The 72089-nt window shown below is 43.7% G+C and overlaps 2 long non-coding RNA genes across 2 annotated transcripts; both read right to left on the reverse strand.

Moving 5' to 3' along the window:
* Positions 1 to 20273: 20273 nt before the first annotated feature.
* Positions 20274 to 31913, reverse strand: LOC143807779 (uncharacterized). Its single transcript, XR_013221797.1, has 3 exons — positions 31145 to 31913; positions 25319 to 27644; positions 20274 to 21818 (listed from the first exon to the last, which is right to left on the reverse strand). It is a non-coding gene; the product is annotated as an uncharacterized LOC143807779 (long non-coding RNA).
* An 881-nt stretch (positions 31914 to 32794) lies between these two features.
* LOC143807783 (uncharacterized) lies at positions 32795 to 43069 on the reverse strand. Its single transcript, XR_013221799.1, has 3 exons — positions 42798 to 43069; positions 36972 to 39297; positions 32795 to 33471 (listed from the first exon to the last, which is right to left on the reverse strand). It is a non-coding gene; the product is annotated as an uncharacterized LOC143807783 (long non-coding RNA).
* Positions 43070 to 72089: the final 29020 nt, after the last annotated feature.

Below are 72089 nucleotides of genomic sequence, written 5' to 3' on the forward strand. Positions count from 1 at the left end.
CCATCTGGAGAATTGACCAGTGTTTTTGAAAGATGTCCCTAATATCACTTGCTCCGTTGGAGTATCTAGTGATAAAACGAATAACACTGTCTTCCTCCACCCTTGGTTTAGGTATCAATAGTTCCTTTCTTTCCCTTTTTACAGACTCTTTGTAGGCCTTATTCAAAATCCCCTCTGGGTAGCCTCTCTGCAGGAACCTACTTTTAAGGTCATTCGCTTGTTCATGGAAAGTGTCCAAATTGGAACAATTCCTACGCATTCTTAGATATTGCCCCTTGGGAATCCCTCTTTTGAGTGGAGCAGGGTGGTTACTTTCCCATCTGAGGAGGGAATTTATGGCTGTATCCTTTCTATGAGTTTTTGTTACTATCTCACCAACCTCATTTTTCTCAATACAAATGTCCAAAAATGCTAATTTGGTGGAGCTGGCCTCATAGGTAAATATATTTTTTTAAAGAAAGGTTTTTCAGGAATCATATCCTTATCCTCAGTGGGCTATATTTATATATGCTACTCATAGTATTACTTTATTATTTCCCACTTCTATACCTAATATATTACGATTGCATCAATTGCTCATTTTGACTCACATTTTGCTCGTTTTTGCTCATTCTCCATTCCATATCCGATATGTTTTAGTAGTATTTTTACACATTATGTCTCTGGCTACCTCTGCGGGTGTTATTATGAATGCGCTGAGGGAATACTGAATCATGCTAAATGGTGTATAAGACAGCAATGAAAGAAAGTTGGTCTGTCTTGTATGAAGTGCTTTGCTCATTATGAATGTCTGTTATATATCCTCAGACATCTATTAACATATGTGCGGCACTAATTGGGACTGATCCACCCACCAAAGTGTGGTATACGTCCTGCAATATAGGTATGGAGTATAAGAAGCTATAGATCCGGCGGGCGCTTTGTTTCCGCCTATGGCAACGCTTGCGTTCCACTACAGCGGTGACTTGCGTTCCACTAATCCGGACGAGCGCTCCATGAATACCGGAAGTGCGATTCACAGCCCGCAGGCGCATCACATGCTAGGGGCGGAGTTTCCCCTGACGCGCCGCTGGGCTCAGTCTTCAAATGCCCCAGAATCGGGGAGACCTGTAAAGCGGCAGATGCAGGTTACCACACTCCCCTGATGATTCCGTTAGGATGAAATGCGTCGGGACACGCCATCTTTAGTAGAGGCTTTAACTTTATCTCACCTTCCCTGAGAGATCTGATATTGAGCAGAGTCTCTCCAGCTTGCGGTGAGATCCACCCACATCAGTGGGCTTATTAATATCATGCGGCTCTATATATGTCAGCGCTTTAAGAAATGATTCGATGTAAAATTGACATAGTGACCGTATAATAATAACCATAAGGGATGCTCACAACTATTTCATGAGGTAGCATGGTCCCATATATATATATATGGATTTATATCTGCGGTTCTAGCTATGGTTTACAAGCCTCTGATATGCTGCTATATTTATTGACAGTACATACATACATATTTGTATGCGATTAACAAACAATTTGTGATAACTGTTTACATGGATTTTGAAGTAAACAAATTGAGTATGGGTGCCGGACGGCGGTGTCCCTCGGCATAGTATTAATGGTCAAATGTATACAGACTGATAAGGTAGGTGCTTGACAAATTGTTCAAGCACACATGCAGTACTGTATACTCATTGACTGTGTTCATAACATAAAACAGGGTCCTGTACATCATAGAATTACACCCTGTGTAGAACTATGACCATAAAATACATTTGAGGATCACTCCACTTGAGGCCCCCCCTTTTTTGATATTTGGTACAGTCCAGACTTGGCTTTTTTAGACAAGCTGAGCTCTACTCTAGCCTCATTTGATTGTGAGGTCACAGGTTCAGTGACCATTTAGCACTGTCAGTTTTTATTGAACTTTTGTCTTTGTTATTTCTGTCTTCCCTATTCTGTGTTGGTATTAGGACACACTATTGCACAGGGGTTCCCTTCCCCCCTTTATTAATTCGTTTTTGTAAGTTAGTTTTATTAGACCTAATAAAGGTTAAGTTTTAATATATCCAATTGCTATTTATATTTGATTTCTTGTTGGATAAATCACCTTGCTTCAATAAGAAGGGCACAAGAGGACACACAGGGAGCAAGGGAGACAGGCACAAGGGGACTCCAAGGGCAGAGTAGATAGGGACGCACGGGGAGACGGGGCTGCAAGGGAACAGAGGAAGACGGGGGGGAGACAGGAGCTGGGAAGAAGGGGGCACAGGGATTAAGAGGACAGGGTAGATGGGGAACACGGTGAGAAAGGGGACAGGGGAGACTTGAGAGCAGGGCAGATGGGTCACATGGGGACAAGGGGCAGTGAATGCATGGGGGTGCAGGAGGACTCGGCATGGGAGATGGAGAGTATTGGCGGAACAGGTTAGGAGGGACAAGGCGCCTACTGGGGCCCAGAGGAGCACAATGACCTGAACCTGGGGACCTACAAGGACATGGGGCACGGGAGAGCAGGGAGGAAATGGGGCTGGTGTCACAGGGGGCTGGGGACACTGGGGGCCAAGGACAGCGACACACCTCTGCCACCGGTCCCGTACACCTCCATGTTCATCCCCGAATCCTCCACATGGCTGAGCTGCTACGGCATCCCCCTCCTGGGTGGCTCGGTCCATGGTCCCTACGCCAGCCCCGGAGCCAACTGTTCCTGGTCCCAGCAGCTGCCACAGGCTCTGCCAATATGATGACTGCCATCACCTGTGCAGATGCTGCACTGCCTGGGCCCCCCATACAGTGGGTGCGCGATGAAGTGACGTCATTGCGCACCCACAGTGTCAGAGGCAGAGGGGAATGATGGGAGAGGGTGTGTCAGCTGACGCTCTCTCCATCATTGCTTTGAACTGTATCAGCGTCATAGACGCCGGTATAGTTCAATGCGGCGGGGGGAGTCGGGTGCTTCTGATGTGTCGGGACCCTGACCTGACAGGCCCTGTCGCAGCGGCGACTGCTGCAACTGTGGTAGTTACGCCCCTACACACACACACACACACCCAGGAAAACATAAACACAGGAAAACACACATAGGATACTGCACATACCCAGAAAAAAGCACATACTCTGACCTGCCATATTTAATTTGTCAAATGCCCCCCTCCCCCCTGCTACTTAGCACAGCAAACCTTGAGATGGGCAGCTGGAGAGGTTAGCTGGAATGTGTTGGACAGTGGGCACACAGGGCAGCCTACCTCTCATCTTGTCCTGCCGTCCTGTGCTGCTGCTCTGCACACTGTAGCTCCTCCCCTTCCAGGTCCTGGCTGATCGGACATCAGAGACAGATCTGCACACAGAAGAGGAGGAGGCTGCGTGCGATCCCTATGTAAGTAACGCACCCTCCTCCTTTTCTTGTGTGCCAGGAGCTGCCCCCTCTCACCACTGTGTGCACTGCACATTACTGAAGCTGGCCATGGCTCCAGCCACAGCTGCGTGTCCCGCCCCCCTGTTCTTGCTCATCAAATACTGCACTGCCTTTCCTCCAGCGGCCCTCAGAAGCTGCTTAGGCACCGGCCCGGGGGGCATATGCATTCCTGCCACCCGGCCCAGTACGCCCCTGGTTACAGGGTTGTCGCGCCGGCTCTCCAGATGTTGTGATTGGCTAACTTCTGGTCAATGGCCGCCTGGTCTCATCCAGCGCTCAATAATAAGAGGATTGAGGGAAAGTGCACATATGGCATCCACATGGGCCTGCAAGTATGAGCAGCGTCTGGTTCGGGGCCATCCGTGTGGGTGCATCGTATGCTGTCACAGAGGTTGGAGGCGTTTGTTGCAAGCCTGGACAACCCCTTTAAAATTATCAGAGTCCGCCATGATCTGAGGTCTGGTCCTGTAAGTGGTGTGCTGGGGGCTCACTTATGCCCTGCATTCCTTTGCATGCTTCTAATAAAGCGGGTACATTTTACATGTAAGCAATGTGTTATGTGATGCTGTTTTGAGTATTAATATGTCAAACCATGCACTGATTTTCAGGTACTGTGCAAGTCATATATCTTTATAAGACTAGGGTTAGAGATAGGGGAAATATATTGTAAGGGTTATCATTAATAAGGGGTCATTTAGGATTTAGAACAGTGGGGGGCACTGTAGAGTAAGAGATTACATCGAAATAGGATAAGAACTGGTTGCAGCTGGAGTAGTCACACAGTTGGAAAACTGGGTGGGGCCAAGTTGTGGCGGGAGGAGTGCCTCCCTGAGGTAATAGTTAGAAGAGTTGACGGCCTCAGGTTGTGAGAGGAACGAGGCTGTGAGGAGAAGCTCAAAAGTCCAGGCCCTACAGGTGGTATGAGACACGAGGTGGAAAGGATCAGAGCAGCATGAGAGAGACAGCGGCTAAGCTTAATGATAAATCCCAGAACGTTCCAAGACCTACGGTCTGGCAAGGATTGGCAATGGCATCCTTTAGTGGACGGGGAGCATCAGGAACAAGCTAGCATGGCTACTCAGGGAGCTGCAGTACCGGAGGGTACAGAAACGAGAAATGGCAGGAAGGACCAGGGACAGTTCAGGGAAAGGAATGTCCTTGAAGTATGAAGATTATGGTGCCTTGTCCGTGATAAAACTGGACGAGCGTAGTAAAGTTGTTTTATTAAAAATGGACTTGGACTCGGACCTTCATTGTGTGGTGCTGAGGAACTCTGGAATGCAGCAACCTGAGGAGGACTTGAATTCACGAGTGACTGGCAATGCACACACATTACTCAGACTAGACATGATGTTTATGTTGCAGGGTGTCAGGGCTTATCGGAACATCAGCCCCTCGCCATGTCTATCACCTTGACCCCCGTTACCGTCCGAGTTTCCAAGGATGGGGGCAGACCTGGCCTTTAGAAGGGGATATCCAAGACTTAAAAAAAAATGTGCCTAAACACTGTTTCTACCTGCCTGTTGTACTTTGCGCTGTTCTTCGCCGGCACTGAACAGTCACTGACTTCCGCTGATGTCAGAGCGGCAGTTTCTTGTTAACAGGGCAGGACTGTTGGTGTCATGCTGATTGACAGTCGGCTCTCCGCTGCCTAATTGGGGCAAACCAGCTGTCAATCAGCAAGACCACAGTAGTCCTGCCCTGTCAACAGGAAGAGAAACTGCCTCTCTGACAGGGGTAGCTGTATCTCCGGCAGGAGCTGTCAATGACCAACGCCGCGTACAACAGCTGCCTCTGTTAGCAACTACCGTATATACTCGAGTATAAGCTGAGGCACCTACTTTTGCCACGGAAAACTGGGTAAGCTTATTGACTCGAGTATTAGCTGGATATGCATTGTCCCCCCCCATCCCTGTCCTGCTATGCATGGCTCCCCTGTCCCTGTCTGCATGCCTCCCCTTCCCTGTCCTGGTATGAATGCCTCCCCATCCCTGTCCTGCTATGCATGGCTCCCCATCCCTGTCCTGCTATGCATGGCTCACCTGTCCCTGTCTGCATGCCTCCCCTTCCCTGTCCTGGTATGAATGCCTCCCCATCCCTGTCCTGGTATGAATGCCTCCCCATCCCTGTCCTGCTATGCATGGCTCCCCTGTCCCTGTCTGCATGCCTCCCCTTCCCTGTCCTGGTATGAATGCCTCCCCATCGCTGTCCTGGTATGAATGCCTCCCCATCCCTGTCCTGCTATGCATGGCTCCCCTGTCCCTGTCTGCATGCCTCCCCTTCCCTGTCCTGGTATGAATGCCTCCCCATCGCTGTCCTGGTATGAATGCCTCCCCATCCCTGTCCTGCTATGCATGGCTCCCCTGTCCCTGTCTGCATGCCTCCCCTTCCCTGTCCTGGTATGAATGCCTCCCCCGTTCCTTCCCTATATGCATGTCTCCTTATCCCCTGTGTGCATGCTTCCTATTGAAAAAAAAAGCATCCTACTCAACTACCTGTGCACCCTTGGTGCTGGCACTGCATCTCGTTCCATCGCTGGCCTGCAGCTCCTCCTGTGATCAGCAGTCATGTGGTACCGCTCATTAAGGTGATGAATATGCGCTACACGCCTGTAGGAGTGAGGACGCGTCCATATTCATCACCTTAATGAGCTGTACCATGTAACCGCTGAGCATAAGAAGAGCTGCAGATGCCGGCGGCCGGAACGAGATGCAGTGCCAGCACCGAGGGCGCACATGTAGGTGAGTATGATGTGTGTGCTGATACCCGCTGCTCTGCCGGCTTTCTGTACACAAAAAATGTGCTGAAAAACTCTGCTTATACACGAGAATATATGGTATATGCCTGTTAGTTCTTAGGTACATTTTTTTTAGTCCTGGCTATACCCTTTAACTCATGAAAGGGTTATCCTAGGTTTGAACATTATAACATATCCATCGGGTCAGGTACTGAGAGCAAAAGGCTACTGTGCAAGAGTTGTAAATGGGTCACGCTCCCCTCTCTTAAATGGAATCTGTCAGTAGGATCAATCCTCTTAAGCCGTTTATATGGGCATAGGAATATGAATAAAATAATACCTTATCTGCAACCTGCTGTTTTATTTCAGAGAAATACCATGTTTTTCTTACATGATCTGTTAAGATCTATGGGCTGGACATACACCTCCCTAAGAATCTGCCTCCAGAGAATATTATAAATAGGGGAATAATATATGTGAGACGTAACTAACACAGAACAGTAGAACTGAACTTTGTCTCTTTATAAACACATTGCTGCAGCTTTCACAGCTCTGCTGTATTGTAACACTGACTGCCTGTGAGCTGAAAGCTGAGAGGAACCTGCACATGTGTCCGGTATAGTCACACACAGCTCTGCAGTGAGAACAGAGAGCGGCCATTATATATCACACTGGTAACTTCTATTTTAATTTATAATCTCTGGAGGCAGATCATTGCCCAGTCCATAGCCTGTAAAAGCTTATTTAAATGTGAGAAAAACGTGTATTTCTCTGGAATAAGACATCAGATTGTAGATATCACGGTATCATTATATTCAGCTTCCTGTAACATGAGTCCCCATATACAAATACACCGCTCAGGAGGGCTGATCTTGCCGACAGATTTGCTTTTAAATGGGTCTTTTAATTTTAGTTATGCTCATCGATTTGTGCTAGGGAAAAAAATAATAATAATACAATTAGTTACTCATTTTCACCTAGTCCAGTGATGTTTCTCTGCTACTGCTTCATCTATGTTTACAGGCTGCAGCAGTAATACAAGTGCTTCTCCCTAAATAAGAATATCAAAAAGTTAATTCATTTCATTTCTTCAATACAAAAAGTGAAACTCATTTATTATATAGAGTCATTACAGAGTGATCTATTTCAAGTGTTTATTTCTGTTAATGTTGATTATGGCTTACAACCAATGAAAACCAAAAGTCATTATCTCAGTAAATTAGAATACTTTATAACACCAGCTTGAACCCTAACCCCAATCCCAACGTAATCCAAACCCTAACTTTAGCCCCAACCCTAACCCTAACTTCAGCCCCAACCTTAACTCTAACCCTAATGTGAAAATGGAAATAAATACAGTACAGACCAAAAGTTTGGACACACCTTCTCATTTAAAGATTTTTCTGTATTTTCATGACTATGAAAATTGTACATTCACACTGAAGGCATCAAAACTATGAATTAACACATGTGGAATTATATACTTAACAAAAAAGTGTGAAACAACTGAAATTATGTCTTATATTCTAGGTACTTCAAAGTAGCCACCTTTTGCTTTGATGGCTGCTTTGCACACTCTTGGCATTCTCTTGATGAGCTTCAAGAGGTAGTCACCGGGAATGGTTTTCACTTCACAGGTGTACCCTGTCAGGTTTAATAAGTGGGATTTCTTGCTTTATAAATGGCATTGGGACCATCAGATGTGTTGTGCAGAAGTCTGGTGGATACACAGCTGATAGTCCTACTGAATAGACTGTTAGAATTTGTATTATGGCAAGAAAAAAGCAGCTAAGTAAAGAAAAACGAATGGCCATCATTACTTTAAGAAATGAAGGTCAGTCAGTCCAAAAAATTGGGAAAACTTTCAAAGTGTCCTCAAGTGCAGTGGCAAAAACCATCAAGCGCTACAAAGAAACTGGCTCACATGAGGACCGCCCCAGGAAAGGAAGACCAATGGTCACCTCTGCTTCTGAGGATAAGTTTACCAAGTCACCAGCCTCAGAAATCACAGGTTAACAGCAGCTCAGATTAGAGCACATAGAGTTTTAGCAGCAGACACATCTCTACAACAACTTAAGAGGAGACTTTGTGCAGCAGGCCTTCATGGTAAAATAGCTGCTAGGAAACCACTGCTCATGGCTCATTTTTTGCGGGACAAGATGATGTTAGCGGTACCATGCTTGTTTATATGTCTTTTTGATCGTGTGTTATTCCACGTTTTGTTCGGCGGTATGATGATAAAATATTGTTTTTTTGCTTAGTTTTTTTTTACGGTGTTCACTGAAGGGGTTAACTAGTGGGACAATTTTATAGGTCGGGTCGTTACGGACGAGGGGAAACCAAATGTATGTGTACTTTTATTGTTTTTTTAAAAATTTACATAAATAAATTTATTTATTGGAGCAATATTTTTTTTCTTCTTTATTTAGGAATTAAAAAAAAATACTTTTACATATGTTAATTTTTTTTCTTGCTTTTTACTTTTTCACAGGGGGGGCCACATTACACTGTGGGCAGAATTATTAGGCAAGTTGTATTTTGATCACATGATACTTTTTATACGTGTTCTACTCCAAGCTGTTCAGGCTTGAGAGCCAACTACCAATTAAGTAAATCAGGTGATGTGCATCTCTGTAATGAGGAGGGGTGTTGTCTAATGACATCAAAACCCTATATAAGGTGTGCTTAAATATTAGGCAACTTCCTTTCCTTTGGCAAAATGGGTCAGAAGAGAGATTTGACGGGCTCTGAAAAGTCCAAAATTGTGAGATGTCTCGCAGAGGGATGCAGCAGTCTTGAAATTGCCAAACTTTTGAAGCGTGATCACCGAACAATCAAGCTTTTCATGGCAAATAGCCAACAGGGTCTCAAGAAGCGTGTTGGGCAAAAAAGGCACAAAATAACTGCCAATGAATTGAGGAAAATCAAGCATGAAGCTGGCAAGATGCCATTTGCCACCAGTTTTGCCATATTTCAGAGCTGCAACATTACTGGAGTAACAAAAAGCACAAGGTGTGCGATACTCAGGGACATGGCCAAGGTAAGGAAGGCTGAAAAACGACCACCTTTGAACAAGAAACATAAGATAAAATGTCAAGACTGGGCCAAGAAATATCTTAAGACTGACTTTTCAAAGGTTTTATGGACTGATGAAATGAGAGTGACTCTTGATGGCCAGATGGATGGACCAGAGGCTGGATCAGTAAAGGGCAGAGAGCTCCACTCCGACTCAGACGCCAGCAAGGTGGAGGTGGGGTACTGGTATGGGCTTGTATCATCAAAGATGAACTTGGACCTTTTCGGGTTGAGGATGGAGTGAAGCTCAACTCCCAGACCTACTGCCAGTTTCTGGAAGACAACTTCAAGCAGTGGTACAGGAAGAAGTCGGTATTGTTCAAGAAAAACATGATTTTCATACAGGACAATGCTCCATCACATGCCTCCAACAACTGCACAGCGTGGCTGGCCAGTAAAGCTATCAAAGAAGATAAAATAATGACATGGCCTCCTTGTTCACCTGATCTGAACCCCATAGAGAACCTGTGGTCCCTCATAAAATGTGAGATCTACAGGGAGGGAAAACAGTACACCTCTCGGAACAGTGTCTGGGATGCTGTGGTGGCTGCTGCATGCAATGTTGATCGTAAACAGATCAAGCAGCTGACAGAATCTATGGTTGGAAGGCTGTTGAGTGTCATCATAAAGAAAGGTGGCTATATTGGTCACTCATTTTGGGGGGTTTGTTTTTGCATGTCAGAAATGTTTATTTCTAAATTTTGTGCAGTTATATTGATTTACCTGGTGAAAATAAACAAGTGAGATGGGAATATATTTGGTTTTTATTAAGTTGCCTAATAATTCTGCACAGTATTAGTTACCTGCACAAACAGATATCCTCCTAAGATAGCCAAATCTAAAAAACCCCACTCCAACTTCCAAAAATATTAAGCTTTGAAATTTATGAGTCTTTTGGGTTGATTGAGAACATAGTTGTTGATCAGTAATAAAAATATTCCTCTAAAATACAACCTGCCTAATAATTCTGCACACAGTGTATATATTGTCAGATCGCTGATCTGACACTTTGCACAGCACTGTGTCAGATCAGCGATCTGACAGACAGTGCAGGAGGCTTGCCGGCGCCTGCTCTCAGCAGGCAATGACAAGCCACCTCCCTGAAGGACCCCGCGACGATCTTGGATCGGGGGCCTGCATGGAGGAGGCCCTCAGAACAATGCGATCACATTGCGTTATTCTGAGGGTCTCAGGGAAGCACGCAGGGAGTCCCCTCCCTGCGCGACGCTTCTCTATGCCACCGGAACGCTGCGATGGTCAAACGGGCCCTGGTCACCTCAATGGGATAGTTCGCCTGATGTCAGAAAGAGGTTAAAATTTTAAATATGAGCACCAAAAAAAGAAACACATGGCCACATGACATTAGTGAAATTCAGTATAATACAATAATGTAATTTAAAACTGCACAATATAAAAATGTATTTAGAAAGATTTAGATTAGAATGTTGCAGCGGATTTAACAAAAGGAGGTTTCCAAGGGAGCCCATGTGTAACGAGTGGGGATGATCGAATAGCTTCGGATAAGTGCTTATACGAATACGTATAGCGCTTCTCCAATAGCTGCATCGGTAACCTGGATACCTGGAGCGCTACCAATAATCAGCTGTTCGGCACCGCAGCTTCATGTGTTGCGGCTGTTTCACAGTCACAGCACATGCATTGAGAGCCCAACACACAGGCTCTCTCTGTGTTGTGACTCACACAGCCGCAACATGTGCAGCTGCGGCGCCGGACTGCTGATTATCGGGAGAGCTCCAGGTATCCGGTTACCAATGTAGCTATTCGGGAAGCGCTATAGCTATTCAGATAAGCACGTATCCGAAGCTATTCAATCATCCCTAAATCCCCCGCAACATTTCTTTCTTCAGGGTTCCAATTGCAATTCCTATTATTAAAATAAATTTGTATATTTTTATATTCTGCAGTTTTAAATGACATGATTGTATTACACTGAATTTCACTAATGTCTTTATATGTCATGTGTCATATCGTGTGGGACTCGACTGAACTATCATTTGGTCATGTGTTTCGTTTTTTTTGGTGCTCACATTCAAAATTTTAACCTATATAAGTGATACCCCTGCTGTTTCTTTATACATGTGGTTTTCCCTGAAGAAGTAGCTTTGTACTTCGAAACGCGTCTCTGTGCGTCGCAGAGATTATCCACTAACTCTTACCTATTGAACTGCTGCAGCTGACCTCACATTACACTACCGTTAAGAAGTTTTAGGGTCACCCAGACAATTTTGTGTTTTCCATGAAAACTCATACTTTTATTAATCAAATGAGTTGCAAAATGAATTGAAAATCTAGTCCAGACATTGCCAAGGTTCGAAAAAAGATTTTTATTTGAAAAATCATTTTCTCCTTCAAACTTTGCTTTCGGCAAAGAATGCTACCTTTGCAGCAATTACAGCATTGCAGACCTTTGGCATTCTAGCAGTTAATTGCTGAGGTAATCTGAAGAAATTTCCCCCCATGCTTCCAGAAGCCCCTCCCACAAGTTGGTTTGGCTTGATGGGCACTTTTTGCGTACCATACGGTGAAGCTGCTCCCACAACAGCTCAATGGGGTTGAGATCTGGTGACTGCGCTGGCCACTCCATTGCAGATACTGTAGAATACCAGCTGCCTGCTTCTTCCCTAAATAGTTCTTGCATAATTTGGAGGGGTGCTATGGGTCATTGTCCTGTTGGATGAAATTGGCTCCAATCAAGTGCTGTCCATGGGGTATGGCATGGCGTTGCAAAATGGAGTGATAGCCTTCCTTATTCAAAATCCCTTTTACCTTGTACAAATCTCCCACTTTACCAGCACCAAAGCAACCCCAGACCATCACATTACCTCCACCATGCTTGACAGATGGCATCAGGCACTCTTCCAGCATCTTTTCCGTTCTGCGTCTCACAAATATTCTTCTGTGTGATCCAAACACCTCAAACTTGGATTCGTCTGTCTATAACACTTTTTTCCAATCTTCCTCTGTCCAATGTCTGTGTTCTTTTGCCCATATTAATCTTTCCCTTTTATTAGCCAGTCTCAGATATGGCTTTTTCCTTTCCACTCCGCCCTGAAGACCAGCATCCCGGAGTCGCCTCTTCACTGTAGATGTTGACACTGGCGTTTTGCGTGTACTATTTAATGAAGCTGCCAGTTGAGGACCTGTGAGGCATCGATTTCTCAAACTCCAGACTCTAATGTACATGTCTTCTTGATCAGTTGTTGCAGCGGGGCCTCCCACTTCTCTTTCTACTCTGGTTAGAGCCTGCTTGTGCTCTCCTCTGAAGGGAGTAGTACACACCGTTGTAGGAAATCTTCTGTTTCCTGGCAATTTCCCACATGGAATAGCTTATCCAAGAACAAGAATAGACTGTCGAGTTTCACTTGAAAGTTTTTTTTTTCTGGCCATTTTGAGAGTTTAATGGAACCAACAAATGTAATGCTCCAGATTCTCAACTATCAAAGGTAGGTCAGGTTTATAGGTTCCCTAATCAGCCAAACTGTTTTCAGCTGTGCTAACATACTTGCACAAGGGTTTTCAAGGGTATTCTAACCATCCATTAGCCTTCTTACACAGCAAACACAAAGTACCATAAGAACACTGAAGTGACGGTTGTTGGAAATGGGCCTCTATACACTTATGAAGATATTGCATTACAAACCAGACGTTTGCAGCTAGAATAGTCTTGTACCACATTAACAATGTATAGAGTGTATTTCTGAATCATTTAATGTTAGCTTCATTGGAAAAAAACTGTGCTTTTATTTCAAAAATAAGGAATTTTCTAAGTGACCCTAAACTTTTGAATGATAGTGTATATGCTGTTTTTTTACAGATTAAACAGGTGAGTTTAATCTAAATGTAAATCTCACTATATTTCTCAGATAAGACCCTATTTGAGCTGATCTTTCCTACAGTTTTCCTTGGTTAATACATAAATGAAATAATCATGTGTTTAACAAAACATTTATAATTGCATTAGTTCTCTGGGAGAAATACTTAATTTTCTGGAACAATTTCTAGGGTGTCAACACTTTCAGCCATGACTGTATAGTATACATTTGTAGGTGACCAGAAAAATGCCCACAGGAAAATTGCCCACAGGAAAAATGGCCACAGGAAAATTGCCCACATGGAAAAATGCCCACACGAAAATTGCCCACACGGAAAACTGCCCACATGGAAAATTGCCAATTCCAGCATCACAAAGTTTCAGATCTATGATATTTGAGGTGAAAGGTGAGGATGTTCACATGATGTGTGATCAACTTGTGATTTACAGCTGACCTAGTGCAAAACTGCAAACATGCTGAAGATCTGTGGTTTGTAGCAGTCTGTCATTATCAGCAATAGATAGATCTAGTCTGCTCTCATCTCTCACTGATTCTGCCACACTCCTCCCACCAGCCCAGAACAGCAGCACATGCAGAAAGAGCAGCAGTATGTGCAGTGTGGGCAATTTTCCATATGGGCAATTTTCCGTGTGGGGAATTTTCCATGTGGGCAATTTTCCGTGTGGGCAATTTTCCATGTGGGCAATTTTCCTGTGGGCATTTTTCATGTTGTCAGGATCTCACTCAGTCGGAGCAGCCTTTGGAAGTGGGGAATCACCAGAAATAATACACAAGACACGTCTTGTATAGTGTATCACTGGGAAGTCTCTGAAGCACGCCTGCCTTCAAGGTGCTATCCCTTCTTTATATAGTTGTATCGGTAGGTTCAGTGGTTATACAAGTTTTGCATGTTTAAACAAAGAGACAAAACAGGAAAGAAAGAAAAAACAGTTTCGTGGGCGGCAGTTTCACAACAAACAGTACAAAGGCAATTCCACAGACAAGAAAAACAGGATTTCATACTATAGCTAAAATGTCCTTGAATGGACAGGTCAATATTTATCACAAATTCTTTTTAAAATGGTTCATTGAGGTAACCATTTTTGTTCTGCTCTTCACAATCCCCCCTTTGACATATTCCATTCAAAACCTTGTCATATAGACGATCATTTTAGTCATTCTTTTTGTGATATTACAACAAAAAAAAAACAAAACTTTATATTCTCGCATCCATTACACAAAATTTATTTGTGCATACCGAGATACCCTTGAGTACAACCTTGAATAATACATATATAATTACAATAACTATAACTGTATGTATTAGGCTTTGCATAATCCCGGTAACCCACCCACCGATCCCTCTGAACCAATTGGCCGGGTTAAGAAAAGGAAAAGGTATCTGACCACCAGCTATCCTTATTTTGGTCATTGTCTTTGTCATACTGATCCCTGAGTCGTTGTACGTCTTCTAATTTAAATCTCATACTCATAGTACTATTCGGGTCTATATAATGACAGCAGGTGGGTCCGATGATTTGACACATACCCCCTTGTGAGGCAGTTAGGTAATCCAATACCAGGGTATGTTGGTTAGTGACTATTATAAGCTGATTCTGTACAGCTATACTAGTATTTAATATGTCCAATATATCCCAGATCTGGTCATCTAGATAATCCGTGGCTCTAACTAATTTATCCCACATCTGTGTTAACATAGGATAAATAAAAATGGTACTAGCAATTTTGTTGGGAATTCCCATTTGTACTATATGCGGCCTCCCCGAGGGACGTGGTGAGTTATCTGCAGCTCTTTTATACAATGTGTGCTTGGGCACGGCTTGCATATTCACTTGTTTATTTGAAATTATGAAAGTAGCCGGGGTTAGGCGTCCTAATGTACAAGTACCCTTTATACCTACGGGAAGCCATTTATATGCTCCTCCGCATATCCAAAATGTACCCTCAGGCAGATCCCACAAAGCTGAGTGCTGCAATACCAATCTGTGAGCCAAATCCACAAAACTAGATACATTCTGAAGCATACACCAAGAGGGTTTTTGTCCCAAGGGGCTACAGTACCCGGCTGCGGGATTCCCACATACATGCATTCCGTTGACATACTCATTGGATTCATTACAAACCAGGTTCCCCGGCTTACTTGTACAACTGTTTGCATCACCTTGGGGGAACAACTCGGAATGTTCCCATTTTCTATTATGTATGTATCTTTCCAATACTGTAGGTTTGAAAGCATCAGAGGAAGGGGTGGTTGTACTGAAACTGAGCTGTAGATTTTCAGTGGGGTCCTGTCCTAAATCAGTTAATCCAGTCTTATTCCTAGGTACCCATTTTCCTCCCTTGAATGCTAAATATTGTAAGTTGCCTATTTTTCCTGTAAGATTGCCCTGCCACCAAGGAAATTCTACCCATCCCACAACTGGTATGGCGATTGTAGTATTCCATAGTCTAGTATTGCCAGGTTGGTTGTTGGCCAGGTTGTCTGAACAATTAGGCCAAGCGAATATTTCTTCAGCTGACACGGGAACTGCTAGAAAAGGTATACTTGTGGCTGATACTGGTGAATGGGTACAGATCCAACAATCTGCCAGGGGTTGCGTATTATTTAACAAGTCATGCACTAATTTTCTATGATGTTGTACGAATCTATTGTTCAAAGGGGCTAGAGAATTCAGTCTTTCCCATGCCTCCGTTGAGGTTAACATTATTAACATCAATATCATGAGTCTTATACTGCTTTTTTGCAATGGCTTGCATGTATCCATGATGCCTTTCCTTCAAGCTTGACTGCTGTCGGAGTTGTTAACAGGACTTGGAAAGGTCCGTCAAACCTCGGTTCCAGAGTCTTTCTGGTGTGTCTTTTCACGTAGACTTGATCACCAGGTTCCAACTTGTGGCCTCCTTCGAGATTTTCTGGATCTGGAAGGGAAGCAAAAACTTGCGAATGCACTTTAGTTAAACGTTTTTGTAATTCTTGTACATAAGCAGTTAAAGTCTCAGTATTCAACATCAGTTGTTGTGGAAAATAACAACCCAAATTTGCTGCTCTACCAAAAAGAATCTCATGTGGTGACAGCTTAGCCTTCCCCCTTGGGGCGTTTCGGATGGAATACAGGGCAAGTGGTAGACACTCGGTCCAAGGCTTTCCTGTTTCTGCCATGGCCTTCTGGATTTTTAATTTTATTGTTCCATTTAATCTTTCCACTTTACCTGAACTCTGTGGGTGATACGGAGTGTGAAACTGGTTTTCTACTCCCAACATTTTCATAACATTCTGGAATATTTCCCCAGTAAAATGGGTACCCCTATCTGACTCGATCACCTCAGGCATGCCGTAACGGGGTATCAGTTCATGTGCTATTATAATGGCAGTAGTTTTTGCTGAGGCTTTACGAACTGGATAAGCCTCTGGCCACCCTGAGAACATGTCCACACACACAAGCACATATTCGTATCCATTGTACCTAGGAAGTTGGATGTAGTCGATCTGGAGTCTTTGAAAGGGATACAGTGGTCTTACATGATGCTTGGTTGGGGTTTTAATGGTCTGACCTGGATTGTGTGCCAGGCATATAGCGCATGCAGCACACATGTTCCGAGCAAAATTACCAAAGCCTGGAACCAACCACCTTTCTTTTACCTTGAGCGTCATACCATTTGCCGACACGTGCGTGGGTAGGTGGAGGTCACTTGCCACTGCGGGGTACCAGGCTCTGGGTAAACACAACAAAGTTCCTTTTTTCCATAATCCTTGCTGATCTTCTGCCCCTTTTTTCTGCCACTGCCCTCGTTCTTCGTCGTCTACCTGTTTCTGAGCTTCCTTCAATCTCTCCTCATCATCTTCAGAGCTATCTAGTGTGTGGGCATGATGTAAGGGTTTACGTGCTGCCTGTTTTGCTGCCTTGTCGGCTTTATCGTTACCCCTGGCTTCCTCGGTGTCGAGTCTCACATGTGCAGCTACCTTTATCACCGCTATTTCTTTAGTTTCTTGTGCTGCCTCCAGAATCTGTCTAATGAGGGAGGCATGTTTAACAGGTTGGCCTGAAGCAGTCATATAACCTCTGGCTCTCCATATTACGCCAAAATCGAAAATAATGCCATGTGCATATCTAGAATCAGTGTATATGTTTGCTGTCTGATCTTTGGCTATTTTTAGAGCTTCAACCAATGCCGTAAGTTCTGCTTCTTGTGCAGACTGATTAGCAGGGAGAGGTTCTGCTTTCAGCACTTCATGCTGAGTTACTACCGCATAACCTGTATGAAATTGTCCATTCATATCTGCATATCTACTGCCATCTATGAAAAGTTCAAATGTAGCATTACAGAGTGGCTTGTCACGTACATTACATAAGCCCTGAGTCTCTTGTTCCATTAATTGTACACAATCATGCATTGACTTTGATGGGTCAAAGGAGTTGGAGAGTGCAGTTTCCTCAGGTATGGTACCCCCCTCAGACTCTAAAGGGAGCAAAGACGCGAGATTAAGAGTCTGAATCCTGGCAAAGGAAATGTTGGGCGGCAGTAGTAGGGAACATTGGAGACGGAGGTGTCTGGCCATTGAAATATGTTTAGGTTGGACCTGGTTAAGAATGCCATGTACATCATGAGTGGTCTGAACTAGAAGTGGGTGATCAAGAACAATCTCAGAAGCTTTATCTAATAACAGTGAAATTGCGGCTACTACTCTTACACAAGAAGGTGCGGCTCTAGCTACAGGGTCCAGATGAGCTGATATGTATGCCACCGGTCTCTGTTTGTTTCCATGTTTTTGTGTGAGCACCCCTGTAGCATGTGAGGATATCTCAGCTGCCATCAATTGAAAAGGTTTAGTGTAGTCTGGGAGTCCCAAAGCCGGAGCTGATACCAGTGCTGTTTTCAAAGAGGAAAATGACTGTTTAGCCTCTTCACTGAGTGAATATGGTGTGTTGGCAATACAGTCATATAAAGGCTGCATGAGTTGACTTGCATGTATGATCCACTCTCTACAGTGTGAAACAATACCTAGGAAAGCACGCAGCTGTTTGTGATTCCTGGGTTCAAGCATGTTACGTATGGCTTCCGTACGTTGAGGTGTGAGGTGTCTGATGCCCTGTGATATGCAGTGACCTAAAAACACGACTGTTTGTTGACAAGCCTGGAGTTTCTGTCTATTTACTTTACAGCCTTCTTGCGCTAGGAAAATTAAGAAATTAACAGTTGAGGTAACTGCCGTCTGCTCATCAGGGCAACAAATAAGTAAATCATCTACATACTGTAGAATGACTACTCCTGGTTCTGGGATGACATTTTTTAGCACGGTCTGCATTGCTTCAGAGTACAAAGTTGGTGAGTGTACCATACCTTGTGGCAATCTTGTCCATGCTAATTGTTTACCCTTGAATGTAAAGGCAAACAAATGCCAACAGTTCTTATGTAGTGGCACAGAAAAAAATGCGTTTGATAAGTCAATTACCGTAAAATATGCAGCAGTGCTGGGAATTTGAGACAGTAAGGTATGAGGATTCGGTACCACAGGGGTGACCGGTGCCAAAACCTTATTGATTTCCCGTAAGTCGTGCACCATGCGATATTTCACCATAGTTTTCTACTAAAAGCTTCTGCCCTAGTAACTCCAAACTTACTAAAAATCTTTCTCAGCCCCTTAGTGGCATCTTCACCACTTCTCTCCTTTATGATAGTATAGATATCTAATTCTTCTGGTTCCGACTTTGTTTGCTTATTCCCCATTTTCTTATCCTGAGCTTTCTTGCCCTAGGTGGCGTTTGGGTATGAGAATACCTCGTTACCTTCTTCCTAAGGAGCTAGGATGTCTTTTCTTGCCCTAGGTGGCGTTTGGGTATGAGAATACCTCGTTACCTTCTTCCTAAGGAGCTAGGATGTTTAAACTGTGTTGATGTAAGAAAATCTTGATTCCTACACCTATAGCAAACAACACAAATGCAACCAGACAGAAAAAGAAAAAGAACATACAACGTATCTTGTCCCAGGCTAATTTATCTGTCCTGGGCTCATACTATCATACACAACGTATTCTTGTCCCAGGCTAATTTATCTGTCCTGGGCTCATACTATCATACACTTATCCGTCACCAGGTTTTTGTCAAAGACAGGGTCAGAGATTGAACCATAGGCGCGGAGGTCTCCCCGAAAGGACGCAACCACGTTGCCCAGTGGGACAGTCACTTCTTCTGTTTCAACACCCTGGGCGGCTTATAGGGCTATTCCCAACTTCCACACACCTTTTATTCACATTCACTCTCATTCAATGCCGTACTCCGTGAGGTGGTCAATTCCTAAATAGTTCAAGAACCCGAGCTATAGGTATCCTCCTCTACTAGAACTACCCGCTAAAGAACACGACACAGAAAATCTTACGGACAGTGCAGGGCAGATATAAGAGATCTAACAGTGTCTCTTACCTGGCCAGGTTTTTGTTCATCTGCCGTCCATTATCCCAGATTCTCTTTTCGTTCGTATTCTGCCGGTGTTCTTGAAGGAATACACAGACCTCGGGTCCCTGTTCAGGCGCCAGGAAATGTCAGGATCTCACTCAGTCGGAGCAGCCTTTGGAAGTGGGGAATCACCAGAAATAATACACAAGACACGTCTTGTATAGTGTATCACTGGGAAGTCTCTGAAGCACGCCTGCCTTCAAGGTGCTATCCCTTCTTTATATAGTTGTATCGGTAGGTTCAGTGGTTATACAAGTTTTGCATGTTTAAACAAAGAGACAAAACAGGAAAGAAAGAAAAAACAGTTTCGTGGGCGGCAGTTTCACAACAAACAGTACAAAGGCAATTCCACAGACAAGAAAAACAGGATTTCATACTATAGCTAAAATGTCCTTGAATGGACAGGTCAATATTTATCACAAATTCTTTTTAAAATGGTTCATTGAGGTAACCATTTTTGTTCTGCTCTTCACAATCCCCCCTTTGACATATTCCATTCAAAACCTTGTCATATAGACGATCATTTTAGTCATTCTTTTTGTGATATTACAACAAAAAAAAAAAAAAACTTTATATTCTCGCATCCATTACACAAAATTTATTTGTGCATACCGAGATACCCTTGAGTACAACCTTGAATAATACATATATAATTACAATAACTATAACTGTATGTATTAGGCTTTGCATAATCCCGGTAACCCACCCACCGATCCCTCTGAACCAATTGGCCGGGTTAAGAAAAGGAAAAGGTATCTGACCACCAGCTATCCTTATTTTGGTCATTGTCTTTGTCATACTGATCCCTGAGTCGTTGTACGTCTTCTAATTTAAATCTCATACTCATAGTACTATTCGGGTCTATATAATGACAGCAGGTGGGTCCGATGATTTGACACATACCCCCTTGTGAGGCAGTTAGGTAATCCAATACCAGGGTATGTTGGTTAGTGACTATTATAAGCTGATTCTGTACAGCTATACTAGTATTTAATATGTCCAATATATCCCAGATCTGGTCATCTAGATAATCCGTGGCTCTAACTAATTTATCCCACATCTGTGTTAACATAGGATAAATAAAAATGGTACTAGCAATTTTGTTGGGAATTCCCATTTGTACTATATGCGGCCTCCCCGAGGGACGTGGTGAGTTATCTGCAGCTCTTTTATACAATGTGTGCTTGGGCACGGCTTGCATATTCACTTGTTTATTTGAAATTATGAAAGTAGCCGGGGTTAGGCGTCCTAATGTACAAGTACCCTTTATACCTACGGGAAGCCATTTATATGCTCCTCCGCATATCCAAAATGTACCCTCAGGCAGATCCCACAAAGCTGAGTGCTGCAATACCAATCTGTGAGCCAAATCCACAAAACTAGATACATTCTGAAGCATACACCAAGAGGGTTTTTGTCCCAAGGGGCTACAGTACCCGGCTGCGGGATTCCCACATACATGCATTCCGTTGACATACTCATTGGATTCATTACAAACCAGGTTCCCCGGCTTACTTGTACAACTGTTTGCATCACCTTGGGGGAACAACTCGGAATGTTCCCATTTTCTATTATGTATGTATCTTTCCAATACTGTAGGTTTGAAAGCATCAGAGGAAGGGGTGGTTGTACTGAAACTGAGCTGTAGATTTTCAGTGGGGACCTGTCCTAAATCAGTTAATCCAGTCTTATTCCTAGGTACCCATTTTCCTCCCTTGAATGCTAAATATTGTAAGTTGCCTATTTTTCCTGTAAGATTGCCCTGCCACCAAGGAAATTCTACCCATCCCACAACTGGTATGGCGATTGTAGTATTCCATAGTCTAGTATTGCCAGGTTGGTTGTTGGCCAGGTTGTCTGAACAATTAGGCCAAGCGAATATTTCTTCAGCTGACACGGGAACTGCTAGAAAAGGTATACTTGTGGCTGATACTGGTGAATGGGTACAGATCCAACAATCTGCCAGGGGTTGCGTATTATTTAACAAGTCATGCACTAATTTTCTATGATGTTGTACGAATCTATTGTTCAAAGGGGCTAGAGAATTCAGTCTTTCCCATGCCTCCGTTGAGGTTAACATTATTAACATCAATATCATGAGTCTTATACTGCTTTTTTGCAATGGCTTGCATGTATCCATGATGCCTTTCCTTCAAGCTTGACTGCTGTCGGAGTTGTTAACAGGACTTGGAAAGGTCCGTCAAACCTCGGTTCCAGAGTCTTTCTGGTGTGTCTTTTCACGTAGACTTGATCACCAGGTTCCAACTTGTGGCCTCCTTCGAGATTTTCTGGATCTGGAAGGGAAGCAAAAACTTGCGAATGCACTTTAGTTAAACGTTTTTGTAATTCTTGTACATAAGCAGTTAAAGTCTCAGTATTCAACATCAGTTGTTGTGGAAAATAACAACCCAAATTTGCTGCTCTACCAAAAAGAATCTCATGTGGTGACAGCTTAGCCTTCCCCCTTGGGGCGTTTCGGATGGAATACAGGGCAAGTGGTAGACACTCGGTCCAAGGCTTTCCTGTTTCTGCCATGGCCTTCTGGATTTTTAATTTTATTGTTCCATTTAATCTTTCCACTTTACCTGAACTCTGTGGGTGATACGGAGTGTGAAACTGGTTTTCTACTCCCAACATTTTCATAACATTCTGGAATATTTCCCCAGTAAAATGGGTACCCCTATCTGACTCGATCACCTCAGGCATGCCGTAACGGGGTATCAGTTCATGTGCTATTATAATGGCAGTAGTTTTTGCTGAGGCTTTACGAACTGGATAAGCCTCTGGCCACCCTGAGAACATGTCCACACACACAAGCACATATTCGTATCCATTGTACCTAGGAAGTTGGATGTAGTCGATCTGGAGTCTTTGAAAGGGATACAGTGGTCTTACATGATGCTTGGTTGGGGTTTTAATGGTCTGACCTGGATTGTGTGCCAGGCATATAGCGCATGCAGCACACATGTTCCGAGCAAAATTACCAAAGCCTGGAACCAACCACCTTTCTTTTACCTTGAGCGTCATACCATTTGCCGACACGTGCGTGGGTAGGTGGAGGTCACTTGCCACTGCGGGGTACCAGGCTCTGGGTAAACACAACAAAGTTCCTTTTTTCCATAATCCTTGCTGATCTTCTGCCCCTTTTTTCTGCCACTGCCCTCGTTCTTCGTCGTCTACCTGTTTCTGAGCTTCCTTCAATCTCTCCTCATCATCTTCAGAGCTATCTAGTGTGTGGGCATGATGTAAGGGTTTACGTGCTGCCTGTTTTGCTGCCTTGTCGGCTTTATCGTTACCCCTGGCTTCCTCGGTGTCGAGTCTCACATGTGCAGCTACCTTTATCACCGCTATTTCTTTAGTTTCTTGTGCTGCCTCCAGAATCTGTCTAATGAGGGAGGCATGTTTAACAGGTTGGCCTGAAGCAGTCATATAACCTCTGGCTCTCCATATTACGCCAAAATCGAAAATAATGCCATGTGCATATCTAGAATCAGTGTATATGTTTGCTGTCTGATCTTTGGCTATTTTTAGAGCTTCAACCAATGCCGTAAGTTCTGCTTCTTGTGCAGACTGATTAGCAGGGAGAGGTTCTGCTTTCAGCACTTCATGCTGAGTTACTACCGCATAACCTGTATGAAATTGTCCATTCATATCTGCATATCTACTGCCATCTATGAAAAGTTCAAATGTAGCATTACAGAGTGGCTTGTCACGTACATTACATAAGCCCTGAGTCTCTTGTTCCATTAATTGTACACAATCATGCATTGACTTTGATGGGTCAAAGGAGTTGGAGAGTGCAGTTTCCTCAGGTATGGTACCCCCCTCAGACTCTAAAGGGAGCAAAGACGCGAGATTAAGAGTCTGAATCCTGGCAAAGGAAATGTTGGGCGGCAGTAGTAGGGAACATTGGAGACGGAGGTGTCTGGCCATTGAAATATGTTTAGGTTGGACCTGGTTAAGAATGCCATGTACATCATGAGTGGTCTGAACTAGAAGTGGGTGATCAAGAACAATCTCAGAAGCTTTATCTAATAACAGTGAAATTGCGGCTACTACTCTTACACAAGAAGGTGCGGCTCTAGCTACAGGGTCCAGATGAGCTGATATGTATGCCACCGGTCTCTGTTTGTTTCCATGTTTTTGTGTGAGCACCCCTGTAGCATGTGAGGATATCTCAGCTGCCATCAATTGAAAAGGTTTAGTGTAGTCTGGGAGTCCCAAAGCCGGAGCTGATACCAGTGCTGTTTTCAAAGAGGAAAATGACTGTTTAGCCTCTTCACTGAGTGAATATGGTGTGTTGGCAATACAGTCATATAAAGGCTGCATGAGTTGACTTGCATGTATGATCCACTGTCTACAGTGTGAAACAATACCTAGGAAAGCACGCAGCTGTTTGTGATTCCTGGGTTCAAGCATGTTACGTATGGCTTCCGTACGTTGAGGTGTGAGGTGTCTGATGCCCTGTGATATGCAGTGACCTAAAAACACGACTGTTTGTTGACAAGCCTGGAGTTTCTGTCTATTTACTTTACAGCCTTCTTGCGCTAGGAAAATTAAGAAATTAACAGTTGAGGTAACTGCCGTCTGCTCATCAGGGCAACAAATAAGTAAATCATCTACATACTGTAGAATGACTACTCCTGGTTCTGGGATGACATTTTTTAGCACGGTCTGCATTGCTTCAGAGTACAAAGTTGGTGAGTGTACCATACCTTGTGGCAATCTTGTCCATGCTAATTGTTTACCCTTGAATGTAAAGGCAAACAAATGCCAACAGTTCTTATGTAGTGGCACAGAAAAAAATGCGTTTGATAAGTCAATTACCGTAAAATATGCAGCAGTGCTGGGAATTTGAGACAGTAAGGTATGAGGATTCGGTACCACAGGGGTGACCGGTGCCAAAACCTTATTGATTTCCCGTAAGTCGTGCACCATGCGATATTTCACCATAGTTTTCTACTAAAAGCTTCTGCCCTAGTAACTCCAAACTTACTAAAAATCTTTCTCAGCCCCTTAGTGGCATCTTCACCACTTCTCTCCTTTATGATAGTATAGATATCTAATTCTTCTGGTTCCGACTTTGTTTGCTTATTCCCCATTTTCTTATCCTGAGCTTTCTTGCCCTAGGTGGCGTTTGGGTATGAGAATACCTCGTTACCTTCTTCCTAAGGAGCTAGGATGTCTTTTCTTGCCCTAGGTGGCGTTTGGGTATGAGAATACCTCGTTACCTTCTTCCTAAGGAGCTAGGATGTTTAAACTGTGTTGATGTAAGAAAATCTTGATTCCTACACCTATAGCAAACAACACAAATGCAACCAGACAGAAAAAGAAAAAGAACATACAACGTATCTTGTCCCAGGCTAATTTATCTGTCCTGGGCTCATACTATCATACACAACGTATTCTTGTCCCAGGCTAATTTATCTGTCCTGGGCTCATACTATCATACACTTATCCGTCACCAGGTTTTTGTCAAAGACAGGGTCAGAGATTGAACCATAGGCGCGGAGGTCTCCCCGAAAGGACGCAACCACGTTGCCCAGTGGGACAGTCACTTCTTCTGTTTCAACACCCTGGGCGGCTTATAGGGCTATTCCCAACTTCCACACACCTTTTATTCACATTCACTCTCATTCAATGCCGTACTCCGTGAGGTGGTCAATTCCTAAATAGTTCAAGAACCCGAGCTATAGGTATCCTCCTCTACTAGAACTACCCGCTAAAGAACACGACACAGAAAATCTTACGGACAGTGCAGGGCAGATATAAGAGATCTAACAGTGTCTCTTACCTGGCCAGGTTTTTGTTCATCTGCCGTCCATTATCCCAGATTCTCTTTTCGTTCGTATTCTGCCGGTGTTCTTGAAGGAATACACAGACCTCGGGTCCCTGTTCAGGCGCCAGGAAATGTCAGGATCTCACTCAGTCGGAGCAGCCTTTGGAAGTGGGGAATCACCAGAAATAATACACAAGACACGTCTTGTATAGTGTATCACTGGGAAGTCTCTGAAGCACGCCTGCCTTCAAGGTGCTATCCCTTCTTTATATAGTTGTATCGGTAGGTTCAGTGGTTATACAAGTTTTGCATGTTTAAACAAAGAGACAAAACAGGAAAGAAAGAAAAAACAGTTTCGTGGGCGGCAGTTTCACAACAAACAGTACAAAGGCAATTCCACAGACAAGAAAAACAGGATTTCATACTATAGCTAAAATGTCCTTGAATGGACAGGTCAATATTTATCACAAATTCTTTTTAAAATGGTTCATTGAGGTAACCATTTTTGTTCTGCTCTTCACAATCCCCCGTTTGACATATTCCATTCAAAACCTTGTCATATAGACGATCATTTTAGTCATTCTTTTTGTGATATTACAACAAAAAAAAAAAAAACTTTATATTCTCGCATCCATTACACAAAATTTATTTGTGCATACCGAGATACCCTTGAGTACAACCTTGAATAATACATATATAATTACAATAACTATAACTGTATGTATTAGGCTTTGCATAATCCCGGTAACCCACCCACCGATCCCTCTGAACCAATTGGCCGGGTTAAGAAAAGGAAAAGGTATCTGACCACCAGCTATCCTTATTTTGGTCATTGTCTTTGTCATACTGATCCCTGAGTCGTTGTACGTCTTCTAATTTAAATCTCATACTCATAGTACTATTCGGGTCTATATAATGACAGCAGGTGGGTCCGATGATTTGACACATACCCCCTTGTGAGGCAGTTAGGTAATCCAATACCAGGGTATGTTGGTTAGTGACTATTATAAGCTGATTCTGTACAGCTATACTAGTATTTAATATGTCCAATATATCCCAGATCTGGTCATCTAGATAATCCGTGGCTCTAACTAATTTATCCCACATCTGTGTTAACATAGGATAAATAAAAATGGTACTAGCAATTTTGTTGGGAATTCCCATTTGTACTATATGCGGCCTCCCCGAGGGACGTGGTGAGTTATCTGCAGCTCTTTTATACAATGTGTGCTTGGGCACGGCTTGCATATTCACTTGTTTATTTGAAATTATGAAAGTAGCCGGGGTTAGGCGTCCTAATGTACAAGTACCCTTTATACCTACGGGAAGCCATTTATATGCTCCTCCGCATATCCAAAATGTACCCTCAGGCAGATCCCACAAAGCTGAGTGCTGCAATACCAATCTGTGAGCCAAATCCACAAAACTAGATACATTCTGAAGCATACACCAAGAGGGTTTTTGTCCCAAGGGGCTACAGTACCCGGCTGCGGGATTCCCACATACATGCATTCCGTTGACATACTCATTGGATTCATTACAAACCAGGTTCCCCGGCTTACTTGTACAACTGTTTGCATCACCTTGGGGGAACAACTCGGAATGTTCCCATTTTCTATTATGTATGTATCTTTCCAATACTGTAGGTTTGAAAGCATCAGAGGAAGGGGTGGTTGTACTGAAACTGAGCTGTAGATTTTCAGTGGGGACCTGTCCTAAATCAGTTAATCCAGTCTTATTCCTAGGTACCCATTTTCCTCCCTTGAATGCTAAATATTGTAAGTTGCCTATTTTTCCTGTAAGATTGCCCTGCCACCAAGGAAATTCTACCCATCCCACAACTGGTATGGCGATTGTAGTATTCCATAGTCTAGTATTGCCAGGTTGGTTGTTGGCCAGGTTGTCTGAACAATTAGGCCAAGCGAATATTTCTTCAGCTGACACGGGAACTGCTAGAAAAGGTATACTTGTGGCTGATACTGGTGAATGGGTACAGATCCAACAATCTGCCAGGGGTTGCGTATTATTTAACAAGTCATGCACTAATTTTCTATGATGTTGTACGAATCTATTGTTCAAAGGGGCTAGAGAATTCAGTCTTTCCCATGCCTCCGTTGAGGTTAACATTATTAACATCAATATCATGAGTCTTATACTGCTTTTTTGCAATGGCTTGCATGTATCCATGATGCCTTTCCTTCAAGCTTGACTGCTGTCGGAGTTGTTAACAGGACTTGGAAAGGTCCGTCAAACCTCGGTTCCAGAGTCTTTCTGGTGTGTCTTTTCACGTAGACTTGATCACCAGGTTCCAACTTGTGGCCTCCTTCGAGATTTTCTGGATCTGGAAGGGAAGCAAAAACTTGCGAATGCACTTTAGTTAAACGTTTTTGTAATTCTTGTACATAAGCAGTTAAAGTCTCAGTATTCAACATCAGTTGTTGTGGAAAATAACAACCCAAATTTGCTGCTCTACCAAAAAGAATCTCATGTGGTGACAGCTTAGCCTTCCCCCTTGGGGCGTTTCGGATGGAATACAGGGCAAGTGGTAGACACTCGGTCCAAGGCTTTCCTGTTTCTGCCATGGCCTTCTGGATTTTTAATTTTATTGTTCCATTTAATCTTTCCACTTTACCTGAACTCTGTGGGTGATACGGAGTGTGAAACTGGTTTTCTACTCCCAACATTTTCATAACATTCTGGAATATTTCCCCAGTAAAATGGGTACCCCTATCTGACTCGATCACCTCAGGCATGCCGTAACGGGGTATCAGTTCATGTGCTATTATAATGGCAGTAGTTTTTGCTGAGGCTTTACGAACTGGATAAGCCTCTGGCCACCCTGAGAACATGTCCACACACACAAGCACATATTCGTATCCATTGTACCTAGGAAGTTGGATGTAGTCGATCTGGAGTCTTTGAAAGGGATACAGTGGTCTTACATGATGCTTGGTTGGGGTTTTAATGGTCTGACCTGGATTGTGTGCCAGGCATATAGCGCATGCAGCACACATGTTCCGAGCAAAATTACCAAAGCCTGGAACCAACCACCTTTCTTTTACCTTGAGCGTCATACCATTTGCCGACACGTGCGTGGGTAGGTGGAGGTCACTTGCCACTGCGGGGTACCAGGCTCTGGGTAAACACAACAAAGTTCCTTTTTTCCATAATCCTTGCTGATCTTCTGCCCCTTTTTTCTGCCACTGCCCTCGTTCTTCGTCGTCTACCTGTTTCTGAGCTTCCTTCAATCTCTCCTCATCATCTTCAGAGCTATCTAGTGTGTGGGCATGATGTAAGGGTTTACGTGCTGCCTGTTTTGCTGCCTTGTCGGCTTTATCGTTACCCCTGGCTTCCTCGGTGTCGAGTCTCACATGTGCAGCTACCTTTATCACCGCTATTTCTTTAGTTTCTTGTGCTGCCTCCAGAATCTGTCTAATGAGGGAGGCATGTTTAACAGGTTGGCCTGAAGCAGTCATATAACCTCTGGCTCTCCATATTACGCCAAAATCGAAAATAATGCCATGTGCATATCTAGAATCAGTGTATATGTTTGCTGTCTGATCTTTGGCTATTTTTAGAGCTTCAACCAATGCCGTAAGTTCTGCTTCTTGTGCAGACTGATTAGCAGGGAGAGGTTCTGCTTTCAGCACTTCATGCTGAGTTACTACCGCATAACCTGTATGAAATTGTCCATTCATATCTGCATATCTACTGCCATCTATGAAAAGTTCAAATGTAGCATTACAGAGTGGCTTGTCACGTACATTACATAAGCCCTGAGTCTCTTGTTCCATTAATTGTACACAATCATGCATTGACTTTGATGGGTCAAAGGAGTTGGAGAGTGCAGTTTCCTCAGGTATGGTACCCCCCTCAGACTCTAAAGGGAGCAAAGACGCGAGATTAAGAGTCTGAATCCTGGCAAAGGAAATGTTGGGCGGCAGTAGTAGGGAACATTGGAGACGGAGGTGTCTGGCCATTGAAATATGTTTAGGTTGGACCTGGTTAAGAATGCCATGTACATCATGAGTGGTCTGAACTAGAAGTGGGTGATCAAGAACAATCTCAGAAGCTTTATCTAATAACAGTGAAATTGTGGCTACTACTCTTACACAAGAAGGTGCGGCTCTAGCTACAGGGTCCAGATGAGCTGATATGTATGCCACCGGTCTCTGTTTGTTTCCATGTTTTTGTGTGAGCACCCCTGTAGCATGTGAGGATATCTCAGCTGCCATCAATTGAAAAGGTTTAGTGTAGTCTGGGAGTCCCAAAGCCGGAGCTGATACCAGTGCTGTTTTCAAAGAGGAAAATGACTGTTTAGCCTCTTCACTGAGTGAATATGGTGTGTTGGCAATACAGTCATATAAAGGCTGCATGAGTTGACTTGCATGTATGATCCACTCTCTACAGTGTGAAACAATACCTAGGAAAGCACGCAGCTGTTTGTGATTCCTGGGTTCAAGCATGTTACGTATGGCTTCCGTACGTTGAGGTGTGAGGTGTCTGATGCCCTGTGATATGCAGTGACCTAAAAACACGACTGTTTGTTGACAAGCCTGGAGTTTCTGTCTATTTACTTTACAGCCTTCTTGCGCTAGGAAAATTAAGAAATTAACAGTTGAGGTAACTGCCGTCTGCTCATCAGGGCAACAAATAAGTAAATCATCTACATACTGTAGAATGACTACTCCTGGTTCTGGGATGACATTTTTTAGCACGGTCTGCATTGCTTCAGAGTACAAAGTTGGTGAGTGTACCATACCTTGTGGCAATCTTGTCCATGCTAATTGTTTACCCTTGAATGTAAAGGCAAACAAATGCCAACAGTTCTTATGTAGTGGCACAGAAAAAAATGCGTTTGATAAGTCAATTACCGTAAAATATGCAGCAGTGCTGGGAATTTGAGACAGTAAGGTATGAGGATTCGGTACCACAGGGGTGACCGGTGCCAAAACCTTATTGATTTCCCGTAAGTCGTGCACCATGCGATATTTCACCATAGTTTTCTACTAAAAGCTTCTGCCCTAGTAACTCCAAACTTACTAAAAATCTTTCTCAGCCCCTTAGTGGCATCTTCACCACTTCTCTCCTTTATGATAGTATAGATATCTAATTCTTCTGGTTCCGACTTTGTTTGCTTATTCCCCATTTTCTTATCCTGAGCTTTCTTGCCCTAGGTGGCGTTTGGGTATGAGAATACCTCGTTACCTTCTTCCTAAGGAGCTAGGATGTCTTTTCTTGCCCTAGGTGGCGTTTGGGTATGAGAATACCTCGTTACCTTCTTCCTAAGGAGCTAGGATGTTTAAACTGTGTTGATGTAAGAAAATCTTGATTCCTACACCTATAGCAAACAACACAAATGCAACCAGACAGAAAAAGAAAAAGAACATACAACGTATCTTGTCCCAGGCTAATTTATCTGTCCTGGGCTCATACTATCATACACAACGTATTCTTGTCCCAGGCTAATTTATCTGTCCTGGGCTCATACTATCATACACTTATCCGTCACCAGGTTTTTGTCAAAGACAGGGTCAGAGATTGAACCATAGGCGCGGAGGTCTCCCCGAAAGGACGCAACCACGTTGCCCAGTGGGACAGTCACTTCTTCTGTTTCAACACCCTGGGCGGCTTATAGGGCTATTCCCAACTTCCACACACCTTTTATTCACATTCACTCTCATTCAATGCCGTACTCCGTGAGGTGGTCAATTCCTAAATAGTTCAAGAACCCGAGCTATAGGTATCCTCCTCTACTAGAACTACCCGCTAAAGAACACGACACAGAAAATCTTACGGACAGTGCAGGGCAGATATAAGAGATCTAACAGTGTCTCTTACCTGGCCAGGTTTTTGTTCATCTGCCGTCCATTATCCCAGATTCTCTTTTCGTTCGTATTCTGCCGGTGTTCTTGAAGGAATACACAGACCTCGGGTCCCTGTTCAGGCGCCAGGAAATGTCAGGATCTCACTCAGTCGGAGCAGCCTTTGGAAGTGGGGAATCACCAGAAATAATACACAAGACACGTCTTGTATAGTGTATCACTGGGAAGTCTCTGAAGCACGCCTGCCTTCAAGGTGCTATCCCTTCTTTATATAGTTGTATCGGTAGGTTCAGTGGTTATACAAGTTTTGCATGTTTAAACAAAGAGACAAAACAGGAAAGAAAGAAAAAACAGTTTCGTGGGCGGCAGTTTCACAACAAACAGTACAAAGGCAATTCCACAGACAAGAAAAACAGGATTTCATACTATAGCTAAAATGTCCTTGAATGGACAGGTCAATATTTATCACAAATTCTTTTTAAAATGGTTCATTGAGGTAACCATTTTTGTTCTGCTCTTCACAATCCCCCCTTTGACATATTCCATTCAAAACCTTGTCATATAGACGATCATTTTAGTCATTCTTTTTGTGATATTACAACAAAAAAAAAAAAAAACTTTATATTCTCGCATCCATTACACAAAATTTATTTGTGCATACCGAGATACCCTTGAGTACAACCTTGAATAATACATATATAATTACAATAACTATAACTGTATGTATTAGGCTTTGCATAATCCCGGTAACCCACCCACCGATCCCTCTGAACCAATTGGCCGGGTTAAGAAAAGGAAAAGGTATCTGACCACCAGCTATCCTTATTTTGGTCATTGTCTTTGTCATACTGATCCCTGAGTCGTTGTACGTCTTCTAATTTAAATCTCATACTCATAGTACTATTCGGGTCTATATAATGACAGCAGGTGGGTCCGATGATTTGACACATACCCCCTTGTGAGGCAGTTAGGTAATCCAATACCAGGGTATGTTGGTTAGTGACTATTATAAGCTGATTCTGTACAGCTATACTAGTATTTAATATGTCCAATATATCCCAGATCTGGTCATCTAGATAATCCGTGGCTCTAACTAATTTATCCCACATCTGTGTTAACATAGGATAAATAAAAATGGTACTAGCAATTTTGTTGGGAATTCCCATTTGTACTATATGCGGCCTCCCCGAGGGACGTGGTGAGTTATCTGCAGCTCTTTTATACAATGTGTGCTTGGGCACGGCTTGCATATTCACTTGTTTATTTGAAATTATGAAAGTAACCGGGGTTAGGCGTCCTAATGTACAAGTACCCTTTATACCTACGGGAAGCCATTTATATGCTCCTCCGCATATCCAAAATGTACCCTCAGGCAGATCCCACAAAGCTGAGTGCTGCAATACCAATCTGTGAGCCAAATCCACAAAACTAGATACATTCTGAAGCATACACCAAGAGGGTTTTTGTCCCAAGGGGCTACAGTACCCGGCTGCGGGATTCCCACATACATGCATTCCGTTGACATACTCATTGGATTCATTACAAACCAGGTTCCCCGGCTTACTTGTACAACTGTTTGCATCACCTTGGGGGAACAACTCGGAATGTTCCCATTTTCTATTATGTATGTATCTTTCCAATACTGTAGGTTTGAAAGCGTCAGAGGAAGGGGTGGTTGTACTGAAACTGAGCTGTAGATTTTCAGTGGGGACCTGTCCTAAATCAGTTAATCCAGTCTTATTCCTAGGTACCCATTTTCCTCCCTTGAATGCTAAATATTGTAAGTTGCCTATTTTTCCTGTAAGATTGCCCTGCCACCAAGGAAATTCTACCCATCCCACAACTGGTATGGCGATTGTAGTATTCCATAGTCTAGTATTGCCAGGTTGGTTGTTGGCCAGGTTGTCTGAACAATTAGGCCAAGCGAATATTTCTTCAGCTGACACGGGAACTGCTAGAAAAGGTATACTTGTGGCTGATACTGGTGAATGGGTACAGATCCAACAATCTGCCAGGGGTTGCGTATTATTTAACAAGTCATGCACTAATTTTCTATGATGTTGTACGAATCTATTGTTCAAAGGGGCTAGAGAATTCAGTCTTTCCCATGCCTCCGTTGAGGTTAACATTATTAACATCAATATCATGAGTCTTATACTGCTTTTTTGCAATGGCTTGCATGTATCCATGATGCCTTTCCTTCAAGCTTGACTGCTGTCGGAGTTGTTAACAGGACTTGGAAAGGTCCGTCAAACCTCGGTTCCAGAGTCTTTCTGGTGTGTCTTTTCACGTAGACTTGATCACCAGGTTCCAACTTGTGGCCTCCTTCGAGATTTTCTGGATCTGGAAGGGAAGCAAAAACTTGCGAATGCACTTTAGTTAAACGTTTTTGTAATTCTTGTACATAAGCAGTTAAAGTCTCAGTATTCAACATCAGTTGTTGTGGAAAATAACAACCCAAATTTGCTGCTCTACCAAAAAGAATCTCATGTGGTGACAGCTTAGCCTTCCCCCTTGGGGCGTTTCGGATGGAATACAGGGCAAGTGGTAGACACTCGGTCCAAGGCTTTCCTGTTTCTGCCATGGCCTTCTGGATTTTTAATTTTATTGTTCCATTTAATCTTTCCACTTTACCTGAACTCTGTGGGTGATACGGAGTGTGAAACTGGTTTTCTACTCCCAACATTTTCATAACATTCTGGAATATTTCCCCAGTAAAATGGGTACCCCTATCTGACTCGATCACCTCAGGCATGCCGTAACGGGGTATCAGTTCATGTGCTATTATAATGGCAGTAGTTTTTGCTGAGGCTTTACGAACTGGATAAGCCTCTGGCCACCCTGAGAACATGTCCACACACACAAGCACATATTCGTATCCATTGTACCTAGGAAGTTGGATGTAGTCGATCTGGAGTCTTTGAAAGGGATACAGTGGTCTTACATGATGCTTGGTTGGGGTTTTAATGGTCTGACCTGGATTGTGTGCCAGGCATATAGCGCATGCAGCACACATGTTCCGAGCAAAATTACCAAAGCCTGGAACCAACCACCTTTCTTTTACCTTGAGCGTCATACCATTTGCCGACACGTGCGTGGGTAGGTGGAGGTCACTTGCCACTGCGGGGTACCAGGCTCTGGGTAAACACAACAAAGTTCCTTTTTTCCATAATCCTTGCTGATCTTCTGCCCCTTTTTTCTGCCACTGCCCTCGTTCTTCGTCGTCTACCTGTTTCTGAGCTTCCTTCAATCTCTCCTCATCATCTTCAGAGCTATCTAGTGTGTGGGCATGATGTAAGGGTTTACGTGCTGCCTGTTTTGCTGCCTTGTCGGCTTTATCGTTACCCCTGGCTTCCTCGGTGTCGAGTCTCACATGTGCAGCTACCTTTATCACCGCTATTTCTTTAGTTTCTTGTGCTGCCTCCAGAATCTGTCTAATGAGGGAGGCATGTTTAACAGGTTGGCCTGAAGCAGTCATATAACCTCTGGCTCTCCATATTACGCCAAAATCGAAAATAATGCCATGTGCATATCTAGAATCAGTGTATATGTTTGCTGTCTGATCTTTGGCTATTTTTAGAGCTTCAACCAATGCCGTAAGTTCTGCTTCTTGTGCAGACTGATTAGCAGGGAGAGGTTCTGCTTTCAGCACTTCATGCTGAGTTACTACCGCATAACCTGTATGAAATTGTCCATTCATATCTGCATATCTACTGCCATCTATGAAAAGTTCAAATGTAGCATTACAGAGTGGCTTGTCACGTACATTACATAAGCCCTGAGTCTCTTGTTCCATTAATTGTACACAATCATGCATTGACTTTGATGGGTCAAAGGAGTTGGAGAGTGCAGTTTCCTCAGGTATGGTACCCCCCTCAGACTCTAAAGGGAGCAAAGACGCGAGATTAAGAGTCTGAATCCTGGCAAAGGAAATGTTGGGCGGCAGTAGTAGGGAACATTGGAGACGGAGGTGTCTGGCCATTGAAATATGTTTAGGTTGGACCTGGTTAAGAATGCCATGTACATCATGAGTGGTCTGAACTAGAAGTGGGTGATCAAGAACAATCTCAGAAGCTTTATCTAATAACAGTGAAATTGCGGCTACTACTCTTACACAAGAAGGTGCGGCTCTAGCTACAGGGTCCAGATGAGCTGATATGTATGCCACCGGTCTCTGTTTGTTTCCATGTTTTTGTGTGAGCACCCCTGTAGCATGTGAGGATATCTCAGCTGCCATCAATTGAAAAGGTTTAGTGTAGTCTGGGAGTCCCAAAGCCGGAGCTGATACCAGTGCTGTTTTCAAAGAGGAAAATGACTGTTTAGCCTCTTCACTGAGTGAATATGGTGTGTTGGCAATACAGTCATATAAAGGCTGCATGAGTTGACTTGCATGTATGATCCACTGTCTACAGTGTGAAACAATACCTAGGAAAGCACGCAGCTGTTTGTGATTCCTGGGTTCAAGCATGTTACGTATGGCTTCCGTACGTTGAGGTGTGAGGTGTCTGATGCCCTGTGATATGCAGTGACCTAAAAACACGACTGTTTGTTGACAAGCCTGGAGTTTCTGTCTATTTACTTTACAGCCTTCTTGCGCTAGGAAAATTAAGAAATTAACAGTTGAGGTAACTGCCGTCTGCTCATCAGGGCAACAAATAAGTAAATCATCTACATACTGTAGAATGACTACTCCTGGTTCTGGGATGACATTTTTTAGCACGGTCTGCATTGCTTCAGAGTACAAAGTTGGTGAGTGTACCATACCTTGTGGCAATCTTGTCCATGCTAATTGTTTACCCTTGAATGTAAAGGCAAACAAATGCCAACAGTTCTTATGTAGTGGCACAGAAAAAAATGCGTTTGATAAGTCAATTACCGTAAAATATGCAGCAGTGCTGGGAATTTGAGACAGTAAGGTATGAGGATTCGGTACCACAGGGGTGACCGGTGCCAAAACCTTATTGATTTCCCGTAAGTCGTGCACCATGCGATATTTCACCATAGTTTTCTACTAAAAGCTTCTGCCCTAGTAACTCCAAACTTACTAAAAATCTTTCTCAGCCCCTTAGTGGCATCTTCACCACTTCTCTCCTTTATGATAGTATAGATATCTAATTCTTCTGGTTCCGACTTTGTTTGCTTATTCCCCATTTTCTTATCCTGAGCTTTCTTGCCCTAGGTGGCGTTTGGGTATGAGAATACCTCGTTACCTTCTTCCTAAGGAGCTAGGATGTCTTTTCTTGCCCTAGGTGGCGTTTGGGTATGAGAATACCTCGTTACCTTCTTCCTAAGGAGCTAGGATGTTTAAACTGTGTTGATGTAAGAAAATCTTGATTCCTACACCTATAGCAAACAACACAAATGCAACCAGACAGAAAAAGAAAAAGAACATACAACGTATCTTGTCCCAGGCTAATTTATCTGTCCTGGGCTCATACTATCATACACAACGTATTCTTGTCCCAGGCTAATTTATCTGTCCTGGGCTCATACTATCATACACTTATCCGTCACCAGGTTTTTGTCAAAGACAGGGTCAGAGATTGAACCATAGGCGCGGAGGTCTCCCCGAAAGGACGCAACCACGTTGCCCAGTGGGACAGTCACTTCTTCTGTTTCAACACCCTGGGCGGCTTATAGGGCTATTCCCAACTTCCACACACCTTTTATTCACATTCACTCTCATTCAATGCCGTACTCCGTGAGGTGGTCAATTCCTAAATAGTTCAAGAACCCGAGCTATAGGTATCCTCCTCTACTAGAACTACCCGCTAAAGAACACGACACAGAAAATCTTACGGACAGTGCAGGGCAGATATAAGAGATCTAACAGTGTCTCTTACCTGGCCAGGTTTTTGTTCATCTGCCGTCCATTATCCCAGATTCTCTTTTCGTTCGTATTCTGCCGGTGTTCTTGAAGGAATACACAGACCTCGGGTCCCTGTTCAGGCGCCAGGAAATGTCAGGATCTCACTCAGTCGGAGCAGCCTTTGGAAGTGGGGAATCACCAGAAATAATACACAAGACACGTCTTGTATAGTGTATCACTGGGAAGTCTCTGAAGCACGCCTGCCTTCAAGGTGCTATCCCTTCTTTATATAGTTGTATCGGTAGGTTCAGTGGTTATACAAGTTTTGCATGTTTAAACAAAGAGACAAAACAGGAAAGAAAGAAAAAACAGTTTCGTGGGCGGCAGTTTCACAACAAACAGTACAAAGGCAATTCCACAGACAAGAAAAACAGGATTTCATACTATAGCTAAAATGTCCTTGAATGGACAGGTCAATATTTATCACAAATTCTTTTTAAAATGGTTCATTGAGGTAACCATTTTTGTTCTGCTCTTCACAATCCCCCGTTTGACATATTCCATTCAAAACCTTGTCATATAGACGATCATTTTAGTCATTCTTTTTGTGATATTACAACAAAAAAAAAAAAAACTTTATATTCTCGCATCCATTACACAAAATTTATTTGTGCATACCGAGATACCCTTGAGTACAACCTTGAATAATACATATATAATTACAATAACTATAACTGTATGTATTAGGCTTTGCATAATCCCGGTAACCCACCCACCGATCCCTCTGAACCAATTGGCCGGGTTAAGAAAAGGAAAAGGTATCTGACCACCAGCTATCCTTATTTTGGTCATTGTCTTTGTCATACTGATCCCTGAGTCGTTGTACGTCTTCTAATTTAAATCTCATACTCATAGTACTATTCGGGTCTATATAATGACAGCAGGTGGGTCCGATGATTTGACACATACCCCCTTGTGAGGCAGTTAGGTAATCCAATACCAGGGTATGTTGGTTAGTGACTATTATAAGCTGATTCTGTACAGCTATACTAGTATTTAATATGTCCAATATATCCCAGATCTGGTCATCTAGATAATCCGTGGCTCTAACTAATTTATCCCACATCTGTGTTAACATAGGATAAATAAAAATGGTACTAGCAATTTTGTTGGGAATTCCCATTTGTACTATATGCGGCCTCCCCGAGGGACGTGGTGAGTTATCTGCAGCTCTTTTATACAATGTGTGCTTGGGCACGGCTTGCATATTCACTTGTTTATTTGAAATTATGAAAGTAGCCGGGGTTAGGCGTCCTAATGTACAAGTACCCTTTATACCTACGGGAAGCCATTTATATGCTCCTCCGCATATCCAAAATGTACCCTCAGGCAGATCCCACAAAGCTGAGTGCTGCAATACCAATCTGTGAGCCAAATCCACAAAACTAGATACATTCTGAAGCATACACCAAGAGGGTTTTTGTCCCAAGGGGCTACAGTACCCGGCTGCGGGATTCCCACATACATGCATTCCGTTGACATACTCATTGGATTCATTACAAACCAGGTTCCCCGGCTTACTTGTACAACTGTTTGCATCACCTTGGGGGAACAACTCGGAATGTTCCCATTTTCTATTATGTATGTATCTTTCCAATACTGTAGGTTTGAAAGCATCAGAGGAAGGGGTGGTTGTACTGAAACTGAGCTGTAGATTTTCAGTGGGGACCTGTCCTAAATCAGTTAATCCAGTCTTATTCCTAGGTACCCATTTTCCTCCCTTGAATGCTAAATATTGTAAGTTGCCTATTTTTCCTGTAAGATTGCCCTGCCACCAAGGAAATTCTACCCATCCCACAACTGGTATGGCGATTGTAGTATTCCATAGTCTAGTATTGCCAGGTTGGTTGTTGGCCAGGTTGTCTGAACAATTAGGCCAAGCGAATATTTCTTCAGCTGACACGGGAACTGCTAGAAAAGGTATACTTGTGGCTGATACTGGTGAATGGGTACAGATCCAACAATCTGCCAGGGGTTGCGTATTATTTAACAAGTCATGCACTAATTTTCTATGATGTTGTACGAATCTATTGTTCAAAGGGGCTAGAGAATTCAGTCTTTCCCATGCCTCCGTTGAGGTTAACATTATTAACATCAATATCATGAGTCTTATACTGCTTTTTTGCAATGGCTTGCATGTATCCATGATGCCTTTCCTTCAAGCTTGACTGCTGTCGGAGTTGTTAACAGGACTTGGAAAGGTCCGTCAAACCTCGGTTCCAGAGTCTTTCTGGTGTGTCTTTTCACGTAGACTTGATCACCAGGTTCCAACTTGTGGCCTCCTTCGAGATTTTCTGGATCTGGAAGGGAAGCAAAAACTTGCGAATGCACTTTAGTTAAACGTTTTTGTAATTCTTGTACATAAGCAGTTAAAGTCTCAGTATTCAACATCAGTTGTTGTGGAAAATAACAACCCAAATTTGCTGCTCTACCAAAAAGAATCTCATGTGGTGACAGCTTAGCCTTCCCCCTTGGGGCGTTTCGGATGGAATACAGGGCAAGTGGTAGACACTCGGTCCAAGGCTTTCCTGTTTCTGCCATGGCCTTCTGGATTTTTAATTTTATTGTTCCATTTAATCTTTCCACTTTACCTGAACTCTGTGGGTGATACGGAGTGTGAAACTGGTTTTCTACTCCCAACATTTTCATAACATTCTGGAATATTTCCCCAGTAAAATGGGTACCCCTATCTGACTCGATCACCTCAGGCATGCCGTAACGGGGTATCAGTTCATGTGCTATTATAATGGCAGTAGTTTTTGCTGAGGCTTTACGAACTGGATAAGCCTCTGGCCACCCTGAGAACATGTCCACACACACAAGCACATATTCGTATCCATTGTACCTAGGAAGTTGGATGTAGTCGATCTGGAGTCTTTGAAAGGGATACAGTGGTCTTACATGATGCTTGGTTGGGGTTTTAATGGTCTGACCTGGATTGTGTGCCAGGCATATAGCGCATGCAGCACACATGTTCCGAGCAAAATTACCAAAGCCTGGAACCAACCACCTTTCTTTTACCTTGAGCGTCATACCATTTGCCGACACGTGCGTGGGTAGGTGGAGGTCACTTGCCACTGCGGGGTACCAGGCTCTGGGTAAACACAACAAAGTTCCTTTTTTCCATAATCCTTGCTGATCTTCTGCCCCTTTTTTCTGCCACTGCCCTCGTTCTTCGTCGTCTACCTGTTTCTGAGCTTCCTTCAATCTCTCCTCATCATCTTCAGAGCTATCTAGTGTGTGGGCATGATGTAAGGGTTTACGTGCTGCCTGTTTTGCTGCCTTGTCGGCTTTATCGTTACCCCTGGCTTCCTCGGTGTCGAGTCTCACATGTGCAGCTACCTTTATCACCGCTATTTCTTTAGTTTCTTGTGCTGCCTCCAGAATCTGTCTAATGAGGGAGGCATGTTTAACAGGTTGGCCTGAAGCAGTCATATAACCTCTGGCTCTCCATATTACGCCAAAATCGAAAATAATGCCATGTGCATATCTAGAATCAGTGTATATGTTTGCTGTCTGATCTTTGGCTATTTTTAGAGCTTCAACCAATGCCGTAAGTTCTGCTTCTTGTGCAGACTGATTAGCAGGGAGAGGTTCTGCTTTCAGCACTTCATGCTGAGTTACTACCGCATAACCTGTATGAAATTGTCCATTCATATCTGCATATCTACTGCCATCTATGAAAAGTTCAAATGTAGCATTACAGAGTGGCTTGTCACGTACATTACATAAGCCCTGAGTCTCTTGTTCCATTAATTGTACACAATCATGCATTGACTTTGATGGGTCAAAGGAGTTGGAGAGTGCAGTTTCCTCAGGTATGGTACCCCCCTCAGACTCTAAAGGGAGCAAAGACGCGAGATTAAGAGTCTGAATCCTGGCAAAGGAAATGTTGGGCGGCAGTAGTAGGGAACATTGGAGACGGAGGTGTCTGGCCATTGAAATATGTTTAGGTTGGACCTGGTTAAGAATGCCATGTACATCATGAGTGGTCTGAACTAGAAGTGGGTGATCAAGAACAATCTCAGAAGCTTTATCTAATAACAGTGAAATTGCGGCTACTACTCTTACACAAGAAGGTGCGGCTCTAGCTACAGGGTCCAGATGAGCTGATATGTATGCCACCGGTCTCTGTTTGTTTCCATGTTTTTGTGTGAGCACCCCTGTAGCATGTGAGGATATCTCAGCTGCCATCAATTGAAAAGGTTTAGTGTAGTCTGGGAGTCCCAAAGCCGGAGCTGATACCAGTGCTGTTTTCAAAGAGGAAAATGACTGTTTAGCCTCTTCACTGAGTGAATATGGTGTGTTGGCAATACAGTCATATAAAGGCTGCATGAGTTGACTTGCATGTATGATCCACTGTCTACAGTGTGAAACAATACCTAGGAAAGCACGCAGCTGTTTGTGATTCCTGGGTTCAAGCATGTTACGTATGGCTTCCGTACGTTGAGGTGTGAGGTGTCTGATGCCCTGTGATATGCAGTGACCTAAAAACACGACTGTTTGTTGACAAGCCTGGAGTTTCTGTCTATTTACTTTACAGCCTTCTTGCGCTAGGAAAATTAAGAAATTAACAGTTGAGGTAACTGCCGTCTGCTCATCAGGGCAACAAATAAGTAAATCATCTACATACTGTAGAATGACTACTCCTGGTTCTGGGATGACATTTTTTAGCACGGTCTGCATTGCTTCAGAGTACAAAGTTGGTGAGTGTACCATACCTTGTGGCAATCTTGTCCATGCTAATTGTTTACCCTTGAATGTAAAGGCAAACAAATGCCAACAGTTCTTATGTAGTGGCACAGAAAAAAATGCGTTTGATAAGTCAATTACCGTAAAATATGCAGCAGTGCTGGGAATTTGAGACAGTAAGGTATGAGGATTCGGTACCACAGGGGTGACCGGTGCCAAAACCTTATTGATTTCCCGTAAGTCGTGCACCATGCGATATTTCACCATAGTTTTCTACTAAAAGCTTCTGCCCTAGTAACTCCAAACTTACTAAAAATCTTTCTCAGCCCCTTAGTGGCATCTTCACCACTTCTCTCCTTTATGATAGTATAGATATCTAATTCTTCTGGTTCCGACTTTGTTTGCTTATTCCCCATTTTCTTATCCTGAGCTTTCTTGCCCTAGGTGGCGTTTGGGTATGAGAATACCTCGTTACCTTCTTCCTAAGGAGCTAGGATGTCTTTTCTTGCCCTAGGTGGCGTTTGGGTATGAGAATACCTCGTTACCTTCTTCCTAAGGAGCTAGGATGTTTAAACTGTGTTGATGTAAGAAAATCTTGATTCCTACACCTATAGCAAACAACACAAATGCAACCAGACAGAAAAAGAAAAAGAACATACAACGTATCTTGTCCCAGGCTAATTTATCTGTCCTGGGCTCATACTATCATATACAACGTATTCTTGTCCCAGGCTAATTTATCTGTCCTGGGCTCATACTATCATACACTTATCCGTCACCAGGTTTTTGTCAAAGACAGGGTCAGAGATTGAACCATAGGCGCGGAGGTCTCCCCGAAAGGACGCAACCACGTTGCCCAGTGGGACAGTCACTTCTTCTGTTTCAACACCCTGGGCGGCTTATAGGGCTATTCCCAACTTCCACACACCTTTTATTCACATTCACTCTCATTCAATGCCGTACTCCGTGAGGTGGTCAATTCCTAAATAGTTCAAGAACCCGAGCTATAGGTATCCTCCTCTACTAGAACTACCCGCTAAAGAACACGACACAGAAAATCTTACGGACAGTGCAGGGCAGATATAAGAGATCTAACAGTGTCTCTTACCTGGCCAGGTTTTTGTTCATCTGCCGTCCATTATCCCAGATTCTCTTTTCGTTCGTATTCTGCCGGTGTTCTTGAAGGAATACACAGACCTCGGGTCCCTGTTCAGGCGCCAGGAAATGTCAGGATCTCACTCAGTCGGAGCAGCCTTTGGAAGTGGGGAATCACCAGAAATAATACACAAGACACGTCTTGTATAGTGTATCACTGGGAAGTCTCTGAAGCACGCCTGCCTTCAAGGTGCTATCCCTTCTTTATATAGTTGTATCGGTAGGTTCAGTGGTTATACAAGTTTTGCATGTTTAAACAAAGAGACAAAACAGGAAAGAAAGAAAAAACAGTTTCGTGGGCGGCAGTTTCACAACAAACAGTACAAAGGCAATTCCACAGACAAGAAAAACAGGATTTCATACTATAGCTAAAATGTCCTTGAATGGACAGGTCAATATTTATCACAAATTCTTTTTAAAATGGTTCATTGAGGTAACCATTTTTGTTCTGCTCTTCACAATGTGGACAATTTTCCTGACACACACATATACCACATTTACAGTATACCCTGCCACATATACTATACAGTATATACACAGACACATATACCAAATCTACAGGCACATTCACACATACACAGACAAGCAAAAGGGTAACAATGTTTTGAAATTTTGACTTCCAGGGTCCATATCTGACCATCCACAACTGCTTTGAATGTTAATCTACCATAATTGTATGGATAGTCATCTTGGCTATCTCATAGATGTTCATGCAAAAACCAAGCAACATTTGTTACCCAAGTCTGGAATGGTGACCCTAAAAAAAGGTGAAGAAACCACAACTTCAATATCGTCATATGCATCATCGGCTGGAGAAAAGTGGACATTAGAAGATTGAAAACTAGTGGTTTGGAGCGATGAGACAAAAGTCAATAGACTAGGCTCTGATGGATGAAAAGGGGTTTAGAGTAAACAAGGGGGAAAGGGGCTAACAGAAATTGAAAGAAGTGTCAAGTTCAGTGGAGGAAGCCTGATGATATGGGGTTGTTTCTCAGCCGAAGGTGTTGGACGCTTGACCAGGATCGATGGTGGAGTTAATGCTGAGTTATATGTGAGTATTCTACAAGGCGAGTTACTTTGTACACTCGAGTAATATGGGTATGAAAAGGATGTGTTCCAGCAGGATAATGAACTGAAGCATATATCGAGATTGGCAAAGAATTCAATGACAATGAAATAGAGGCCTGGATTGGCCCCTAGAGTCTCTAACCTAATCGAACACTTGTGGGTAGATTTGAAGAAAATACTGTTTATATACCCAAGTGAATCAACCAGTGTGCACCAAATTTGGGAACCTGTAGAAGATACATATGATCAGATTTTCATTGAGACATGCTTGAGTCTGATCGAGAGCATGCCCAAGAGGATTCAGGTAGTGTTGAAAGCCAAAAGTGGATTTACAAAATACTAACAAAATTAAAATTTAGATTTTTAGGAGCAAAACAGTTACAATGCAGTGACATAACAAGAATCTGCATAACTAATTTTATGCTAATTAGTTGCAAGTCAAATTTATATATGAGATAGCTAGGATGATTGTTTGTTTATAAAATGATAGTAGTTTCATGGTCTAAGCAGTAGTGGATGGCGAGAAATGGAACCTGAAAGTCAAAAGTTCAAAACAATGTAACCCTTTTGCTTATCAAGTGTGGTAACTACTTCACCCTTGACTATCTACTATATAATTGTCTAAGGGTCACTTCCGTCTGTCTGTCCCAGAAATCCCGCATCGCTGATTGGTGACCAATCAGCGACGAGCACGGTCCGGCCGATAATTATTCCCTCCCTACTCCCCAGCCCAGTACCCGCTCCATACTCCCCTCTAGTCAGCGCTCACACAGGGTTAATGGCAGCGTTAGGGGACCGCGTTATGCCGCGAGACCGCTGCGTCGTCATCTCGCGAGACCGCAATGCATGGAGCGGTCACCGGAGCATCGCGAGGAGCATAGGTAAATGCCTCGCCTGGATCCGGGGGCCGACGGAAGGTGAGTATATGACTATTTTTTATTTTAATTATTTTTTTAACAGGGATATGATGCCCACATTGCTATATACTACGTGGGCTGTGCTATATACTATGTGGGCTGTGCTATATGCAATGTCGGCTGTGCAATATATTGCGTGGCTGTGCTATATACTATGTGGCTGTGTTAAACACTACGTGGGCTGTGTTAAACACTACGTGGGCTGTGTTATATACTGCGTGCGTGGGCTGTGTTATATATTACGTGAGCTGTGTTATATGCTACGTGGGCTGTTATAAACTATGTGGCTGTCTTATATGCTATGTGGGCTGTTATACACTCCGTGGGCTGTGCTATATACTACGTGGTTGTGCTATATACTACGTGGCTGTGCTATGTACTACGTGGCTGTGCTATGTACTACGTGGCTGTGCTATGTACTACGTGGCTGTGCAATGTACTATGTGGCTGTGCTATGTACTACGTGGGCTGTTATATACTACGTGGCTGTGCTATATACTACGTGACTGGCCGCGAACAATCAGCGACAGGCGCAGTCCGGCCGTGAAGCCCGCATCAAAGCGCGGGTACTGACCTCGGATGTACTATTCCGTCCGAGATCAGAAAGGGGATACATTTTTCACTCTTTGTTTCATTGCAGCCATTTGGCAAATTCAAGAAGTTAATTTTTTTCTCATTAATGTGCACTCTGCACCCCATCTTGACTGGAAAAAACAGAAATGTAGTCATTTTTGCAAATTTATTAAAAAAGGATAACTGAAATATCACATGGTCATAAGTATTCAGACCCTTTGCTCAGTATTGAGTAGAAGCCCCCTTTTGAGCTAGTATAGACATGAGTCTTCTTGGGAACGATGCAACAAGTTTTTCACACCTGGATTTGGGGATCCTCTGCCATTCTTCCTTGCAGATCCTCTCCAGTTCTGTCAGGTTGGATGGTGAACATTGGTGGACAGCCATTTTCAGGTCTCTCCAGAGATGCTCAATTGGGTTTAGGTCAGGGCTCTGGCGGGGCCAGTCAAGAATGGTCACAGAGTGGTTCTGAAGCTACTCCTTTGTTATTTTAGCTGTGTGCTTAGGGTCAATGTCTTGTTGGAAGGTGAACCTTCGGCCAAGTCTGAGGTCCAGAGAACTCTGGAAGAGATTTTCATCCAGGATATCTCTGTACTTGGCCACATTTATGTAAACTGTAAAGCGCTACGGAATATGTTAGCGCTATCTAAAAATAAAGATTATTATTATTATTCCTTCAGTAGCAACCAGTCATCCTGTCCCTGCAGCTGAAAAACACCCCCATAGCATGATGTTGTCACCACCATGTTTCACTGTTGGGTTTGTATTGGGCAGGTGATGAGCAGTGCCTGGTTTTCTCCACACATACCACTTAGAATTATCACCAAAAAAGGTCTATCTTCGTCTCATCAGACCAGAGAATCTTATTTCCAGTTCACCACCTGACAGCACCATTGGAGGACTTCCTTCTTACCCTCAGTGGGACAGGAACAACAAGTGGTTAAAAGGATCCTCCCCTTACCACCAACCAGTGTTTTTCCTGTCCCACTGTGGATAGGAATGGCAAGCATGTCCTCCGACGGTGCTGTGCAGATGATGGTGATCGGGGGCCCAGCCTTTCCCTTCCCCACCGCAAGACATCTGCTGCTGATACCTGCGATGGGGGGTCCCTCAGCCTCCCCAGTGTAGTGCTGCTCCTGGGGTTGGGTCCGCTTCCTCCGCGCCAAGGGCTCTCGGTCCGGGCGCCAGCTGCTGGTGTGCGTGTAGCGACCGCTTCCAGCTGGTGCTGGCCTCAGGCGGCGGCCACGTTTCCTCCAGGCTGGGGAGGCCACGTCACTGACAGTCGACGGAGTACAGTATCTGCCGGCGGGCAGATTCCAACGGCGGTGGACTCAGGAGAGGCCTTTCAGCACGGTCATGCCGCGTGGACGCGGTGAGGAGGGCAGGATCAACCAGGTAACAAAGCATAAAAAGGGGAATGGGGCTGTATATGCCACCGGCCATCCTGATAGGGAGCACCCGGTTAGTGTACCTTCCTGATGGAAGACACAGGCAGACCTGAGGGCACAAAGCAGACACAGGGACACGTGAGTAAACTACTCAAAGCCATACCACAATGCCACTTCCTAATCCCTTATTTGCTCGGAGGTGATACTGGGATCTCTGTGTGTTATAGGGAGAGCCCCCCACCCCTGCATCTGAAAAGAAAAAGCCTGGGAAGATTAAATGTCCCATTTGTGCAGCTAGATTACCAGAGAACTGGTGGAAGCCGCTTTGCAAGTCATGCACGTCTAAAATCGTAGGCGTGGAGCAGACTTCATAATTGACCAACATGAGAGCAATGATACGTCAGGACTCAGGAGGTTCAGGTTTCCATCTCGAGTCTGAATCTTCCCCAGACCAGCCAGACAGAGCCGCAAACATTGCTAAAAAGACCGAGGGAGTCCAGCCCTTGTTCTGATGATTTGATTCCGGAGAGTCGGATCAGGAAGAAAGAGAAGACTCTATTGGAAGGGGAAAGAAATATCTTTTCTCGGCTGCAGATACGGATGAACTCCTGCAGGCAGTTCGCAACACCATGCAGTTACAGGACATTCCAGAGGAAACCTCAATCCAGGATGAGATGTGTGACAGTCTACATGCTCATGTTACTAGAGTTTTACTGGTGAATAATCACATCCGCTCCATGATATTGGAAGAATGGCAGGAAGCGGAGAAGAGACTAGTGGTGCCTAGAGACTTTAGACTCCGTTTGCCCTTTAATCCAGAGGATATAAAGGTTTTAGATGAAATTCCCAAGATAGATGTGCCATTGGCTAAAGTTGCAAAGAAGATGGCGATTCCTCTGCATTGAAGGAACCAATGGATCGTAAGGCAGATGGACTGCTTAGGAGAACTTGGGAATCCTCAGCAGCAATAATATGGGCAAATATAGCAGCAACCTTTGTAGCCCGGTCCATTCACCTATGGATGGACGATTTGGAGGAACAACTTAAGGCTAAAACCTCTAGAGATGTCATCCTCAAATCCATGCCATTACTAAAGCTCGCAACAGGATTCATGGCGGACGCTTCAGCGGAGTCAGTGCGATTCACCGCAAGAAGCGAGTCTTTATCCAATGCAGCCAGAAGAGCTATCTGGCTAAAAACTTGGTCAGGGGATATTCAATCAAAGAACTTTGTGGAATCCCATTCTCAGGGGGTAAAGTGTTTGGGCCTATCCTAGATGACATATTAGAAAAAGCCTCAGACAAGAAGAAAGGGTTCCCTGAGGAAAATACAAAAAAATACCAGCCCTTTCGTAGGTCCTGACCCAGTCAGAAGACAGACTACAGGGGTAAGGGGAAGACTGGGAGATGGTCTTATCCCAAAGGTGGAAAGGATAGAGACATAGAGACTCCATCTTCCCAGGTCCTGGTTCAGGGAAACATAATAATATCAGAATCAGGATTACAAGCTAGAGTTCACCAGCCTTCCTCCAGAAAGATTCATAGTAACCAGATCCTATCCCCTCTTAAACTCCCCTATGTGGCCAGACATCCAGGAGTTATTAAAAGTAGAGGCAATTGTCCCAGTACCCATCCCAGAGAGAGGCAAGGGTCATTATTAGTGTTAAGCGATACCTTCCGATATGCAAAGGTATCGGATTGGATCGGCCGATATCCAAAAAATATCGGATATCGCCGATACCGATACCCGATACCAATGCATATCAATGGGACACAAAATGTCGGAATGGTTCCCAGGATCTGAAGGAGAGGAAACTCCCCTTCAGGCCCTGGGATCCATATTCATGTAAAAAATAAAGAATAAAAAATATTGATATACTCACCCCTCCGGCGGACCCTGGACCTTAGCGCTGTAACCGGCAGCCTCCGTTCCTAAGAATGCAGTGAGTGAAGGACCTTCGATGACGTCGCGGCTTGTGATTGGTCGCATGAGCGGTCACATGAGCGGTCACGCGACCAATCACAAGCCGCGACGTCATCGAAGGTCCTTGACTCTGCATTCTTAGGAACGGAGGCTGCCGGTTACAGCGCTAAGGTCCAGGGGCTGCCGGAGGGATGAGTATATCAATATTTTTTATTTTTATTCTTTATTTTATACATGAATATGGATCCCAGGGCCTGAAGGAGAGTCTCCTCTCCTCCAGACCCTGGGAACCATACGCACCGCACACTTCCGATTCCGATTTCCGATATCGCAAAAATATCGGAACTCGGTATTGGAATTCCGATACAGCAAATATTGGCCGATACCTGATATTTGCAGTATCGGAATGCTCAACACTAGTCATTATTCAAACCTTTTCAATAAAGAAACCGTCTCCCGGACGATTATGAATCTCAAACCCCTGAACAGGTGGATAAGATACAGGAGGTTCAGGATGGAGTCTATAAAGTCCACAATACCTCTGATAGACAAGGACATGGTGATGTGCACCTTAGATCTAAAGAGTGCATACTACCATGTCCCAATCCATGCTTCCTATCAGGAATTCCTGAGATTCGCTGTGATGAACAAGGGAGTAGTTTATCATTTTTAATTCAGATGCCTCCCCTTTGGCCTAGCTTCGGCCCCCAGAATATTTACCAAACTGATGTCAGAGGTAGTAGCCTACTTAAGAAATCAAGGTATTTCCATAGTACCATACCTGGATGACTTTTTAATAATGGCGAAATCCGAGAAACTTCTCAGGATTGATTGCAATTTCATACTCTCCATTCTACAAGAACTGGGGTGGATTGTGAATTGGGAGAAATCAAATCTGGTCCCACATTCCAGAATAAAATTTGTGGGGGTCATATTAGATTCCCACACCAGAACATCTTTTCTGCCAGAAGAAAGACAGGTGACATTAATAGAGAGCGTACGCTGGTTCAGAGGGAACCCTGCCTCTATAAGGGAGGCAATGAGCATTCTGGGCTTAATGACAGCCTGTATTCCCTGTGTGAAGTGGAGTCAATTTCACTCACGGGGGTTACAGAAAGAGATTATGAAAGTTTAGGACAGAAGACAAAGTTCTCTGGAAAAAAAGATGACTCTCCTTTAGGAAAGAAATCTCGAACCTGGTGGACCATGCCAAAGAACCTGAAGGTGGGAGTTCCATGGATCCTTTATCCCTGTGTCACTGTTACCACAGACGCCAGTCAGTATGGATGGGGCAGACATATAGGAAGAACATACTACCAGGAAAAGTGGAGTCCGGAGATGACAACCAAATCATCGAATTTCAGAGAATTTTATGCGATTTGGAAAGTGCTTTACCAAGCCCAGTCACAGGTCAGAGACAAACACGTAAGGATATTGTCCGACAATGTGACAGCAGTGGCGTTTCTGAGGCATCAGGGAGGCCCGAGACATCCATCTCTACAACACCTAGTAGACCAGATTTTCAGAAGGGCAGAAAAATCCGTCAGATCCATCTCGGCAGTCCACCTGGAAGGTGCCAAAAATCAGGTGGCAGACTTTTTGAGCAGAACACCAATAGATCCCAGAGAGTGGAAATTAAATCCAGAAGTGTTCAGCAGCATATGCCAGCAGTGGGGAACGCCTCGAGTTGATCTCTTTGCCACGAGGTCAAATGCAAAGACCAGAATATTTTTCTCTCTCAATCCCCTACAGGGAGCAGCGGGAGTTGGCGCTCTGTCTCAACTTTCGGGAGAAGGTCTTCTGTACGCTTTTCCACCTCTTCCATTGATCCCGAGAACTCTCAGGAAGATACGAGATGAGGGAGCAACAGTAATCTTGGTGGTGCCCTTGTCGTAGCTGTTTGCTTCTGAGCCAATGTCAGTACGCCAGATCACCAGTGAGGCCAAATTGTGGAAGGTTACGCCCGTCATTTTACAAGCACGCTTGGAGACAAAAAGACACCTCACACATATCCTGTGAGCAAGTCACTTTTATCTGATATATCAAAAACCAAGGCAATGTTTTATACCATTTACAACAAATGCATTTCAATGTAACTCATGTAGCCCCCACCATCACCCAGGGTCATACTTTATTTACCACGCACCCAGAACATGTTGTGGCTGACTATTGAAAGCATACATGATAAGAAGTGTAGTCTCCTTGAGAGGAGACCATCAGACTACTGCGTCAACAGATTCTAGTAATTCTAGCAATTAAAGGCAAAAGGCACTTAAAGGCAAACTATTAACCCTTCTATATCAATTTCCCCCTTTTGTAAATGGTATAACCTCTGCCACCGGGTCAGCTGATGTCCACAAAGGAGCTACTGTCTCATGGGTCTAGTACCCATAAGGGGGCTTTCTACCTGCTTCGCCCATCCACCCTCAGTGTGGACACTCACTTCCTCAGTCAGCAGTGGTTATCCGGGGTCTATAATACACTATGGATGACACAGCCTTAGATTCCTTCCTTAAACATACACTCTTCAATAGCTTAGGTAATACATATACTAGCGCTTTTATGGCTACATAAAACAATAAGCGAAGCAACAAAATTTGCAAATTTACAAGTCTGTAAAATACCAAAAAATAATCCATCCCGCTAGGCCGCTAAGCCAATTGGCTGGATTTAAAAAGGAGTCTCTATATTGTATTAGTCTCATTAAGAGCCTTAAGGAACCTAGAAAATCTGAGTCCAAGTCTCATTGTGTATGCGGTGTGGTGTTAATACCTTCCTTGGCTCCAGGGGTAAGGCTAAGTACAGCATAGTCCTTGCAGATACTGGGCTGTGTATACAGATCCAACAGTCCAGCAGTTTTTGTCCTTCCGCGTCTTTTATAAAAAAAACAAGATGTTGAATAGTGTTGAGCATTCCGATGCTGCAAGTATCGGGTATCGGCCGATACTTGCTGTATCGGAATTCCGATACCGGGATTCCGATACTCTTGTGGTATCGGGTATCGGGTATCGCAACAACATTAATGTTAAAATGTGTAAAAGAGAGAATTAAAATAAAAAATATCGCTATACTCACCTCTCCGACGCAGCCGGGACTTCAGCGAGGGAACCGGCAGCGTTGTTTGTTTAAAATTCGCGCTATTACTTGGTTACGTGAATTCCCGGCTTGTGATTGGTCAGGTCGGCCACGTTGCCGGGACGCGGACCAATCACAGCAAGCCGTGACGAAATTACGTCACGGCTTGCTGTGATTGGTCCGCGTCCCGGCAATATGGCCGCCCTGACCAATCACAAGCCGTGACGTCACGGGAGGCTGGACACGCGCCCATTTTAAAATGAGCGCGTCCAGCCTCCCGGCTTGTGATTGGTTGACCGCGGCGCAACCAATCACAAGCCGTGACGTCACGGGAGGCTGGACACGCGCCCATTTTAAAATGAGCGCGTCCAGCCTCCCGGCTTGTGATTGGTTGACCGCGGCGCAACCAATCACAAGCCGTGACGTCACGGGAGGCTGGACACGCGCCCATTTTAAAATGAGCGCGTCCAGCCTCCCGGCTTGTGATTGGTTGACCGCGGCGCAACCAATCACAAGCCGTGACGTCACGGGAGGCTGGACACGCGCCCATTTTAAAATGAGCGCGTCCAGCCTCCCGGCTTGTGATTGGTTGACCGCGGCGCAACCAATCACAAGCCGTGACGTCACGGGAGGCTGGACACGCGCCCATTTTAAAATGAGCGCGTGTCCAGCCTCCCGTGACGTCACGGCTTGTGATTGGTCAGGGCGGCCATATTGCCGGGACGCGGACCAATCACAGCAAGCCGTGACGTAATTTCGTCACGGCTTGCTGTGATTGGTCCGCGTCCCGGCAACATGGCCGACCTGACCAATCACAAGCCGGGAATTCACGTAACCAAGTAATAGCGCAAATTTTAAACAAACAACGCTGCCGGTTCCCTCGCTGAAGTCCCGGCTGCGTCGGAGAGGTGAGTATAGCGATATTTTTTATTTTAATTCTTTCTTTTACACATTTATATGGTTCCCAGGGCCTGAAGGAGAGTTTCCTCTCCTTCAGACCCTGGGAACCATCAGGAATACCGTCCGATACATGAGTCCCATTGACTTGTATTGGTATCGGGTATCGGTATCGGATTGGATCCGATATTTTGCCGGTATCGGCCGATACTTTCCGATACCGATACTTTCAAGTATCGGACGGTATTGCTCAACACTAATGTTGAATAAGTTGTTGTCCTTGTCAACATTTAAAAGTGTATCCAGTGTCTCTGTAAGGTGCAAACATCCTACCACTGCCAGCAAGGTGATTAGAACAACAGTTTCTCCTGGTGAAAAGATCTTTTTGCAGTGACTGGCATGGATCCAGGTGGGCTTTTCCTCAAGTTTCCCTGAGGTGAATGTGGTCAGCTGGACTTTAAAAATGGGCCGTCAAACCTTGGGTCTAGGCTCCTTCTCACGTGTCTGTGTATGACCACCCAATCACCTGGATTCACTGATGTACGTCTGCACTGGCATTAGGATCTGGAATGGATGAAACACATGTTTATGCACCACATGAAGTCTTTTCTGCAAGGCCTGGACATGGGCTGTCATAGCACCGTGTTGCATTTGTAGCACCTGTGGGAAGTACAGACCAGTCTCTGGCAAACTACTAAACAGGATTTCAAAAGGAGACAAGCCTGTCTTTCTATTTGGAGTGTGTCTGACTGACAAGAGTGCAAGAGACAAGCACTCTACCCCGCTCTTTCCTGTGTCTGCCATGGCCTTTGAATTTTCAGTTTAAGTGTCCCATTTAGTCTCTCCACTTTCCCACTACTTTGTGATCTATATGGTGTATGATATGCTTGCTGTACTCCCAGGGCCTGCATGACTTCCCTCATTATTTTTCCCGTGAAGTGTGTGTCCCTATTGCTCTCTATGGTTTCTGGGACACCATACCTGCAGATCAGTTCTTTCATCAGTTTGTCTGCAGTCACTTTAGCATTTGCACATTTTACCGGATAGGCTTCCAGCCAACCAGAGAAGAGATCTACTCATACTAGGACATTTTTTTTCACACACTCCTACCTTGGGTAGCTGTATGTAGCCAGTCTGCAGTCTCTGAAATGGGTAGAGAGGCCTGAGTGTCGCTTTCTTAGGGATTTTTACTGTTTTACCTAGGTTGTGCTATGCACGGATGAGGCATGACTGTACGAGCTTTGCTGCTGCGTAACTGAAACCAGGAGCGATCCAGAAGGCATCTACCATGGACACATGTGACATTATGAGGTGTGAGTGGGGCCATGTGTTGCTTGCACCATAATTAGGGACAGGGACCTTGGTATATACAATTTATCCTTATTATCCCATACTCTTTCTGTGTTCAGCTCAAATCCCATTCTTCCACAGTGTTCCTTCTCTGGGCAGCTGGAGTGATTTCAGGACATCTAGGCTCAGTGTGGCTGGAATACGCTGACTCCCCGCCACCGTCCACTGCTCCCTAGGCCGCCTTGCTGCTACTTTAGCAGCCTCGTCTGCCCTTCTGTTGCCCTCTATCTCCACAGAGTCACCGTTCGTGTGTGCTTTTACCTTGACGATGCCAACCTGGACTGGTAACATCAATGCCTCCACTAATTGTTTCACCAGCTCTGATTTTTAATGGGCTTACCGGCTGATGTAAGAAACGTTCTGCTTCTCCAGATAGGGCAATAATCATGGGATATTCCCCATGCACAATTCGAATCTGTGTAAATATTAGCGACTTTACCTGCAGCAGCTCTACACGTCTCAGTGAGTGCCTTCAACTCTGCCTCCTGCACCGACATGTGAGGAGGGAGTGGTTCAGCTCGGATTACCTCATGTGAGGATACTACTGCATGTCCAGTGTAGAATCGCCCATCCTGGTGGTATCTGGAGCATCTACAAAAATAAAAACCTCAGAATATGCATTAGGAACAGGTTTTTTTCCATGAACATATGTAAAACCCACTGTCTCCTGACTCATCAGTTCCTATGCATGTTCATGCGTCATGTCAACGTACCAGAGTACTCTCCCTTTTTTTTTCCAACGCTGTCACCAATTCCCCCTTTTCTGAATCCACAGGCAGATGAGTGGCTGGATTCAGAACATTATGTCTTTTGAGGGTGATGTATTCAGGAATTAGTATTAGAGCACATTCAAGTCTGATCTGTCTATCCATAGACAGGTGTTTTGGTTGAACTTGTATGAGTATGGCATTAATGTCATGTGGGGAACAAATTGTCAAAAAGAAAAAGTCAGTGTGATCTCACATGCCTTTCGGTAATACAGCAGCTCTTACAGCACGGACGCACGTAGGAGACCCTCTAATCACGGGGTCTAATTGTGCTGAGTAGTAAGCTATCGGTCTCTGTTTTCCTCCATGCTGCTGTGTCAGCACTGTCTGTTTTTTGTTTTTTTTCTCTTTTCTTTTAATCAGAAGTCTTATACCTTAGAAATATCGTGGCCTAAAAATGTCACCTTTTGTTTGTAATACTGTAGTTTGTCACGTGAGACTCTGCAACCCTTTCCTGCCAAAAACCACAGCAAGGACATCTGGTCTGGGCAGCAGAGTGGGAGGTCATCCACGTACTGTAATAGTACAATCTGTGGATGAGATGAAGAATGCATTTGCCAAATCAGTGGTTGTGAAACATTTTGATGTGGCTGGGATCTGTGACCGTACGGGGTGTGTATTAGGGACAGTTGAGGTCACACTCACTGTAACATCATTAATAGCCTGTAAGTCATGAACTATTCTGCACATGTCAGGGGAACTCTTGGGTCCTTTTTCTTCTTAATGGAATACAAAGGGGTGTTGCAGGGGGAAGGTCTCTGCACTAGAACCCCTGCCTTAACATACTCTTTAATATCCCTGCTCAGGGCCATTGATTTGATTAGGGTCAAAGGGGTATTGCTTTAACCAAAGAGGAGTGGTTCCTTCTTTTAATTTATCATCAATAATAATTATTATTATTATTATTATCATGACAGGGGGAATGGGCAGCCGACCCATATCAGATTTTCCCCTTGCCCAAACAGTGTCTGGTACCTGACTCTTTTCCCCGTCCTCAGACATTCTGGTGTCAGGTGTTACTTTCACTACTCTTGCCATATACACCATTTCTGCAATATTACACAAGTGTTTATATAAGTCACACATTATTGTCCAAATATTATTTACACCCGTATTTGATTGGGTAGAGTACCCCTTAAGAACTAAATTTGATTCACAAAATATGTTACCAAAAGAAAATTATATATATTAAAATATATATATAATTACGAAATGTGCTGAGTCATAAAATGGGGGAGCACAATGTCATAGGCCACAGCAAAGCACAAGCTTATTCTAAGAAAGTAGCAGCCCTATATAAATCCATAACTAACAGTTCCAAATACAAAAAGAAGGGATTTGAAAAATACCAAATATCAATACCAGTTGCTTGCGATAAGGTATAAGAAGTGGAAAAGACAAATAAACAGTGACTATGGTTTGAGCCAATATAATGAATGGCTAAAAAAAAACTTTATATCATATGAAGACAACCTAGAAATACACGGTAACTATACCATCTTGTGTAAGGAAACTATTAAACTGGTAAATGAATGGAATTAAGTGTAACTATAATAGGGCATGATTTACCTGTGGTATAATGTGCATGTGGAAGACCCTGGCGTCCCTCTACCCCAAGTGTTTATATGAAAGGGGACTTATGACTGTAATACCCTCAGGAGAGTACTGTATGGTGGCCTAGACAGCACTCAACTCTGCTCCCAGCAAATTCATAGGGGTATTGTCACTAACAATAAGTTTGTAAGCACCTCTTGGCTGTCTTGTGATTCTAGTCTTATTTGTTTAGTCATAGGGGCTTCAGTCGCTTGTCCCTCAACCCTCACGCATTCCACAGTCTCATCAGTAATCATGTCTGGCATTATCAAGTCTTTGTGTACCACAGTTCCGACTGCCCCAGTGTCAGTCAAGAATTTTGTCTCTTTCCCTCCCGGCATTGGTATGGTGGTCATCAAGGCAGGACCAGGTCCGGAGGGGACAAGAACAGGGCACACATTTGTCACTGGGTTGTCAGTTTCCTAGTCTGGAGGTGAAGAAGGTGGAAGATTGGTCTGAGTGTCCATTTTCTCCACAATACCAGCACTTTACTGTTTCTAAGTCCTTAGGTCCCTTACTACGTCTCTACTGTTTTCCTTGTACTCCAGCATACATGACACGTCGTCTTATTGTCCTAGTTTGTTCAACTCCTTTAGGAACCTTCAGGTCTTTTGGATCTACATTTCTCCATTCTGGTCTGGCTGTCTGTACTGCGTCTCGTAAGCCTTTGGTCATACCGTCAATGAATGTATTTACCAATATTTTAACATCGAGTGGGTTTATGGGACTGTACCCCATGTCTGCCCATTTCAGCTGTAACCGTCCAAAGTACATCTCTACACTCTCTCCTTTTGTAACATCTGTAAAAGTCCTAATTTGCATCCTAGTACGTCACCTGCTTTTGTGCTCACCAACTCTCTAGGTCTGCTCAGGTGCACTTCACGTCCATCATATTGTCGTTATTTGTCTGTAAAATGGGAAAGGTTGGTTCTTAGGGTCAGCCAATTGTTTTAGCGTAGCTAGCTAGTCAGAGGGCCTCCAGGGATAATACACCTATATCTGTCTTACCCTACCTGATGTGGTTGGTTCTCTGGTGGTGAGGGTGACTAGATGACCGGTTGGGGGTGACATGACATGCTGGTCTACAGCTCCTTCCCAAAAGGATTACTGTCAGCTTACTCCCAAAAGTTAATGTCCCCACTACCCACTATCCTGTGTCAGCTTCTTATGTCACTACATGTGATCTTGTCTGGACAGGATTCAGTGCAATTCACTTAGGTCGGGTTGCAGCACACATCATACAAGTCTTTCTCCAGTCTGGGTTTGTCTGACCACAGTGTTTAGAAATCCATCTGTCTTGTCTGGGTCTCTGGTTATACAAAGGTATGACCGTAGCAGTAATGTGTCAGTCATAGTCGGACTTTTAAGCATGAAAACATTCATAATACACCTTACTTCCGTCCTGCTGCACTCTCTCAGACGCCATTTATTCACTTGCTGTTTTCCTCTTTTGTCTGTGCCTTTTTGAACATCCAAACATCCACTCACTGGCATTTTAGCCTTTTTCAATATTGGTTTCACATCTTTCACTGCTTCCTTTTTCAATCTGTATAGCGGATCCCATTGGGGCACTGACTGCACACACAGAACAAGTTGCCCATGGCTTCAACTTATTCCTCAGACAACTCACCTTTATTCTGCAAATGCCCTTTTTAGTGTGCCTTACCATCTACGGGCGGCCACACGTAGCAAGTCAGAGCGAGTGTCAAGATTTAGCAGGAAGGCTTTTCTTGCCTCTCACCCGGTAGACCTAAAGGATGTAACGGGAAGGCTAAAAACTGCCTCTCACCCGTTAGATCAACTGGCTAGAAAAGGAAGGCCCAGGTGTGTTAGGCCTCTAACCTTTCAGCTCAGCTCCATGGAGCGGGAAGGCTTTTCTTGCCTTTCACCCGCAACAAAAACCAGCTGACTGTAGCAAGTAGGCCCAGATGTGTTAGGCCTCTCACCTACTACATCAGCAGTGCAGTTGGCTACCTCCTCCGTTGATCCTCAATTTGCTATATCAATCACTCACTTGAAGCAGGAGAATCTTTTTACCAATCTTTCAATCACACTGATAACCAAACAATCACTTACAAGTTTCCTTCTAAAACTATATACAACAAAGAACGTGTGCACTACTGTTAAGAGGTGCACAGGTAGGTTCCCACACCATACAAATCAAAAGAAAAGAACCTTGCACTCAACTTAATGCTCGTGATATTTTATTGTAGTACCCCAAAACGTTTCGGTCCGTAATCTGGACCTTCATCAGTTACTACAAGTGAAATAAATAATAAACGAAAAATTATACAAATCAACAAAAGTATATACAAAGTCCTGAACAAATATGAGATTTTGAAAAGCATATCTAAAAATAGGTCATGATGCAATATAGTCATGGACATAAAAAATGTCAAGCAGAATGAGACCTAAACAAGTATAAAGGCACTTATTGTTAGGTTAAAGAGAATAGGGATAGAAGAAAATATGACACGTACCGTACTTAGAATGAAAATAGGGTTAAAGAGGCACATATGCCTCAAGGCACAAATTTTGTCAGCGTCTGAGAAGGTGAGGCAAAACAAGGCAGGGTGTTAACCGAGATAAGACCATGTGCCCGGTGAATGATATAATAAGAGCATACCTGGTAAAAGCGCTGAGCAGAGGAATTATAAGCTAGGACTAAATAAAGGTATATATTAGAACTGTATGCTCAAACTATGTTACAGCAGAGTGTCCCGGACTGGAACACGACCGTAGGATGGCAGTGCAGGGGCTATAAAGTTATTACCTGTGTCCGGAGAACGTGGAGTCTTGTGCCGACATCAGACGCGGTTTCCCCCGCTCGTCTGATGTGTAGGTGGGTGGAGCGCCTCTAAAATAGAAAGAAGGGGCGTGTCCGAAAACCCGACCAATACAACGGCGCACTAGAACGGCGGAAGTGACGTCGCCGAATGTGCAGAGACTAGGCGCGTCTCATGTGCGGCTGTGATATGTCTCCGTCAGGAGCCGGGACAACCGGAAGTGGCGTAGGCCAGGTGTAGTAAGTCCGTGTGAAACGTCCTGCAACTTGTAACGTTCCACCTGTATGGAGTGGGAACGTAGGAGGGAGGATAAGAGATCCACAAGGTGGGCGGTGCCTGGAGGGAGAACGGAGTTCAGTAGAGGTTATTCGTGGTGGTGAAATTCAGTGCTGTGCCCTGGCGTGCAGTATAGAGATAGAGACGACCAGCTGTTCCAGAAAGGCAGGACATAATAAGAGATGTGAGACACGCTTTCAGTAAAGTCGGCTCTAAAGAGAGATGATAGAGACACGGATTAAATACAATTGTCTGTACAACATGACATATAAATAAAACGTATATAATGGTACATGGAGAAACACGATGTTATTGTAACCATAAACGTTAAAAGACAAAGATTGGCGCATATGGGTAATACATAGTACTGGCACCGATACAAATAGATAAGAAAATACCACATTAAGTATTGCCAAGAACCAGAAAGTCTATAGGAAATGTTCTATTGTTATATTTCTAGAGAAATGCTGCCAGATCGTACTCTCTATTGAGACCCTTGGGGTGGAGAGTCTCGAGATTGTGGATCCAATAAGCCTCTCTACGCTTTAAACGTGCAATCCTGTCGCCACCCCGCCTCATAGGTGGTATATGCTCTATGACCTGGAATCGCAGCTGTGCGATGCTATGGCCTTGGGTGGTGAAGTGAAGGGGAATAGGTAATAGGAGATTTTTGCAACGTATGGTGGACTTGTGCTTTGATATCCTATCACGTATTTGCTGTGTCGTTTCTCCCACATACAATAAACCACACGGGCATTTAATAAGGTATATGACCCATGACGTATCACAGGTGAAGAACTCCGGAATACGGAAAATTTTGCCAGACTGGGGATGATGGAAGGTAGTACCTTTAAGGACATTGTGGCATTGTGCGCAATGAAGGCAGGGAAAGGTGCCTGTGCGAGGATTTTGTAGAAAGCGTTGGCGTGGTGCCAATCTGTTAGTGCCCATGTCCGCCTTTACCAACGAGTCTTTAAGGTTAGGGGGGCGCCTGAAACAGGGAAGGAAAGGTTCATGAAACTCCGGAACCTCTGGGTGGGCACTCCTCAGTAAGTGCCAATGTCTACGTATGGATCTATGCAAGATGTAGGCACAGGGATGGAATGAATGTATGAACGGAATCCGTTTTGAGGACCTGTTGGGTCGGGGTGGAGAGGGTAATGCGGCATTGTGGATAACTGTTGCTGGGTAACCGCGTTGGGAGAATTTGGACGCCATCTCCTGAAGACGGAGAGAGCGGAGGTCCGTGTCGGAAACAATTCTGGACACCCGTTGAAACTGGGATTTGGGTATCGACTTTTTGGTGGATGGAGGATGAAAGCTGGTGTAGTGCAACAAACTGTTGCGGTCAGTACTCTTGGTGTATAGGTCGGTAGAAATAGAGCCGTCAGACTTGAGAATGACCATTGTATCGAGGAAATTGATCCTGTTCAAGTCGTGAGACTTGGTGAATGATATGCCAGGCCAGGCTGCATTGAGCCAATCAAAAAAGGAAGAGAGGGCTTCCAACGTGCCCACCCATATGCAAAAAATATCGTCTATATAACGTTTCCAAAGGAGAACGTTATTTTGGAAAAGAGGATTAATGTATATGGCGCTCTCCTCGAAGTCAGCCATATAGCAATTTGCATATGGGGGCGCTACGTTTGAGCCCGTCGCGGTGCCGTGGACCTGCAGATAGAAGTCATCCTGGAACATGAAATGATTGCGAGTGAGAATGATGGTTAAAAGATCAACACATAGATTTACCTGGTCGCTGGGTAGACCAGAGTGAGTAAGAAGTTTGTGAACTGAATTAATCCCCTCTATGTGTGGGATAGATGTATATAGGTCTCTAACATCCATGGTGACCAGTATGGCATTTGGGGGGATGGGTTCAAGACCGTTCAAGACCTCAAGAAAAGCCCCTGTGTCTAGGATATAGGATCGGGATGTCCGTATCAAAGGAGTTAGGACTTTCTCCAGATATATTGCTAGTGGTGAGAGTATAGAGTCTGTGGAGGCCACGATAGGCCTCCCTGGTGGCTTCTCCAGATTTTTGTGTATTTTGGGGATGGTATAAAAAACGGGAATCACTGGATGTGAGTTAGTAAGGAATTCACAAGTTTTGGAATCCAGTACCCCCAATGTTGTGTACTTTTGGAGGATCTCAGCGATGTTTTGTCTAATAGAGGCCGTAGGGTCCCTTTGTAGTTTAAGGTAAATGGTGGTGTCATTTAATTGGCGTAGAATTTCATCTAAGTAATCTGATCTATTCATCACAACTAAGGCTCCCCCTTTGTCAGCCGGTTTTATAATCAGACTTTTATCGTTCTGTAGGCCCCGCACGGCTTGTCGTTCGGTGACCGTAAGGTTAGAAGGATAAAACAAATTACCCCTATTGATATCATTCCGTAATATTTGAAAGGAGTCTTGGACAAACCCGATAAAGGTCTCCATGGCATGTGAGCCATGTGGGGGCCTAAAATGGCTCTTTTTATGTAACCCCAAACTGCTGGATGTTAGAGTGTGTGATGAAGTACCTATTTGGGGTTCGACTGAGACTGTGTCTGGTTTTGAGGAAAAATAGGCTTTTAGCCTGAGTGACCGGAAAAACCGTTGAAGGTCCATTTCAAGGTCAAAAGTGTGACAACGATAAGACGGGCAGAATGACAAACCCTTTTGTAGGACCTTATACTCTGCCACCCCCAAAGTTCTATCAGAGATGTTGATCACCAAGGGGTTGGTACCTGTGATCTCGTGACTCTCATGTGATCTGGATCTCATCTGGCGTCCATGGCCGCGCCTCGTGGTCTTCTTCGTGAAGGGCGTTGACGCTGTCCTAAAAAACGAGGGGGTCCAGCAGAGGATGTGTCCCGTTCCTGTTCCGACCCTGATGTTGAATAATCGAGAGAGGAACGAAGAGCTGAACGTGGTAAAATTCGACGATTGGAAAAGTTGTCTTGCCATCTGTAAACTTGTTTTAGTTCGTAGTCCTCTGTGTCTCTATTAAACTTGGACCGTTTCCTCTCTTCCGTCTCTCGTCGATGTTTGTCGATGTTCTTAGAAATTTGCTCTCTCAATGCTGTGAGTTCCTCAGGGGAGCCGGTGGAGGACAGCTGTGCCTCAATGGTTTTGATGCTTTCTGTACTCGTCACAATGGCCTTTTGTAGGTGCTGTATTGTCAGGGTGATTATGTCAAAAGAACATTTATTAAGTATCTGTTCAAATTTAGTACAGTAATCGGAAGAGTCCCGAAAGAGTGTGGGACGAAGTGGTACACGGAGTCCCCTAGGGATCCTCTGTGATCGGAGATACTCAGTGAGTGTGGCGCAGTGAAGCTCTATATTCGTGAAGTGGCGGAGCTCCCGTTCCAGGTCACGGCCTCGTGTCTCTCTGGGTGGAGCTTTGAGGAAATCACTATTAAAAGTTGAGCGTGCCAGAATACTTGAGGTCTCTTCTGCATTATAGGAGATCGTTGACATGACCAAACAGTGTGCTCCACGTTAAGGATTACACAGTATACAACAAAGAGCGTGTGCACTACTGTTAAGAGGTGCACAGGTAGGTTCACACACCATACAAATCAAAAGAAAAGAACCTTGCACTCAACTTAATGCTCGTGATATTTTATTGTAGTACCCCAAAACGTTTCGGTCCGTAATCTGGACCTTCATCAGTTACTACAAGTGAAATAAATAATAAACGAAAAATTATACAAATCAACAAAAGTATATACAAAGTCCTGAACAAATATGAGATTTTGAAAAGCATATCTAAAAATAGGTCATGATGCAATATAGTCATGGACATAAAAAATGTCAAGCAGAATGAGACCTAAACAAGTATAAAGGCACTTATTGTTAGGTTAAAGAGAATAGGGATGGAAGAAAATATGACACGTACCGTACTTAGAATGAAAATAGGGTTAAAGAGGCACATATGCCTCAAGGCACAAATTTTGTCAGCGTCTGAGAAGGTGAGGCAAAACAAGGCAGGGTGTTAACCGAGATAAGACCATGTGCCCAGTGAATGATATAATAAGAGCATACCTGGTAAAAGCGCTGAGCAGAGGAATTATAAGCTAGGACTAAATAAAGGTATATATTAGAACTGTATGCTCAAACTATGTAACAGCAGAGTGTCCCGGACTGGAACACGACCGTAGGATGGCAGTGCAGGGGCTATAAAGTTATTACCTGTGTCCGGAGAACGTGGAGTCTTGTGCCGACATCAGACGCGGTTTCCCCCGTTCGTCTGATGTGTAGGTGGGTGGAGCGCCTCTAAAATAGAAAGAAGGGGCGTGTCCGAAATACAACGGCGCACTAGAACGGCGGAAGTGACGTCGCCGAATGTGCAGAGACTAGGCGCGTCTCATGTGCGGCTGTGATATGTCTCCGTCAGGAGCCGGGACAACCGGAAGTGGCATAGGCCAGGTGTAGTAAGTCCGTGTGAAACGTCCTGCAACTTGTAACGTTAGACGATATTTTTTGCATATGGGTGGGCACGTTGGAAGCCCTCTCTTCCTTTTTTGATTGGCTCAACGCAGCCTGGCCTGGCATATCATTCACCAAGTCTCACGACTTGAACAGGATCAATTTCCTCGATACAATGGTCATTCTCAAGTCTGACGGCTCTATTTCTACCGACCTATACACCAAGAGTACTGACCGCAACAGTTTGTTGCACTACACCAGCTTTCATCCTCCATCCACCAAAAAGTCGATACCCAAATCTCAGTTTCAACGGGTGTCCAGAATTGTTTCCGACACGGACCTCCGCTCTCTCCGTCTTCAGGAGATGGCGTCCAAATTCTCCCAACGCGGTTACCCAGCAACAGTTATCCACAATGCCACATTACCCTCTCCACCCCGACCCAACAGGTCCTCAAAACGGATTCCGTTCATACATTCATTCCATCCCTGTGCCTACATCTTGCATAGATCCATACGTAGACATTGGCACTTACTGAGGAGTGCCCACCCAGAGGTTCCAGAGTTTCATGAACCTTTCCTTCCCTGTTTCAGGCGCCCCCCTAACCTTAAAGACTCGTTGGTAAAGGCGGACATGGGCACTAACAGATTGGCACCACGCCAACGCTTTCTACAAAATCCTCGCACAGGCACCTTTCCCTGCCTTCATTGCGCACAATGCCACAATGTCCTTAAAGGTACTACCTTCCATCATCCCCAGTCTGGCAAAATTTTCCGTATTCCGGAGTTCTTCACCTGTGATACGTCATGGGTCATATACCTTATTAAATGCCCGTGTGGTTTATTGTATGTGGGAGAAACGACACAGCAAATACGTGATAGGATATCAAAGCACAAGTCCACCATACGTTGCAAAAATCTCCTATTACCTATTCCCCTTCACTTCACCACCCAAGGCCATAGCATCGCACAGCTGCGATTCCAGGTCATAGAGCATATACCACTTATGAGGCGGGGTGGCGACAGGATTGCACGTTTAAAGCGTAGAGAGGCTTATTGGATCCACAATCTCGAGACTCTCCACCCCAAGGGTCTCAATAGAGAGTACGATCTGGCAGCATTTCTCTAGAAATATAACAATAGAACATTTCCTATAGACTTTCTGGTTCTTGGCAATACTTAATGTGGTATTTTCTTATCTATTTGTATCGGTGCCAGTACTATGTATTACCCATATGCGCCAATCTTTGTCTTTTAACGTTTATGGTTACAATAACATCGTGTTTCTCCATGTACCATTATATACGTTTTATTTATATGTCATGTTGTACAGACAATTGTATTTAATCCGTGTCTCTATCATCTCTCTTTAGAGCCGACTTTACTGAAAGCGTGTCTCACATCTCTTATTATGTCCTGCCTTTCTGGAACAGCTGGTCGTCTCTATCTCTATACTGCACGCCAGGGCACAGCACTGAATTTCACCACCACGAATAACCTCTACTGAACTCCGTTCTCCCTCCAGGCACCGCCCACCTTGTGGATCTCTTATCCTCCCTCCTACGTTCCCACTCCATACAGGTGGAACGTTACAAGTTGCAGGACGTTTCACACGGACTTACTACACCTGGCCTACGCCACTTCCGGTTGTCCCGGCTCCTGACGGAGACATATCACAGCCGCACATGAGATGCGCCTAGTCTCTGCACATTCGGCGACGTCACTTCCGCCGTTCTAGTGCGCCGTTGTATTGGTCGGGTTTTCGGACACGCCCCTTCTTTCTATTTTAGAGGCGCTCCACCCACCTACACATCAGACGAGCGGGGGAAACCGCGTCTGATGTCGGCACAAGACTCCACGTTCTCCGGACACAGGTAATAACTTTATAGCTTAGAAATAAACAAAGTCCAGCTCACCATACTGACATTCCCAAGGACTCGGAGCACGGAGCCGCTGTGTCAAGGCGTAGACGAACAGGAAAAGAAAGGAGATCCAGCTCAACGATGCAGTGAAAAATCCATAACTTTATTCACTTCCAATAGTATAGTGTAAGGATAAAACATCAGCATGCAATAGAGTAAAATCCAAGATCAACGCGTTTCCGGTGGCACAGCACCCTTAGTCATGATACCTGGTACGTGTCAAATCTCATGCTTTTATACTAAGATCCGGTGAACACACCGGCATAGCAATTAAGTTGGTAAATCCAACAAAGTAGAAACACATGAGAGTGAACACAAGTTGAACGTGTTTATAAAAACAAATTTTAACACTAGGTAGGAATGCAGAGAAAACAGAACAAAGCAAAAAATACAAAAAATACACAGAATACATATATGCAATCCTGTGTGCAGCGATTAGGAAAGCCTGGGTAGTTACAGTTATACAAGATTGAATGTAATTAATGAGAAATTTAATAGTTCAAAAAATGAAAATGAAATACAATAGTGATGCAATGATTGATGCCTGATTTGACTTATATTTGTGCCATAAAGGCACATGATCAAAAGTATGATGTTATGTGGCATAATATCAATATAATAAATAAAGCTGCATTACTCCTTAATAGGGATTATATGTTTTGAACATTGAGAAAAAAAGGGGAATTTTTTATTTATTTAATAAGAGGTTAAAACAGAGCTGTCTACCCAGGATCGAACACGGACTTTTATGAGTGTCGGCAAATGCCTTCTGTGTTCGCAGATATAATAACGTGTCAGCCTAATAGACGGCAGAGCTACAGGCTCCTTTAGTTCATATCTGCGAACACAGAAGGCATTTGCCGACACTCATAAAAGTCCGTGTTCGATCCTGGGTAGACAGCTCTGTTTTAACCTCTTATTAAATAAATAAAAAATTCCCCTTTTTTTCTCAATGTTCAAAACATATAATCCCTATTAAGGAGTAATGCAGCTTTATTTATTATATTGATATTATGCCACATAACATCATACTTTTGATCATGTGCCTTTATGGCACAAATATAAGTCAAATCAGGCATCAATCATTGCATCACTATTGTATTTCATTTTCATTTTTTGAACTATTAAATTTCTCATTAATTACATTCAATCTTGTATAACTGTAACTACCCAGGCTTTCCTAATCGCTGCACACAGGATTGCATATATGTATTCTGTGTATTTTTTGTATTTTTTGCTTTGTTCTGTTTTCTCTGCATTCCTACCTAGTGTTAAAATTTGTTTTTATAAACACGTTCAACTTGTGTTCACTCTCATGTGTTTCTACTTTGTTGGATTTACCAACTTAATTGCTATGCCGGTGTGTTCACCGGATCTTAGTATAAAAGCATGAGATTTGGCACGTACCAGGTATCATGACTAAGGGTGCTGTGCCACCGGAAACGCGTTGATCTTGGATTTTATTCTATTGCATGCTGATGTTTTATCCTTACACTATACTATTGGAAGTGAATAAAGTTATGGATTTTTCACTGCATCGTTGAGCTGGATCTCCTTTCTTTTCCAATAACTTTATAGCCCCTGCACTGCCATCCTACGGTCGTGTTCCAGTCCGGGACACTCTGCTGTTACATAGTTTGAGCATACAGTTCTAATATATACCTTTATTTAGTCCTAGCTTATAATTCCTCTGCTCAGCGCTTTTACCAGGTATGCTCTTATTATATCATTCACCGGGCACATGGTCTTATCTCGGTTAACACCCTGCCTTGTTTTGCCTCACCTTCTCAGACGTTGACAAAATTTGTGCCTTGAGGCATATGTGCCTCTTTAACCCTATTTTCATTCTAAGTACGGTACGTGTCATATTTTCTTCCATCCCTATTCTCTTTAACCTAACAATAAGTGCCTTTATACTTGTTTAGGTCTCATTCTGCTTGACATTTTTTATGTCCATGACTATATTGCATCATGACCTATTTTTAGATATGCTTTTCAAAATCTCATATTTGTTCAGGACTTTGTATATACTTTTGTTGATTTGTATAATTTTTCGTTTATTATTTATTTCACTTGTAGTAACCGATGAAGGTCCAGATTATGGACCGAAACGTTTTGGGGTACTACAATAAAATATCACGAGCATTAAGTTGAGTGCAAGGTTCTTTTCCTTCTAAAACTAGGCACAGTTCTTTTCACTTTCGACTTCCACTTACAATATTTCTTTCTACTTCAATACATACAGTACTATTGCTTTAAACACAACTCTCTCAGCATGTACTAAACCAAGGACAGAATATTTGAGGGCAGCTCTATGCACCCCTTCCTCTGGCACTCAGCACAGATAAGGGCAGAGAGGAGATATCACAAACAATTCGCGCAGCGATTTGCTTCCATTGATTTGCTTCCCCCCCTCCCATCAGGTATTAACCACAGATAAGAGCTTGGTGTCTTCCACACAGAAACGGAATGCAGCATTTTTCAGACTTAATCTCTACAAAACATTCATCCTCTCGGAATTAAAAACAGTTTCTCTATACAGGCAGATCACTGCACAACTTGAATAAGCTGATTCTGACCGCGTCCGGCCAAACCACATATAGAAACCTATCCAATATCAAACCATATATAACATGGGTTTCACTGAATCTCAGATGTAAATTAAATACACATTAAAAATATCCACAACTCATTCATCCTGGACCTTCAACAACAGTTAGATAAGTAATGATACTTATGTGATCACTCATTCATACATGCTCATTCAGGGATTGTTTTTTCTTTTGCTTTCACTTTTTAGTTGAGTTTTACAAGAAGAAAATCCCTTATCTCAATCACTCCACCTAATTCAGCTCAAACTGAGTTGAATAATGTCTCCTGTCACATACAGAGGACCACACCTAACGGAACCCCTCATCAATCAGGGATTTATCTATTTATCCCTTATACTTATTTACTCACCTCTCATCTCATTCAGAGGTTCTCATAGACATACATACAAGATTCACACAGCCTGCCTATTTTGCACTTTGGAATTAACACAACTCTATATAAATAAAACTGCAGCAGTGTCCACTGACACTCTGAAAGCTCTTTAAGGCCAAACAACAAAAACCACGGGCTTATACAAAATACAGCTTCATATAATGTACTGCCAATCCAAAATGACCAAAATAACAACACTGCACAGAGTCTATCCCAGCTCTGTATTACACACACTAAACAAATACACAACCAATTAGGATATTGACAAATAATACAGATAACAATTATCACAATTATCATCTTATAACTCTATTATTCAACTCTCATACGGACATAAACAGACAAAACACAAAACTCACTGGTGATGTGGATTCTTTGAACCGTGTTCGCAGCCTTTTACCCAGAGGTATGGAGAAATCCAGAAGAGAGATTGCAAATGCAAAACAGTGTAAGAATAAAATTTCTCACCTTGCTGCAGCTGGTTTTTTGCATGTCCAATCTCCCAGGAAGCTCCCACATACGGATTCCGAATAGGCTGGTTACCACGGCCCCCGTTCGGGCGCCAAAACTGTCGTAGCTGTTTGCTTCTGAGCCAGTGTTAGTACGCCTGATCACCAGTGAGGCCAAATTGTGGAAGGTTACGCCCGTCATTTTACAAGCGCGCTTGGAGACAAAAAGACACCTCACACATATCATGTGAGCAAGTCACTTTTATCTGATATATCAAAAACCAAGGCAATGTTTTATACCATTTACAATAAATGCATTTCAATGTAATTCATGTAGCCCCCACCATCACCCAGGGTCATACTTTATTTACCACGCACCCAGAACATGTGGCTGACTATTGAAAGCATACATGATAAGAAGTGTAGTCTCCTTGAGAGGAGACCTTCAGATTACTGCGTCAACAAATTCTAGTAATTCTAGCAATTAAAGGCAAAAGGCACTTAAAGGCAAACTATTAACCCTTCTATATCACCCTTTTGGCCAAAAAGAAGCTGGTTCTCCCTACTATCCAGAATGTCGACAGAAAGACCTATGCTTCTACCGAAGAGACAGGATCTACTGCACCAAGGTCCGGTGTTCCACAGCAACCCAGACTCACTCCAGCTATCTGCTTGGATCCTGAATGCATAACCCTAAGATCGAGTGGCCTGTCAGAGGATGTCAGATCACCACACTCCAAGCAAGCAGGAAGCCGTTGACTTCAGCAATCTATAATAAGATCTGGAAGTGATTTTGTTCTTTTTTAGGAGAAGTCCCAGTAGATACTTCAAATCCGAACATCCCTAGAATACTTGACTTTCTACAACTAGGATTTAAAAAAGGCCTCCGGCGTAGCACTCTAGAAGTACTGATTGCAGCCCTTAGTGTCTTCTTTGACTCCTCTTTGGCCTCCCATCCTTGGATAGCAAGGTTCTCTAGAGCCACACAGAGAATGAGACTTCTTGTGAGAAAAATCATCTCCACCCTGGGACCTAAATTTAGTCCTCAATGCCCTGTGTAGATCCCCATACCTGTTATCAGAGTACATGGATATAGCCAATCTCTCTTTTAAAACAACCATTTTGGTAGCCATCACTTCAGCTATGAGATTAGGGGAAATGCAGGCGTTATCCATACAGGACCCATACCTTCAGGTTTTTGATGACAGATTAGTCTTAAGACTTAACCCGGCCTTTCTCCCCAAAGTAGTTTCATCTACAAACATTAACCAGGAAGTAATCCTTCCCTTGTTCTGCCAACATCCTAGAAACCCAAAAGAGGGGGTTTATCATAACCTAGATGTTAGAGAGACAGTTTTAAAATACCTAAGGGTGACTGAAGGTTGGAGACGAGACACGAACCCCTATTGAAAAAGCTATACCATGAAATGCGCATCGGGGCCGCCGGGTGAAGTGTGGGTCACTCCCCTGATTCTTATGATGGGTAAGTGCACATCATTATTTGTTACTTAGCGGATCCGCTTACATGGGGATACTGGGCTTTAGGAATCCTTATAGGGTCCATCAGTTTCCCGCTGTGTACTTATATATATATATATATATATATATATATATATATGCACCTGCTTCTTACCCCAGGGATGAATTGTGTTGCCCACATGTAATCCGGTATACCGATATGTTTTCCCTGTGATACCTCTGTATTGGTATATACTGCTTACAGCAGATATATACATAAGACTTTTTGGTGGTTCACTCGGCCATAAAGGCCTGACTGGTGGAGGGCTGCAATGATAGTTGACTTTGTGGAACTTTATCCCATCTCCCTACTGCATCTCTGGAGCTCAGCCACAGTGATCTTGGGGTTCTTCTTTGCCTCTCTCACCAAGACTCTTCTCCCACAATTGCTCAGTTTGGCTGGACGGCCAGGTCTAGGAAGACTTCTGGTGGTCCCAAACTTCTTCCTTTTAAGGATTATGCAGGTCACTGTGCTCTTAGGATCTTCTTTGAGTACTACAGAAATTCTTTTGTAACCTTGGCCAGATCTGTGCCTTGCCACAATTCTGTCTCTGAGCTCCTTGGCAGTTCCTTTGACCTCATGATTCTCATTTGGTCTGACATGCACTGTGAGCTGTGAGGTCTTATATAGACAGGTATGTGCCTTTCCAAATCAAGTCCTATTAGTTTAATCAAACACAGCTGGACTCCAATGAAGGAATAGAACCATCTCAAGGAGGATCACAAGGAAATGGACAGCATGTGACTTAAATATGAATATCTGAGCAAAAGGGGCTGAATACTTATGACCATGTCATGTATACACCCTTCCAAGCACCAACTGTAGTACCTTATTCAAATATTGTGAACAAAGTGTAGTTGTGGTACTCCTACACCCATAAAAGCTCTGCACATAGTGCAAAGACAGCCAAAAATTAAAAGCCGGGACACCATACAAGGCACCAATTGTAGTACCTCATTGAAATATTGCAAACAAAGTGTAGTTGTGGTACTCTTACACTCATGAAAGCTCTGCACACATGACTGCAAACAAGCTCACTCATACTCCCTTCAAGGCACCATCTGTGGTACCTCATTCAAATATTGTGAACAAAGTGTAATTGTGCTACTCCTACACTCATAAAAGCTGTTCACACAGTGAAAAGCCTGCCATAAATTACAAGCCGGGTCATCCATTCACCCTTCAAGGCAGCAACTGTAATATATCATTCAAGTATTGTGAACAAAGTGTAGTTTTGATACTCCTACTTACATAAAAGCTATGGACGCAGTGCAAAGCCTGCCAAAAATTACAATCAGGTCATCCATACACCCTTGAAGGCACCAACTGGAGTGCCTCATTCAAA

Source organism: Ranitomeya variabilis, chromosome 1 (genome assembly GCF_051348905.1).
Source record: "Ranitomeya variabilis isolate aRanVar5 chromosome 1, aRanVar5.hap1, whole genome shotgun sequence".
NCBI lineage: Eukaryota > Metazoa > Chordata > Amphibia > Anura > Dendrobatidae > Ranitomeya > Ranitomeya variabilis.